This window comes from Bubalus bubalis, chromosome 8, assembly GCF_019923935.1.
Source record: "Bubalus bubalis isolate 160015118507 breed Murrah chromosome 8, NDDB_SH_1, whole genome shotgun sequence".
In the NCBI taxonomy this organism is placed as follows: domain Eukaryota; kingdom Metazoa; phylum Chordata; class Mammalia; order Artiodactyla; family Bovidae; genus Bubalus; species Bubalus bubalis.
In genome coordinates this window covers 16,880,705-16,952,793 of record NC_059164.1, presented here as the reverse complement: position 1 = coordinate 16,952,793, position 72,089 = coordinate 16,880,705, and positions in this window count along the sequence as shown.

The window sequence follows — 72,089 nt, the reverse complement described above, 5'->3', positions numbered from 1 at the left end:
CTTAGAGAAGTGGCCCAGGAAATTAAAATATATATATATTTTCAAGAGACTAAAACACGCAGGAGTCTGTAGGGTTATTCCTCCAATTAGGAGCCAATGTTTTCTTCAAAGTAGGAAGAAAGAAATGCATACCAGTTTGCATTTCCTCCTAAATTTTCATTTCTGTCTTCTATGTATCAATTCATTAATTTATTCTTTCAACAAAAATTGCACAAGTGCCTACTGCTTGCAATCACCCTATCAAGTACTAGAAATACAGACATGAGGAAGAATGGTAAAGGATGGCAAAATCTCTGTCTTCTTGAAAATAATGATATTTTTCTAGTATGTATTATATTACTTAAGATTAATTTTAGAATTTATTCAATAGTTTTATCACATGGCCAGATATATCCTTCAGTGGATTGAGAATGGGGGAAAAAAACCCTGTTATAGCAAACAACTAAAATTGCTTTCATATTTTTCTACAAAGATAGCACAAAGATAGCAAAGATATTCTATAGATTGAAGTCATTTCTGAACCATCCAATGTCACTTATTTCCATCATCAGTTTTGTACAAGTATGTTATATTGAAAATACGATGTTTGCATGAATTTTAGCTATATGCCTTCAATTTTTCAAAATTGTATATTCCAGGTAAATGAAAATTCATTTATTACCAAAATGTTCATGAATAAAACTGTAACTTAGTCAAACGAAACTAAAGTATAGACTGTATACAGTAGGCACTGAATAGATACCACTTTTTGTAATGAGCTTACCTGGTAGCTCAGTGGTAAAGAATCTGTCTGCCAATGCAGGAGATATGGGTTCAGCTCCTTGGTTGGGAAGATCTCCTGGAGAAGGAAATGGCAACCCACTCCAATATTCTTGCCTGCAAAACCCCATAGGCAGGTGAGCCTGGTAGGCTGCCTGCAGTCCACGGGTCACAGCTTAGCAACTAAACAACGACAACATTGTTGTTAATGGAGCAATTACACAGATGTACTGGAAGTTTTAAAAGTAAAAGTTGTTTTGAAAGTGGCTCTGCGCTTTATCCATACTGGCTTACTTATCAGCGTACAGAGAGTATCATCAAGATATATTACTTTTTGAAAGTGAAATGCTATATTGGTATTAATTTGTGACTTCTAGGATCTGAAATAGAAATTACTAGGGCTTTCCAGGTGGAACTAGTGGTAAAGAACCTGCCAGCCAACACAGGTAGACAAGAGACACACACAGGAAGAGCCCCTGGAGGAGGGTACAGCAACCCACTTCAGTATTCTTGCCTGGAGAATCCCATGGACAGAGGAGCCTGGCAGGCTACAGTCCACAGGGTCACAAAGAGTCAGACATGACTCAAGCAACTTAGCATGCTCAAGCACTTGGCATTTAAATTACTATGGCTTTTTTTCTTTTGTTTATAACAGACATGTTTATCTGTCTTAATATAAGCCATACATGAAATTATTCTCTTTCATATTATAGCTTAGACTCAGCTTAATTTTTGCTACCTAAGTTTATGGTAGAGAGTACAAAATTGAGATTTGGTAACTGAGTTATCAATGAGTTATACAGCCAACCCGGATGCTTTTTTACCAAAAATTCATGTGAAAGGCTGCATTATTCAAATCAGCCACAGTTTAGTCATTAACACTGATCGAATTAATCAGCTAATTGTTAAATCACTACTTGGTTTTGAGCTACAAAGACACACATGTAGGGCCTCTGTGCTGCATATTTCAAAGCACTGAGAGCATTTCTAATCTAAGTGGTGCCCTAGAGCCAGAAAGAATTACTGCTATCTTACAGGGTGCCGTACATGCTGGGAATAATGCAATTAATAAAAGTTCCCTTGAGTTCAAATTGAAAATGTAAAATACTTTTATTTCTCTGGAGTCATTGCGATATATGTTTGCTTTTTTTTTTTCTGAAATCTTATCTGTACAAAATATTCAGAGCCAAACAAATAAACAGTTCAGAATAGCCAAGAAAGTCCTTTTAATTAAAACAAGTGCATGTCTTTTGTTTGTTTTTCCCTTTTGAAAAATTTGAAGACTGACAAGAAACCTTAATATCCAGATTGTCTTATATGTGACATTTGCTTTCATAAACCATGCAGTTATCAAGAGCTAATCCTGTAGAGAAACTAATCAAGGAAGGTGTTACACAGAGGCAAAACATATGATTAAAGAGGGGGAAGGCAAATCTCATGCAAAGAACTGAATATTATAATAAAATTGCCACTGAATGGAGATGTGAAGCCTTCAAGCTCAGTTTAATTAGGCCACTGAGTGGAATCCCCTAAGACTAACAACAATTGAACAGCTAATAATCAGTTTGTTCTTTACTGATTACCAGTTAATCATGTCCCAAACACAATCTCAGTCCTCTCTCTAATTATGAATACATTTTCAGTCTTCTCCTTTAATCTCTACACTTTTTATGGGTGCACAGATCTTAATCAGTTGACTGTAAGAGTGCCTACAACCATTATTGAAGGCCTTGAAAGGCCTTCCTACTGTTTAGGAAGTAAATATTTGCATCTTTTTTTATCACTGTAGTAAACATTGAAGCTGATCTTAGGACGGAAAACTGGAGCTGAGGAGGCAAGTGTGCATCAATGTGGGCCAGATTCTAATACTTTATGAAGTCTTGCTCCTTATGGAAATCTGGAACATCACGCATATACACGGGGAGAAAAATATTGCCTGTGGTCCTACCATGAATAAAGAATCACTGATTATATTTTCATTTATATTTTCATATATGGGGGAGAAATATATTTGCCTTATGTATATTATTTATAAATAATATGACACTCTACCATTATTTTAATATACACATTCTCTAGATATAGGTCTTACATATTTAATAACTACATAATTTTCTTTAAAGTATGTTGTTGTTGTTGTTTTAGTCACTAAGTCATGTCCAATCTTTGAAGCTCCATGGACTATAGGCAGCCAGGCCCATCTGTTCATAGAATTTCCCAGGCAAGAATACTGGAGTGGGTTGCCATTCCTTTCTCCAGGGCATCTTCCCCACCCAGATATTGAACCAGGGTCTCCTGCTTGGCAGGTAGATTCTTTACCAATAAGCCACCTGGGAAGCCCTTAAATTAATATAACATACTTCAATTTAATACTCAGTTATTTGTCATCATTTCATTTGTTTCACTTTTTGATATTATGAATAATTGTTTGATGTCTTAGAATTAAAAAAATAATTTGATAGTTATGATTATTTCCTACAAATACATTGAAAAGAAATGAACTTAACATTTTGTTAAATATCCTTCCAACCATCTTATAATGAATAAACAGTTTAGCTTTGGGAGTTCTTTATTTGGTTATAAAAATTTCCTCCTGTAGAATTCTATTATTTCTTCTCCATTTAAAAAAATTACCCTTTTGGATTATTTTTTAAATAGTTCAGCTCTGTAGATTCTGAATTTCAGAGTTGCTACCACTTTCAAGTATTCTAACCTAATATGCTGCTCATCTTCATTCTAAAAATCACTTCCATGTGAATCCCCATCTTCACTAGTTCCAACTTTGGCAGCATCAATGCAGCTACTTCATCTTTGCAAAATAATTGTCGATATCTTCGTTAACGGCAAGAGCTATCATTTGTTTATTGAGTGTCATCATATGGCAGGAAATTTACAGCTACTTCCTACAAGGTAGCTTTTATTGTCGTTATTTATTCAGATAAGGAAACTGAGGCTCAGGGAACTGAAATAATTTGCCCACTTATACCAACTACCAAACACTAAAATTGTGTTTCAAACATAGACTTATGAACCCAAAGCTTGATAACTTCATTGACTCACGTATGCCTTTCAGTTCAGTTCAACTCAGTCTCTCAATCATGTCTGACTTTTTGCAACCCCATGGACTGCTGCACACCAGGCTTCCCTGTCCATCACCAATGCTTGCTCAAACTCATGTCCATTGAGTCAGTGATTCTATCCAACCATCTCTGTCTTCCCTTTCTCCTCCTGTCTTCAATCTTTCCTAGCATCAGTGTCTTTTCCAATGAGTCAATTCTTTGCATCAAGTGGCCAAGTACTGGAGTTTCAGCTTCAACATCAGTCCTTCCAATGAATATTCAGGACTGATTTCCTTTAGGATAGACTGGTTGGATCTCCTTGCAGTCCAAGGGGCTCTCAAGAGTCTTCTCCAACACCACAGTTCAAAAGCATCAATTATTTGGTGCTCAGATAAATGGCAACCCACTCCAGTACTCTTGCCTGGAAAATCCCATGGACAGAGAAGCCTGGTAGACTACAGTCTATGGGATCTCAAAGAGTCGGACATGAGTGAACGACTTCACTTTCAGCTTTCTTTATGGTTCAACTCTCACATCTATACATGACTACTGGAAAAACCATGGCTTTGACTAGATGGACCTTTGGTAACAATAACCCTGTGTACGAGACAGCAAAAGAGACACTGATGTATAGAACAGTCTTATGGACTCTGTGGGAGAGGGAGAGGGTGGGAAGATTTGGGAGCATGGCATTGAAACATGTGTAATATCATGTATGAAAAAAATAAATAAAAGTTATTGAAGAGAAAAAAAAGTAAACAAAAATTAATAAATAAATAAAAGTAATGTTTCTGCTTTTCAATATGCTGCCTAGGTTGGTCACAGCTCTTCTTCCAAGGAGCAAGCATCTGTTAAGTTCATAACTGCAGCCACCATCTGCAGTGATTTTGGGGCCAAAGAAAATAAAGTCTGTCACTGATTCCATTGTTTTCCCATCTATTTGCCATGAAGTGATGGGATCAGATACCATGATCTTAGTGTTTTGAATGTTGAGTTTTAAGCCAGCTTTTTCACTCTCCTCTTTCAGTTTCATCAAGAGGCTCTTCAGTCCTCTTCACTCTCTGCTATAAGGGTGATATCATCTGCATCTCTGAGGTTATTGATATTCTTCCTGGCAATTTTGATTCCAGCTTGTACTTCATCCAGCCCAGCATTTCACATGATATACTCTGCATAGACGTTAAATAAGCAGGGTGACAATATACAGCCTTGAAGTACTCCTTTCCCAGTTGGAACCAATCCATTGTTCCATGTCCAGTTCTAAGAGTTGCTTCTTGACCTGCATACAAATTTTTCAATAGGCAGGTAAAGTGAAGTCACTCAGTTGTGTCCGACTTTTTGTGACCTCATGGACTGTAGCCCACCAGGCTCCTCCATCCATGGAATTTTCCAGGCAAGAGTACTGGAGTGGGTTGCCATTTCCTTCTCCTGGGATCCTCCTGACCCAGGGTTCGAACCCATGTCTCCCACATTGCAGGCAGACGCTTTACCATCTGAGTTCACCAGGGTAACCCAATAGGCAGGTAAGGTGGTCTGGTATTCTCTTGCAGAATTTTCCACAGTTTGCTGTGATCCACACAGTCAAATTCTTTGGCATAGTCAATAAAGCAGGAGTAGATATTTTTCTGGAACTCTCTTGCTCTTTCTGTGATCCAATGGATGTTGGCAATTTGATCTCTGGTTCCTCTGCCTTTTCTAAATCCAGCCTGAACATCTGGAAGTTCTAAGTTCACATACTGTTGAAGCCTCATTTGGAGAATTTTGAGCATTACTTTGCTAGTGTGTGAGATGAGTGCAATTATGCAGTAGTCTGAATGTTCTTTGTCATTGCCTTTCTTTGGGATTGGAATGAGAACTGACCTTTTTCAGTCCTGTGGCCACTGCTTACTTTTCCAAATTTGCTGGCATAATTGAGTGCAGTTTCACAACATCAGATTTTAGAACTTGAAATAACTCAACCGGAATTCCACCACCTCCACTAGCTTTGTTTGTGTGATGCTTCCTAAGGCCCACATGACTTCTGACTCTAGGATGCCTGGCTGTAGGTGAGTGATCACACCATCGTTTTAAACTTGGTCATGAAGATTTCTTTTGTACAGTCTTCTGTGTATTCTTGCCACCTCTTCTTAATATCCTCTGCTTCTGTTAGGTCCATACCATTTCTGTCCTTTATTGTGCCCATCTTTGCATGAAATGTTCCCTTGGTATTTCTAATTTTCTTAAAGAGATCTCTTGTCTTTCCCACTGTATTTTCCTCTATTTTTTTGCATTGATCACTGAGGAAAGCTTTCTTATCTCTCTTTGCTATTCTTTGGAACTCTGCCTTCAGATGCGTATATCTTTCCTTTTCTCCTTTGCCTTTAGCTTCTTTTCTTTTCTCAGCTATCTGTAAGGCCTCCTCAGACAACCATTTTGCTTGTGTGCATTTTTTTTTTCTTTCTTGGAGATGGTCTTGATCACTGCCTCCATATGACATCACTACAATGTCACGAACCTCTGTTCATAGTTATTCAGGCACTCTGTCTATCAGATCTTATCCCTTGAATCTGTCTGTCACGTCCACTGTATAACTGTAGGGGATTTGATAGAAATCATACCTGAATGGTCTTGTGTTTGTATGCCTTTAGTCTGATAGTTAACAGTATAGGAGTATAAGAAGATGCTAAGGAGTGGGGAAGTGAAGGTGCTGGAGGTGGGTGAGAATTGTGGTGGTGAAGTGGGTTCAGAAGTAAAGACATAATATACAAATGAAGCCAGTAGATTTTGGATATTTGCATCAACCACCTTTATTCAAGGTCTATTCTGCAATTTACCAGCTCTATGATATTGTTTCATTTTTAGGTCTCAGTTTATTTATAAAATGGTCATTACAGGTAATTTATAGGATTGTCAGGAGACAATGTGCATAAACTTCTTAGTCCAATACTTGGGACTTAGTAAATCCTCCATATTTATCACCATCCTCCTCATCATTAATGTTGTAAATTTATAGTCTTTACTGTGTTGTTGATTTAAAAGTTTCCAAATGTAAATAGGCCTGTGCAAGAAAGTAAACAGAGATGGCTACAGTTTCCTAAAAAATAAGTGCAAATCTGTGCTAACTGATGCTAAGTGCCTGAAAACACAAACCTAGAATAGGATGGAATAGGGGGAACATACAGTCCAAAATTCCTGAATATCAATGATGATAGAAAATGAAAACATGTGTAAACTAATAAACAAACAAACAAATAAAAATCTGACTTTGTTGACAAATGAGATTGGAATAAGTTAATTAAGTTGTATGATTTTTTTTTATTTCCCTCTGTATTTGGAAAAGTTACTTTTGTAATCTTTTAGAACTATTTTTTTTCTCTTGCTTCTTCCAAAAAGAAATATCTGGTGCTTATCAGAGAGATGAATAAGTATTTACTCAGTTAAAGAATGGATAAGGCCATAGAGTGGGCACCATGGTGAACCACCTAGGCCCTCGTGCAGGACTGAGGCACTGGTTCCCTCTGCTTCCTGAAACATCAGAATCCACCTTTCAGTTCTGCTTCTCTCACTTCTCAGAGATGCTATTCCCAGAAGTGTTTCCCCAATAAAATCCTTGCATGCAAATCTCAGAGTCTGTTTCTGAAAATCTAACCTATGGTGGGTAATTTGAAAAAAAATTTTATCATTCATAACCTCACACTTTTATTTAAGATAAAGTTACTCGTGTGTCTGAGTACATTTAAGATATATAATGTCCATGAGACCACAAGGGCAAAACAGTAAGGCCCTACTGTATAGCACAGGGAATTCTATTCAATGCTCCATAATGGCTTACATGGGAAAAGAATCTAGAAAAACATGAGCATATGTATATGTGTAACTGAACAACTTTGTTGTATACCTGAAAAATATACAACATTATAAATCAACTATGAAAGTGAAAATGTTAGTAGCTCAGTGATGTCCAACTCTTTGAGACCCCATGGACTGTAGCCCACCAGACTCCTCTGTCCATGGAATTCTCCAGGCAAGAATACTAGAGTGGGTTGCCATTCCCTTCTCCAAGAGATCTTCCCAACCTAGGGATTGAACTCAGGTCTCCTGCATTGCAGGCAGATTCTTTATCTCAGCACAAAATAAAAATTCAATTAAAAAATACTGGCAGCTGAATTCTCACTGTTGAAAATAAGGGACTTTACTTCCTTCCTTTTCTCATAACATTTATTTTAGAAAATGCATAATTGTAAGTCCTTTATCTGTCTCTTTGAACAATATGCAAAACTTTTCAAAAAGGTAATTAGGCCTCTTGCCTGATTTATGCTCAGAATCTAGGAGCCATCTCCTGGAAGTGTAATCATTAACAGAGGCAGCACTCCTGTTTCCCAGTTTCTGGGGAGAGTTAGGAGCCTAACTTCAGAAGTCTCCCTGCTCCCAATTGCAAAACTACTTTCTGTCATAAAGATTGGAGAAGTTAATGTTTCCTTTGGATAAAGTCAATTATCTAACACAGATGTTCATCCCATTCCCAAGTGTTACCAAGTGAATTCAGCTCAGTTCAGGTCAGTCGCTCAGTCATGTCCGACTCTTTGCGACCCCTTGAACCAAAGCATGCCAGGCCTCCCTGTCCATCGCTAACTCCCAGAGTTTATAGAAACTCATGGCCATTGAGTTGGTGATGCCATCCAACCATCTCATCCTCTGTCATCCCCTTCTCCTCCTGCCCCCAACCCCTCCCAGCATCAGGGTCTTTTCCAATGAGTCAACTCTTCGCATGAGGTGGCCAAAGTATTGGAGTTTCAGCTTTAGCATCATTCCTTCCAATAAACACCCAGGACTGATCTCCTTTAGAACGGACTGGTTGGATCTCCTTGCAATCCAAGGGACTCTCAAGAGTCTTCTCCAACACCACAGTTCAAAAGCATCAATTCTTCAGCGCTATAAGTCTGACACTGTTTCCAATGTTTCCCCATCTATTTCCCATGAAGTGACGGGACCAGATGGCATGATCTTTGTTTTCTGAATGTTGAGCTTTAAGCCAACTTTTTCACTCTCCTCTTTCACTTTCATCAAGAGGCTCTTTAGTTCCTCTTCACTTTCTGCCATAAGGGTGGTGTCATCTGCATATCTGAGGTTATTGATATTTCTCCCGGCAATCTTGATTCCAGCTTGTGCTTCCTCCAGCCCAGCGTTTCTCATGATGTACTCTGCATATAAGTTAAATAAGCAAGATGACAGTATACAGCCTTGACGTACTCCTTTTCCTACTTGGAACCAGTCTGTTGTTCCATGTCCAGTTCTAACTGTTGCTTCCTGACCTGCATACAGGTTTCTCAAGAGGCAGTACAAATGGTCTGGCATTCCCATCTCTTTCAGAATTTTCCAGTTTATTGTGTTCCACACAGTCAGAGGCTTTGGCATAGTCAGTAAAGCAGAAATAGAGGTTTTCCTAGAACTCTCTTGCTTTTTTGATGGTCCAGTGGAATTCACTTGAATTCTGGACCACAGGCTGTCATGTCCTCTTCCTGGAGGACTAGTTGTTTATCTTGAGAACAGGTATGTTATGGGCTGTATTGGCTTGCCTACACAAAAGAGTGAGATTTCATTTCTTCTACCCTTGCAGTCTCTTTAATGAACTGCTTGTGATGTGAATTACCTTGTGGTTTTATGCTTATTCAATAATAGCATTGTGAAGAGGTTTTCTGACTTGGGAGGAAACTTGGTTTTTATTTACATCTCCCCCGAAACACAAGGTCTACGGCTATGACTGAAGGAGAGAACAGGCTACGTGAAGTTCCATAGATCTCATGGACTTTGACAAGCCTGAGGCGGGTGCGCTGTCTTCTATGGTTATGCTTTCCTTCCATTTAGCCTAAAATTTCCAAATGTTTCCAGTGTTTGTTTCAGAATAAAGTAGGAGTAGTAGGAGTATTATCTCCAGAAGTCCCCACCGGGTGAGATGTCTGTGGAACCTGAGGGGGGTAGACAGATCTTCAAGTCATCCCATGATGACAGGTTTGTTGATTCAAGGCTTCAGTTAATGATCAAGAGGCTCTCCTCTCATGGTCATGACAAACAGCACAAGGTAACCACAGTCCTCTTTCTTATTGAGCTCGGATGTATCCTCAGAACCACTCTTAACACAGGATCACAAGTACCTATCACCAATAAATCAGCATTAGCTTCTGAGATGAAACATATGTTCCACTATTAATGGGAGTTGTCAGCTGGCATCAGGGAATGTATGCAAAGTCTGGAATTCTCTGCTAATTCATAGCAGCAATAGAGATAATGAAAGTACAGTGGGACTGCTTGAATGAATCATAGACTGTTAGACCTGAAAGGAGGGCGCTGGAGCCTACAGTGAAGTCTTGGGTGCACATCTGTTTCCAGCTTCACAATTCAATAGTGTCAAGTGCTTACACAATAGAGATAGGTACACGTTACCAATCAAAACCTATTATATTTCATTGTTACTGTTCTCTTGTTGTTTTCCATAGAGTCAGTTTTTTTTTCTTTTTTTTAATTTTATTTATTTTTAAACTTTACAATATTGTATTGGTTTTGCCAAATATTGAAATGAATCCGCCACAGGTATACATGTGTTCCCCATCCTGAACCCTCCTCGCTCCTCCTCCCTCCCCATACCATCACTCTGGGTCATCCCAGTGCACCAGCCCCAAGCATCCAGTATTGTGCATAGAACCTGGACTGGCGACTCGTTTCATATATGATACTATACGTGTTTCAATGTCATTCTCCCAAATCATCCCACCCTCTCCCTCTCCCACAGAGTCCATAAGACTGTTCTATACATCAGTGTCTCTTTTGCTGTCTCGTACACAGGGTTATTGTTACCATCTTTCTAAATTACATATATATGTGTTAGTATACTGTATTGGTGTTTTTCTTTCTGGCTTACTTCACTCTGTATAATAGGCTCCAGTTTCATCCACCTCATTAGAACTGATTCAAATGTGTTCTTTTTCATGGCTGAGTAATACTCCATTGTGTATATGTACCACTGCTTTCTTATCCATTCATCTGCTGATGGACATCTAGGTTGCTTCCATGTCCTGGCTATTATAAACAGTGCTGCAATGAACATTGGGGTACACGTGTCTCTTTCCCTTCTGGTTTCCTCAGTGTGTATGCCCAGCAGTGGGATTGCTGGATCATAAGGCAGTTCTATTTCCAGTTTTTTAAGGAATCTCCACACTGTTCCCCATAGTGGCTGTACTAGTTTGCATTCCCACCAACAGTGTAAGAGGGTTCCCTTTTCTCCACACCCTCTCCAGCATTTATTGCTTGTAGATTTTTGGATCGCAGCCATTCTGACTGGCATGAAATGGTACCTCATAGAGTCAGTTTTTTAACATATACTAGCACATTATTCCAGAGAAGGCAATGGCACCCCACTCCAGTACTCTTGCCTGGATTATCCCATGGACGGAGGAGCCTGGTAGGCTGCAGTCCATGGGGTTGCTAAGAGTAGGACATGACTGAGCGACTTCACTTTCACTTTTCACTTTCATGCATTGGAGAAGGAAATGGCACCCCACTCCAGTGTTCTTGCCTGGAGAATCCCAGGGACGGGGGAGCCTGGTAGGCTGCCGTCTATGGGGTCACACAGAGTCGGACACGACTGAAGTGATTTAGCAGCAGCAGCAGCAGCAGCAGCATGTTATTGGCTGAAAACTACTGGAAGGTGAGGAACTCTGAGCAAGTAAATGCTAGGATGGAGAAGACAGATTCAGGTGACTACGTTCTACAAATTTGTTAGCATATAGCCATGATAAAAGCAGGTTTTCTTTTTGTTCTATATCACATTTCCATACCAGGCTTTTTAAAGCATATATATATATATATATATATATATACACACACACACATATACATATATATATATCAGCCTTCAAGTAATATTATTTTAAACATCAATAATGAAAATTTAAACAGTGGTTGAAAATAGAATCATTTTAGCATTTTAATAAGCAATTCTAACAAGTATTGCTTCTGTTTTGTTCCATGAACTGGCTATTTTCACACAAGTTATCTCAAGTCTTGTCATGAAGGATTCTTAAGGTAGGCTTTTAAATCTCATTAACAATGGAGAAAAAAATAAATTATGTAAGGGACAGACTGTCTAAAGTTACATGGCTAAATAAGTTGGAAGAGGCTATTGTTCTAAACCACTCTTGGTTCCATGTAAATGATTTTTGTCTTATCAGGCTGATCTCACTCTCTACCTCTTTAGATTACAAAACTATAGAAGGACACCACATTATTAGAGCAATTTCTTGAAAGACTGAGTGAAAATACTTGAAAAAATTCTATACAAAGAATACATCTAACCATATTTGGTCTGTGTCTTCAATTTTAACTTTTTTATATATTTAACCAAATAAGATATAGGATCTAAAGAAAAAAGGAATAAGTAGGAAATAGTAAATAAATAAACAATATATAATAATAATGCATTTTTAAAGTGCTTTGATACTGTTCTTTTAAAATATATATTCAAATATCAACCTTTAACCCATATTGAGCTCTCATTTCAAGTCAACCTTTGTTCTAACTGCTTAATTGAAGTGACCAAAAAATGTGTAAGCCCTTCTTTTAATAAAGCTAAGATTTGGTTTATTTTGTTTTTTTGTTATACTAACACAGGATCACTGAGGCTTAAACTTACGTTGAGTTAGCTGCCCAGTTTCACACTGTTAATTATGGGCAGATTCAGAACCGATAGCAGAGTGAAGAAGCAGAATTCTTCACTGACTTCAATGCTCTGATCTTGGCAGGAGACAAGGAAGAAGAACCATCTAACACTGTTGCATTCCAGAATGCCATGAAAGTACGTAGCTCCAGAAAACGTTTATTTCAGTGCAGGCCGTATTTATGGACATACTAATAAAATGTTATATTAAAATAAGAATAGTGAGAAAGAGAGACAAAGAGAAGGTATTCTCAAGAGAGTCTGAAAGATTGGTTGCAATTGCCAATTTTAAGGAAAAAAACAATTTTTTAGAGATTTTACATTCACAATAAAATTGAGAGGAAGGTACAGAGATTTCCCACATACCCCAAGTCCTTATATAATTCATGCCTAAGTGCCCCCATTATCAACATTCTGCACTGAATGATACATATATTATAACATGATTTATGTTAAGGTTCACTCTTGGTGTTACAGTGGTTTTTCAACAAATACCTAATGACTTGTTTCCACATATATTGTATCATACAGAGCAGAGTAGTCTTACTACTCCCCAAATTCTCTGTGCTCAATCTAGTCATACTTCACCTCAACCACTGGCAGCTACTGATGTTTTAATGTCTCAATAAATTTGCCTTTTAGGGAATGTCAAATAGTTGGATCAGATAATATGTAGCCTTTTTATTGTCTTCTTTCATGTAGTAATATTCATTTAATGTCCCCCCATGTCATTTCATGACTTGGTGGCTCATTTATTTTTTAGTGCTGAGTAGTACTCCACTATTCAGCTGCATCACTCTTTGGTCATCCACTCACCTACAGAAAAACATGTGGGTTGCTTCCAAGTTTGGGCAAATATGAGTAAAGCTGCAATAAAGAATTAGGTGCAGGCTTTTGTGTGGACAAGTTTCCAACTCTTTTGAATAAATACCAAAGTGGACCATTGCTGGATTATATGGTTAGAGTATGCTTAGTTTTGCAAGATTTTGTCAGAACTTCTTCCAATGTATCTACACCTGTTTTCATCCCCATTAGCAAAAAATGACAATTCCTACAGCCCCATGTCTTTATCAGCTTTTGCTGTTTTCAGTGTTCCAGATTTTGACCATTCTAATAGGTGTGTAGCTGTGTGTCATTATTGTTCTAAGTTGCATTTCCCTGATGACATATGATACAGGGTCATCTTTTCATATGCTTGTCATCTGTGTATCTTCTTTTGAAGCATCTGTTAAAGTCTTTGGCTCAATTTTAATCAAGTGTGACTGTGCTGCAATAACATTTTATTTGTAAAACAAGTGCCAGGCCAGATTTTGCCTATAGGCTATAGTTTGTTGATCTTTGACCTAGAGAATACACAATAGAAAACTGAAAATTATATGATCACATAAAATTATAATGTGGCAATAGTTTTTGATACTTAACATTAATTCAATGCAGAATCTCAATGGACAACAAGGAATTGAAATTTTTCCCAAAGGCTTTGACTTAAAGGATTGATTTAATGTATAATTTTTGGAAACAAAATTCCTCTGCAGAACATACAATGTGTTAAAATAATAAATAGAATTGGAATGACAATGTAAGCTTTTCTAGAGATTGTATTTCTCAGAGGAACCTGTGAGCTTTCAGGCATTTATTGAAAGCACATAATTACTTCCTGTGCATTTCCATCTTTTGTAGAGCTTCTTTCACTTTCAAAGGCTACCTAAGTATTGGGTTTGTCATAGAGGAAACACTTGTAACAATTCCACTTGTGAGTCACCCTGTCTTGATCATTCTACTAACAGTAGTAGGGCACAAATAGAATAACATCCTTCATTCACTTTTAATTGTCTGAGTTTTATCAATAGGACCAACTGAATTACAAACAGGCTGTTTTTAAACTTTATAAAAATATTGTTCAAGACACGTTTTTCCTGATTTTGCCTTTTTTTCCACTAAACCAAAATGATAAAACCTCCTCCTTTTCTCTCCCATTTCTTCTTCATGCTTCGGTAGTTTCACAGTTTACTTCTGGTGGAGGGGAGATTAAATTGCCTGCTCCTTGGACATGGCTTGTTTGAATGACAATATATCCTCTTGCAGGGAACATGTTGTGTCTGTAAAAAGTCCTATAAATGAGTGGAGGTAATAGAAAAACAGTCTACAGATGACATGTTAAAGTAGATGCTTTTTGGTTCTACTTCCTCCCCATATGGTCAGGAGTGGTCTGAAGCAAAGTTGTATAAAAAAAGAAGGAAAGAAAGAAATTTCATTCTTCACTCCCTATCTTCTCAGTATTTAAACTCATTCATAGGCTTTGGAAACATGCTTCTACTTTGTGCTGTGTGACCTTGGACAAGTTATTCATACTCTCTGAGCCATAGACTCCTCATCTGTAAAATATAGTTAATAAGACATTCTGCATAGTTCCTATAGTTATTTTTCTCTCAGTGATAAACTCAATTTTAAATATCTTCTGCTCTGAGTTGCTGGAGCTGGAAGTCTGTACTTGTATCTCTGTAAATAAACTCTGTGGTTTTTGCAGGCCAAGGCAGGGAGCCAAACAGATTTTGTTAAATTTTACCAATAATTGCAAGAGATAAATAGACAGAAATACAAAATTTTTTGCTTCTAACATTGTTTTTCTATGATGGCAGTGAGGTTGAGGTGATTTCAGGCCGTAGCTACCCAGCAGCTTTTCAGAGGTTCCAGCCCTTCTCAAGAAAGAGTATCTTTCAGAGAATCGAGGGCCAATTAAAACATCAGCTCCCACAGCACATTAGCAGTCAGATATTCATGCATCCTTTGAAATAGTTATCTGTTGCTACATAACAAAGTACTCCAAAACTGCTTTTCACATATAAAAGGAATATTTATTATTTCATATTGTTTATGAAGATCAGGATCTGAAAGCAGTTCAGCTGTCTAGTAGTTCTGTCTTGGTGTCTCTCATGAGATTTCAGGCAAGCTGATGACCAGACTGCAACTGAAGTCTTCATTTAGGTTGGAGAATCCACCTCTGTAATATCTCCCTCCCTCACATGACTATTGTTCTCGGGACTCAGTTTCCTTCTGGTTGTTGACAGAATGTCTCAGTTGCTCATTATATGAGCCAGTTCACAGGCTGCCTGAGTCTCATCCCAGGCAGCTTCCCACCAGAGAGAAAGAGAAAGAGAGAGACAGAGAAACAGAGAGAGACAAAGAGACAGAGAGGCAGAAGTCACGGTATCTTTTGTATTTCAGCCCAGAAGATGACATATCCTCACTTTTGCAACAAGGTGTCAGTCACAGACCAGTCATCATCATCATACAATGTGGGAAAGGACCACACAAGTGCGTGAATACCAGGAAGGAGGAATCACTGGAGACCATCTTAGAAGCTGGTTATTAGCTTGTTCTTAAAGCCCTCCTAACACCTAAATAATATTCTCTCTCTCTCTTTTTCCTCTTTCTGTCTAGTATCCAGGATGGTTTCTATTTCCCTAACTACCTTGCCCAATACTACTTCCTAGTACTTACCAAGAAATTATAATGTGAGAATGAACAGTAAAAAGGTGGCAAAAACTCTGGCCTAAGGGATGACACTTAGTAGACACTATTATTCCTACTTTAATGAAGTAAATGAAAAAGAAGCAATTTGGCTTTCTATGATTCCCCAGGGAGAGTTAGATGCTTTACCCTCTATGGCATTCAAATCACTTAATAGTACTTCCATTATAACTCTTAAAGTGTTAGTCACTCAGCTGTGTCCAACTCTTTGTGACACCATGGCCTATAGCCTGCCAAACTCTTTGGTCCATAGAATTCTCCAGGCAAGAATACTGGAGTAAGTTACCACTCCCTTCTCCTGGGGATCTTCCCCACCAGGAAATCGAAATTGAGTCTCCTGAATTGCAGGCAGATTCTTTACCATCTGAGCCACCAAGGAAGTCCATAAGTCTTAAAGTTCAGTATTAAAATTAATCCACTTACACATCTATATCCCTAGGAAAATTTGAGCTCCTTCATGGCAGGAACCTTACTTTTCGTTTCTTTATGTCTTCCATACCTAGCACAGTGTGTGACTCATAATATGTACTCAGAAAATGAGGATTTGAGGAATGTGTGGGCAGGAGGTGGGGAGGCGAGAGAAGGGGTGGTAATTCTAATCCCCTCCTAAATGAAAAAGGAATAGCTGGCTTGAGCTGAAAACATGCAGATCACTTAATGAACCATTTCTGAGAAAGCAATATTTAGACACTTTAAAATCTTTGTACCAAAAAGGGAGGTGGGAATATTTTTTCTGTTTTCCATTCTGAAACCTAAATGTATCTTTTCAAAATTATTTCCGTATGCAATTATGCTTATAGAAAGATATATATATATATTTCAAATAGTCACATAATACAATGTTGGAGTGGGAGAAAGGCAAAAACAGGACTTAATTTTTTCAGTCTTTCTTATAAAGTAACCTGAAAATTGAAGCTCCCTTTGAAACCATTTGGGAAGATCTCCTGGAAAAGGCAATGGCAACCCACTCCAGTACTCTTGCCTGGAAAATCCCATGGACGGAGGAGCCTGGTGGGCTACAGTCCAAGGGGTCGCAAAGAGTTGGACACAACTGAGCGACTTCACTTTCACTTTTACTTTTGAAACCATTCATCAGTTTTGAAGTACCCGGAGCAAGACGGAGAATAGCAACTTTGTGATGAAGGGCTATCTAGTTATCTCTTCTGTTTTCAATGCCCTTTTTCATAGACAACTCTACTCATTCTTTTGTCAAGGAGGTAACACGCCATACCAAGAGCCTACTAAGATGTCAGTGTGTGTGTGTGTGTGTGTGCACGCATGCAAGCGTGCACACGCAAACAGGAACCTACACACTTTGAAGGTAGAGGATAGGAATAGAAGTTTGATAATCATTGTGAAAGAAGAGACATATTCACTAACAAAATCTAAAAAATCTGTCTCCCTCCATCTTCTACCCTCCAACTCACTGCAACCACATCTAACTTTGAAGAATCAAACCTGTACCCAGAACTTTACCTACAAGGCAATCTGGTAAATCTAGTTCTATTTTTAAGTATTCCAATCTTAGTAGCAAAGGAAAGTACACAGAAGAAAGTGAAATTTGGATTTCGCCTTCCAGCAGACAGTACCTATTGTAGCACATTTTACATTAAAAAATAAACTTTGTCTAAAACTATAAATTTTGTGATGTTCTGTTTTTATCTGGTTAATAAACAAGCTTAATTCATATCTTGACATAGCAGTATGTCTTTTCTAAAATTATTCATTGAGGAAAATATATATTTTTCTGTGCTCTTAAAATTTTATGCACAACTAGAAGGTTAAAATGCCCATATCTAAGTAAGAGTTATAAGTGAGAGAATACTCTCTCCAAAAGTTCATTTAATAGTTTCATAACAGAAGCTTAAGACACTGTTGCTACTCCAAAGACCATAATATCCAGCTTCCCTCACAGCTAGGTATGGTCACATCTGGTCAGTGAAATGGGAATGGGAGTGTTGTGTAATTTTTCCTGGGTGTGTTCCCCTTCCCTAGAGGAGAGAGTGTGTTCATCTATACCCTTTCTCCATCTAGCTGCCACAACTTCAATACGATCAACCCCTGAAACATGGTTAAAATGTGTTAAAGGGGTCTGAGTCCCTGCTGATGGGAACATGGAAGACAATATTTTTGTTGCTGTTTTTCTAATGTTGTCAAACTAAAAGAAGTCAATGATTTTTGAAATTTAAATCTGATTTCTGTTCTCAGTACTTGGCCCAAAGTAAAATTTCTCATATCAAATAATTCTTGAAACCTAGCCCAATTAGGATGTTCCTTGAAGGCTAACTTGTCAATCATACACTACCTAAAAATCTGTAAGAACTGCCACAAGCAAACATTATCACCAGCTCATTCATTCATTTATTGATTCACTTGTTCTTTTATTCAACAACTATATGCTGAGTTCATCAATAGTTACCGAACCGGACTATATTCATTTATATTATACTTAATTATATTAAATATATATAATAATATAATAATATATCATATTCATTTATACTAAATTTCAAGCATCCATATGGAAATCTAAGGCCCCATAAGCTTATAACACATTTCTGAGCTATCAAGTCAAATATAAAATCTAAGATATTAATACTTATAAAGAGTATAGGCAGCCATTTCTGTATTATAATGTGAAGGGCCAAGGATTTTAAATCTTTAAAATTGGGATAAGGGTAATGATGAAAAAAAAAGACAATTTCTAAAATTTCTTTATGAATTACCTCATTGAAATTCTATTATAAATTATTCTTTTAATAATTATTGCTAATAAATATTAGTATTACATAATTAATATTTTAATTTAAGATTCAAAGTAATTGTCAGCATTATCTTTACTACCTTTCTGCCTAGAACCTAAAATTCTCTTCCACAAATTTTCCTTTCTAGGATAAATATATTCTGTGTGCTCAGTCATGTCCAACTTTTTGTGACCCCATGGACTGTGGCCCTCCAGATTCCTCTGCCCATGGGACTCTCCAGGCAAGAATATTGGAGTGGGGTTGCCATTTCCTACTCCAGGACATCTTCCCAACCTAGGGATTGAATCTTCATCTCTTGCGTCTCTTGCACTGGCAGGAAAATTCATTACCATTAACATTCACTGGGAAACTACTCGTATACCATCTCAAAGTTGGGTGAAGAGTGAGATTCTAAAAGAGAGTGGTAAACTTTTGTGTCAGTGCAGAGAGGAGTTAGGGAATCATGGAAGCAAAGACCAACCTGGTGATAAAAGTCATAGCTGAATGGGCAGCTCAGCCCAAAATAATAGAATAGAGAGGAAGACACAGCTCAAATATTTTTGTACTTTGCAAATATGTTGAGGGCTGATTACTGCACTTTTATTTATAGTTAATTAATCTCTGCAAAGCCAAGTTTGAGGACAGGCACTTTTACCTTGGGAGAAAATTCATGTGCTTAAATTAAGGGTGGGGAATATTCAGTCTTCCTTTTTTAAATTACAGAACAGTTGAGTATGTGTTGATGGGCTTATGTGCATTTGGGGTGTTCTATGACTCCACAAATTATAAAACCTATCTTTACACAGACATTTTGTGTATTAAAGTAGGGATGATGCAGTCTTTTCCCTCATCTGTGATGACCTCATTTCCAGATCTGCAGAACTGCACTTAAATTACCTTTGAGGTAAATAATGTTAAAAGCTGAGAAAGAATCTAGGAGATAAATTATCCCCAAGGAGAGTTACAGGAGTCATTACTCTATCACAGAGCTGATAGGATCCATCTCTTAACTGGGAATGACAGGCAAAAAGAGAGGTTTACATCTCACAGTGAGCCCCAGCCCTTGAGGTCAATGATGCAGGGACAACTTAAGCCTGACGAGATAGAGCCTTTATGGAAGTTCAAAGCTGTATCCTCCCAGGATTGCTTTTCATATTGACTGACACCTGAAACATGGGGATCAATGCTGGAACTTTGCAGAGATGAAAAGGAAAGGCAGATGGGAAGCAAAATGACACACTGAATTAGTCGGATATGTCACATATTTGGCTTCTTGAAGACACAAAACCCTTATAATACAGGATTATAAATCTTTAGCCTTGAAAAGAGATTTATAAAATCGTTATGGGGAAAAATACATAGTTGAACGCAAACAAACATCAGAACACTTACTATACAAGCACTTTTCATCAGTATTTTAAGAGTGGTCTTGCTCTATAACTAGGGAGTCTCCATAAATACATGCATTTTACTATGTTTCTATTACCTATTCTTTTTGCAGCAAATGGTGTCCTTAAGTATCATGTAACACATCACTATTATGCTTACATTTGATCAACTATGACAAGTCACACAGTCACCTGAACCCAACAGAGAAGTAAACAGCAAACCACTACAGAACTGGAAGAAGACATAGAACAAAATATCTGAAGAGAGAGACATAATTGCTACTGAAAATTGTACCTAAAATTTAAATTTGGAATAAAATGCTAGCAACAAAAGTAAAAACAAAAATTAAAATGATTTTCCAAGTTATAGTTCTTACAGAGAATTGTACAAAATGTATATATACATATATAGAGAGAGACAGAGGAAAAGTACCTATAATACCACTTTGTCTAGAGAGAAACACTGATAATCTGTCATCTTTCTATCATGTACAGTGTACCTAAGTTTATTTAACCAATCTTTTTGAGTATTTGTTTTTAGTTTTTTCTGACTAAACATAAAACTTATATAATACATAAATATGTGAGATACCAATATATCAGTGTATCAAAAAATGTATGAATTTTGAAAATTACCATAGAAGCAAGGAAAATAGAAACACTTTATGTACTAATTTCAAGTAAAACATCATTTATTTAGGACATTATGGAAAGAAGAATATCTATATCCATCTATAATATAGATATATATATATATATTTATGCCATACTTGTTAAGTGTTTGTGTGTGCATATATATGCATGTAAAATGTATGCATATAGCTTGGTATCAAACTTATAATAACTTATATATTCTGATTTTTCCCATTTTGGTAAATGTTCAAAATGATGTTTAATAGCATATTCCATATTATGTATACATTATAACCTTTAATCAGATTCCTACTATGGTACGAAATTTCCAACATTCAGAAGTAACACTTTTATCATCACTAGAAATTCACTAGAATGCAAGCACAAAGAAAACTGGGTCATTTATTGTTTTCTGGTGTATTCTTGATGCCTAGAACAGTGTCTGGCACATACCAGATGTTTGGTTATTATATACTGAATGAGTGAATAATGAGTGAAGGGATGCTTTGGTTCACAACACTTAATACAAAGTCTTTGTTAAATTCACTAAAAGTGTTCTATGGTACATGGTTAATGCAGAATCATTGAAGTCAAACAATAGCAACACTATTTTGTATAACTGTCATTTTAAAAAATATAAACTGACTTCTGGTTCAAGATAGCCGAATAGAAGGATATGCACTCAATTCCTCCTGCAAGAGCACCAAAAGTGCAAATAGTTGTTGAATAACCATCGACAGGAAGATGCTATGCTATGCTATGCTATGCTATGCTAAGTCACTTAAGTCGTGTCCTACTCTGTGCGACCCCATAGATGGCAGCCCACCAGGCTCCCCCGTCCCTGGGAGTCTCCAGGCAAGCACACTGGAGTGGGCTGCCATTTCCTTCTCCAATGCATGAAAGTGAAAAGTGAAAGTGAAGTCGCTCACTCGTGTCCGACTCTTAGCAACCCCATGGATTGCAGCCTAACAGGCTCCTTGGTCCATGGGATTTTCCAAGCAAGAGTACTGGAGTGGGGTGCCATTGCCTTCTCCAGGAAGATGCTGGAACCAACCAAAAAAAGATACTCCATGCCCAAAGATGAAGCCTCAGTGAGATGTTAGGAGGGGTGCAATCATGATGAAATCAAATCCCATACCCACCATGTGAGTGACCCACAAACTAGAGAACAATAATACCAAAGAAGTTTTCCCATTGTTATGAAGATTCTGAACCCCACTTCAGGCTTCCCAGACTGGGAATCCATCAAAGGGACTGGGAATCCCCAGAGAATCTGACCTTGAAGGCCAGTGGGATTTGATTATAGGACTTCCACAGGACTGGGGGAATCAGAGACTCCAGTCTTGGAGGGCACAAACAAAATATTGCACACACCAAGACCCAGAGAAAAGGAACAGTGACTCCACAGGAGACTGAACCAAAACTCCTACTAGTGTGGAGGGTATCCTGTGAAGGTGTGGGTTGGCAGGGCATCACGGCAGGGTTGGGGGCACTGGCAGCAGCAGTCTGGGAAGGCCCCACTTGGCATAAGCCCTCTTGGAGTTTGCCATTAACCCTACCACAGAGCCCTTAGTCTCCAGGGCTGAGTTGCCTCAGGCCAAACTACTACCAGGAAGGAAGTGCAACTCCAACCATTAGCAGACAATGGAATTAAAGCTTTACTGAGCAAGGCCCTATCCACCAGAGCAAGATCCAGTTTTTCCCCTGGCTAGTCCATCCCATTAGGAAGCTAACACAAGCCTCTTAGCCTCCTCCATCAAAGGGCATACAGAAGAAGCAAAAAGAACCACAGTCCTACAGTGGCTAAAACAGAAAAGTTCATCAGGATGAAAAGAATGCTATGTCCCAGATGAATGGACAAGATAAAACCCCATAAAAACAACAAAATGAAGTGGAGATAGGCAACCTTTCAGAAAAAGAATTCAGAATAATGATAGTGAAGATGATTCAGAATCTTGAGAAAACAATGGAGAAGATGCAAGAAATGTTTACCAAAGACCCAGGAGAACTAAAGAACAAACAGAGATGAATAATACACTAGAAAGAATCAATAGCAGAATAACTGAGGCAGAAAAACAGATAAATGACCTGGAGGAAAGAGAATATAGAAAAAAGAATGAAAAGAAATGAAAATAGCCTAAGAAAACTCTGAGACATTAAATACACAAACAGTTGCAATATAGGAGTCCCAGAAAGAGAAGAGAGAGAGAAATTATGCGGCAAAATACTTGAAGAGATACTACCTGAAAATTTCCCTAAAATGGGAAAGGAAATAGTCAACCAAGTCCAGGAAGCACAGAGTCTCAGGCAGGATTAAACCCAAGGAGGAAGATACCGAGATACATTGTAACCAAAATAACAAAAATTAAGTCTCTCCATTCAGCAAGAGGCTCCCATCCCTTCCAAAAGCCTCTTATCCATCAGAGTGCAGACAGAATGAAAACTACAATCACAGAAAACTAACAAAACATTACATGGGTCACAGCCTTGTCTCAAAAATGAAACTATGAGCCATGCCATGTAGGGCCAGCCAAGATGGACGGATCATGGTGGAGAGTTCTGGCAAAATGTGGTCCACTGGGAAAGGGAATGGCAAACCACTTCAGTATTCTTTCCTTGAGAACCCCATGAACAGTATGAAAAGGCAAAAAGATAAGACAAGTGAAAGATGAACTCCCTGGGTCAGTAGGTGCCCAATATGCTACTGGAGATCAGTGGAGAAGTAACTCCAGAAAGAATGAAGAAACAGCCAAAGCAAAAACAACACCCAGTTGTGGATGTGATTGGTGATGGAAGGAAAGTCCAACGCTGTAAAAAACAATATTGCACAGGAACATGGAATGTTAGGTCCATGAATCAAGGTAAATTGGAAGTGGTCAAACAGGAGATGGTGAGTGAATATCGACATTTTAGGAATCAGTGAACCAAAATGGACTGGAATGGGCAAATTTAATTCAGATGACCATTATATCTACTACTGGGGGCAAGAATCCCTTAGAAGAAATGGAGTAGTCCTCATAGTCAACAAAAGGATCCAAAATGCAGTACTTGGGTGCAGTCTTCAAAATGACAGAATGATCTCTGTTCATTTACAAGGCAAACCATTCAATATCATAGTAATCCAAGTCTGTGCCCCAATAATTAATGTTAAAGAAGCTGAAATTGAATGGCTCTATGATGACCTACAGGACCTTCTAGAACTAACACCAAAGAAAGATATCCTTTTCATCACAGGGGGCAGGAATGCAAAAGTAGGAAGTCAAGAGATACTTGGAGTCACAGGCAAGTTTGGCTTTGGAATGCAAAAATGAAGCAGGGCAAAGGCTAACAGAGTTTTGCCAAGAGAATGCACTGGTTGTAGCAAACTCCTTCTTCCAACAACACAAGACAGCTCTACACATGGACATCACCAGATGGTCCGTACCAAAATCAGGTTGATTTTATTCTTTGAAGCCAAAGATAAAGAAGCTCTACACAATGAGCAAAAACTAGACCTAGAGCTGTCTGTGGCTCAGATCATGAACTTTTTATTGCAAACTTCAGAATAAATTGAAGACAGTAGGGAAAATGTGTAGGCCATTTAGATAGGACCTAAATCAAATCGCTTACATTTACGTTTATATAGTGGACTGACAAATAGATTCAAAGGATTAGATCTGATAGACAGAGTGCCTGGAGCACTATGGGTGGAGGTTCCTGACATTGTACAGGAGACAGTGATAAAGATTATCACCAAGAAAAAGAAGTGCAAAAAGGCAAAATGGTTGTCTGAGGAGGCCTTACAAATAGCTGACAAAAGAAGAGAGGCTAAAGGCAAAGGAAAAAAAAGAAAGATATACCCATCTGAATGCAGAGTTCCAAAGAATAGCAAGGAGAGGTAAGAAAGCCTTGCTCAGTGATCAATCCAAAGAAATAGTGGGAAACAATACTATTGGAAAGACTGCAGCTGCTGCTGCTAAGTTGCTTCAGTCGTGTCCGACTCTGTGCGACCCCATAGACGGCAGTCCACCAGGCTTTCCCGTCCCTGGGATTCTCCAGGCAAGAACACTGAAGTGTGTTGCCATGTCCTTCTCCAATGCATGAAAGTGAAAACTGAAAGTGAAGTTGCTCAGTTGTGTCTGACTTTTAGCGACCCCATGGACTGCAGCTTACCAGGCTCCCCCATCCATGGGATTTTCCAGGCAAAGATGGGCACAATAAAGGACAGAAATGGTATGAACCTAACAGAAATGGAAGATATTAAGAAGAGGTGACAAGAATACACAGAACAACTATACAAAAAAGATCTTAGTCACCCAGTTTACCAGGATGGTGTGGTCACTCACCTAGAACCAGATATTCTGGAATGCAAACACAAATGGCCTTCGGAAGCATCACTATGAACAAAGCTAGTGGGGGTGATGGAATTCCAGCTAAGCTATTTCAAGTCCTAAAGGATGATGATGTGAAAGTGCTATACTCAATATGCCAGCAAATTTGGAAAAGTCAGCACTGGCCACAGGACTGAAAAAGGTCAGTTCTCATTCCAATCCCAAAGAAAGGCAATGACAAAGATTATTCAAACTACCGCACAATTGTACTCATCTCATATGCTAGCAAAGTAATGCTCAAAACCCTTCAAGCAAGGTTTCAACAGTATGTGAACCAAGAACTTCCAGATATTCAACCTGGATTTAAAAAGGCAGAGGAACCAAAGATCAAATGGCCAACATCCACTGGATTATAGAAAAACCGAGAGTTCCAGAAAAACATCTGCTTCTGCTTTATTGACTACGCCAAAGAATTTGACTGTGTGGATCACAACAAACTATGGAAAATTCAGAAAATGCAGAAGCAACTGTTAGAATCAGGCGTGGAACAGACTGGTTCCAAATTGAGTAAACAGCATGTCAAGGGTATATATTGCCACCTTGCTTGTTTAACTTTTATGCAGAGTACATCATGTGAAATGCTGTGCTAAATGAAGCACAACCTAGAATAAAGATTGCCAGGAGAAATATCAATAACCTCAGATATGCAGATGACACCACCCTTATGGCAGAAAGCAAAGAGGAACAAAAGACTCTCTTGATGAAAGTGAAAGAGGAGAGTGAAAAACCTAGCTTAAAACTCAGCATTAAAAAAAAGAAGATTATGGCATCCGGCCCCATTACTTCATGTCAAATAGGTGAGGAATCAATGGAAACAGTGACAGACTTTATTTGGAGGGCTCCAAAATCACTTCAGATGGTGACTGCAGCCATTAAATTAAAAGGTACTTGCTCCTTGGAAGAAGAGCTGTGACCAACCTAGACAGCATATTGAAAAGACATTACTTTGCCAACAAAGGTTCGTCTAGTCAAAGCTATGGTTTTTCCAATAGTCATGTATGGATGTGAGAGTTGGACCATAAAGAAGGCTGAACACCAAAGAATTGATGCTTTTGAACTGTGGTGTTGGAGAAGACTCTTGAGAGTCCCTTGGATTGCAAGGAGATCCAACCAGTCCATCCTAAGGGAAATCAGTCCTGAATATTCATTGGAAGAACTGATGCTGAAGTTGAAGCTCCAGTACTTTGGCCACCTTTGGAAAAGACCCTGATGCTGGGAAGTATTGAATGCTAGAGGTGAAGGGGACGACAGAGGATGAGATGGTTGGATGGCATCATCGACTTGATGGACACAAATTTGAGCAAACTCCGGGAGTTGCTGATGGACAGGGAAGCCTGGCATACGGCTGTCCATGGGGTTGCAAAGAGTCAGACATGTCTAAGTGACTGAACTGAACTAAAAGACAAAGAGATAATATTAAAGGCAACAAGGGAAAAGCAATAAATAACATACAGGGGAACTCCCATCACTGTATTAGCTGATTTCTCAACAGAAGATCTACAAACTAGAAGGGAATGGCATGATATATTTAAAGTGATGAAAGAGAAGTAACTATAACTCTGAATATTCTACCCAGCAAGACTCTAATTCAGATTTGATGGAGAAATCAAAAACTTTCCAGACAAGCAAGAGTTAAGAGAATTCAGCACCACCAAACCAGCTTTACAACAAATGCTAAAGGAACTTCCCTAGGCAGGAAACATAAGAGAAAAAGAAGACCTACAGAAAATAAACCCAAAACTATTAAGAAAATAGTAATAGGATCATGCATATAGATAATTACCTTAAATGTAAATGGATTAAATGCACCAACCAAAAGATATAGATTGGCTGGGCAGATAGAAACATGGGTATGTGTGCACTTCCAGTTACCTCATCACTCTGCTTGATCCCCACCCACCCCCAAATTGTGTCAGATTGTATGTAATTATTTTATATTGTTAGGTTAATCATGTTCCCATTTTGACTTGCGATTGTAATTATCTTATTTTTTGTCTGGCTATTGATTGTGAAAACTGATAAACATTTTTTACTATTATGATTATGTAACTATTACTCTCTTAATACCATTGCATGATTAGTCAACAGAAAAACAATAGAACTCTATATCTCCTAAACTACAATTTAATAGAAAAATCTGTAATCATTATTTAAAACCTAGATGCATATCAGAATTATCTTGGAATTTTTTGAGAAATACAAATGTCCAGATAGTACTTTTGTTCTCCAGAGCTCTAGGTATGTTTCTAATGAGCAGTCATGTTTCAAATCAACTGGACTATATGATGAATGTCACTTCACATTATTTGATATTGTTTGTGTTTTCCCTGATAGAATGTTTGCTTGTTCTTGGTCCATATCTCTGCATTATCATTCATTTTATACTATTTAGTTTAATAGCTCTTTAGTAACTTCTCAAATTAAGAAAAAAGAAATAATTATGTTATTCTCAAAATGCTTTCAGTTGCACATGTGTGATGTTTTTTAATTTTTACTTTGTGTGGGCTTTAAAATATCTCTTAATTGTACACGGAAGTAGAAAGTTATTTGTACAAAAAAGTGACAATTTTAGATGTATCTTTTTTCTCTACTTTTTAATACACAATTAACATAATGCTGATATTAGTGACTTGAATACAATTTTAGAAAAAACAGTAGTGTATCTATTCTCAGAATATTAGCCTACAGTAATATTTTTCAGGATGATTCTGTCCACAAACATAATTACTTTCAAAGTGCTAATGTTATTCACTTAAATATATGTAATCTGTTCTTTTCATGGGAGTATAGATTTAGGAAAAAATATCCTAATTCATTAGCTTAAAATGAATGACAAACTCTATTGTATAAAGAATCCAGCTTCTATCATTCCAGAAGTTTAAAAATCCTGAATACATTTTAAATAAAACTTTGAACACTGACTAACACATGATATAGCTACAGCTCAGTTGTTTCTTTCCTCTATTTAATTTAACTCAATTATGCCACTTGCATTGAGGTAAATAGTGCAATTTATTAAAAATGTCAAATTTCACATTTCACTCCCTTGATTGATTTCAGCTATTTAGAAATTATGGCTTTGTACTTGTTGCTGCATTTTAGCAAACAGCACAGCTTGCAGGACTTCTACTTTTTTTCATATTTATTGAATTTTTTTTTTAACTAAAGCTTGTATACTTAGGAATATTTTACTTACTTTTATGTGAATATTTATAATTTTTAAAAGGCAAAAGAATTGGCTGAGTTGCTTTTAATGATATTTGTTTCCTCCATTTCTTCTCACTGCTCAGTATTCCTTAAATACTGAGGAGATATTCAGATTAACCAAAGTGAGCTTTTTCTCTCCTACTCAGAGTTTGGGGGATTGACTAATATCAGATTCTGAAAGAAATTAACCAAAGTCTATACCCAAATACATAGTCTATGCCCAAATATGAATGTCAGACATAAAAACTATCCTTTCATCACATGGACCCCAATATTTGCAGAAAGAAATAAAATACATAGAATGTATCTGTCTTAGAAACAGAAACTCAAATATTTTTCATTTCATGGCAACAGCCAAGTTCAGCTCTTATGAATGAGGCTTTGAATATTAATATAGGATTCTGCTTCCCTTAAAAAGAAGCACCATATGTAAGTGTGAAACTGGAATCAAAATTATACACTTATAAATTATTTTTACTTCAAAATACCACCATCTTTTTCAGCTGACTGTTGTAATTGTTATAAAATATCCACTTCAACAATTTAAAGATTACACTATTCACAAAGCTTGACTAATAGTAATAGTGATAATAATAATATGCTATATTGTATCTCTAAATAGATGTAAGTGTGATAATGATGGAGGAAGAGTTGGATCTCATTGTTTATTGTATTTGTATGAGCCCAATGATTGTAATTTTTAGAAGTGGTTGCTTTCATCAGCTGAGATAACATTGTCTTTGTAGAAAGAAAGAAAGTGAAAGTGAGAGTCCTGTCCCATTCTTTGGGACCCATGGACTGTGTAGTCCATGGAATTCTCCAGGCCAGAATACTGGAGTGGGTAGCGTTTCCCTTCTCCAGGGGACCTTCCCAACCCAGCGATTGAACTCAGGTCTCCTTCATTGCAGGAGGACTCTTTACCAGCTGAGCCGCCAGGGAAGCCCAAAAATACTGGAATGGGTATCCTATCCCTTCTCCAGGGGATCTTCCTGATCCAGGAATCAAACTATGGTCTCCTGCATTGCAGGCAGATTCTTTACCAACTGAGCTAAGAGGGAAGTCTTTGTAGAAACGCCTTTTAAATATTATTATTTAGCCAGTCCAATCCTAAGACCTCTACAGGCAACATAAAATTTTCCTTTGTGTCAAATTAATCATTTAGACAATATATTATCTACAGTTAATATTCTTCTGCAACATGTTTGTCTTCTAGGAAACCTTCTTTGATTAGAACTGGATAAGATTAAAAGATAACTTTTTTCACTGCCTCTCAAATAAAAATTTCCTGTCATTAACATGTCACATTTTCCAAAATATTAACCTTCATAGGTATTGTATATCAGTTCAATCACAATATCCTTTGAGCCCTTTCCCCCCTTGTCTTCTTTACTGGATAAATACCAAATAAATTATTTGAATTCCCTGTGTTCATATAGCTTTCCATGGTGTAAAGATTCATGCAGCAAATCTGGCCAATCATATGGAGGCTTAAGTCCTTGTCTCCTAAGCAAACATCTGCCCTCTTTTCTCCTGCCTCCTTGCTCCTGCCTGAAATACAGATTTGATGTATGGAAGTAATGATCCTCCACTACTAGGTCAAAGGTAATATATGAAGAAACAGCAGAAAGGAATAAGTCTACATCCTTTTGAATATTAAGCAGCTGCATAAACTCTGATCTGCCTATTTTTGATTTTCTTATTATGAAAGATAGTAAATTCCTTTATTAAGGCACTTTTTTGAGTTATTCTGTTACTCGCAGACAAAAAAAGAATCCCAATCAGTGAAATAGCCTTTCTACAGGAATGTAAGTAAGTATAGTCGCTCAGTCATGTCCAACTCTGCGACCCCATGGACTGTATGTAGTCCACCAGGCTCCTATGACCATGGGATTCTCGAGGCAAGAATACTGCAATGGGTTGCGATTCCCTTCTTCAGGGTCTAAAGGGGTAAGAAAAATGATAAAAGAGACAGGAAATGGAAAGATGAGACATGAGAGTCTCTGAGTTGAATAGAACTGTATATAACTGAAAAGGACTTAGAAATATTATCAAGGCCTTTCATTTCATATAAGAGGAAATTAATGCCTGCAGCAGTAAGAGAAATTGCCCCAATCTTATACTGCAACCCAAAAATAAACTCAAAATGGATTAAAAGCTTAAAACACTCCTTCACATTGGTCTTGAGAATAGCTTCTTGGATATGACAATAGAAGGAAAAACAGAAGTTTTGCAGAGCAAAAAATTAAAAGTGAAAAGGTAATTTGGAACTCCTATAAGTCAACAGCAAAAACCTCCAAAATAACATAGCTAAAAAATGAGCAAAGTACCTGAATAGACATTCCTCTAAAGAAATCATACAAATGGCCAATAGGTATATGAAAAGATGTTCCCAATAATTAATTGTCAAAGAAATGCAAATGAAAACCACATGAGATACCAGCTTACATTGTTTAAATGACTATTATCAAAAACCAAAGATAAGTGTTGGTGAGAATGTGGAGAAATGAAACTTTTTGTATACTGTTGGTGGGAATGTAAAATGCTGTAACCTCTATGGAAGTGTGGGAGTTTGCTTCTGACTTGCCTGATACATCAGAATGCAGTGGTCTAACGGCTGCCAAAGCAGGTGTCTGCAAACATTTTATATAAAGACCCAAAGGTTTTAGTTGTTGCAGGCCATAAAGTCTCTGCTGCCACTACTCAACTCTGTCCATATGTACTTAAATCCTTGTGGCCAACTTCAAATTAGGCAATACTCTACGTATTACACAGATAATACAAAGAGAATGAGTGAAGCTGTGTCCCAATCAAACTTTACTTATACAAATTGATTTGGTCCTTGAGCTTGGTCTGAGGCATCCAGCTTCTGCACAAGCCTGAGAGATGCTTGCTTTTTTCCCACACTCTTTTTTTTTTTTTTAACTTATTAAAGCTACTGAAATGTGTTGACCTTAAACCCACCAGCTTACCTAGACCGCTGCTTCTGCAGCAGGTGGCTGTTAGGTGAGTTACAGGGAAATAATCACAGTAGTATGTATTCATATTCATTTCACTTCCAGTTAGCATTTCTCATTCTGTTCTGATCACCCTGAGATAGGAAAGCCTACCAAATGTTTCTACTCCTCAAGTTCAGACTCCATGACAGACCAGTTCTTGGATTATAGTGCTTTTGTTTTTGTTCTATCTTTCACATTAAGAAAAAAAAAAAAAAGCTTCCTCTTTCTTGCCTTCACCCTATCACTGATAGGGTGGATGGAGCCCACCACCAATTCAAGCTTTCTCTGGATAGTATCACTTTTTTTAGTTTTGGTTGAGTTGTAGAAGAATCTACATGAGACAAATCTAGCCTGAAAGATCTAGCTTGAAATTCTTGCACTTATGAGAGAACCTTGGACAGCAACATCAAACCACTCAATCCTAAAGGAATTAATCCTGAATGTGCATTGGAAGGACTGATGCTGAAGTTGAAACTCCGGTATTTTAGCCATCTGATGTAAAGAGCTGACTCACTGAAAAGACCCTGATGCTGGAAGAGATTGAGGATAGGAGGAGAAGCGGGTGACAGAGGATGAGACGGCTGGATGGCATCACCAACTCAATGGACGTGAGCTTAAGCAAACCCTGGGAAATAGTGAAGGACAGGGAAGCCTGGCGTGCTGCAGTCCATGGGGTTGCAAAGAATTGAACATGACCAAGCAACTGAACAACAGTGCTCACAGAAGCTAGGGTACACCATCAAGGTCCATGATAATAAATACAGAAAAATTTCCAAAGATTTTACTTATGTTTCTTCTTTTCATTTAACCACCAGGCAATGGTTTGTTCAATCCCTGAAAAGGCAAAGCATTTCTTCAGTGGAGATGAGCTATTGATTGTTTTATACTAATCTGCCCATGAAGAATATAAGACCCAAAACAGCTGAAATAGGATGAAGGCTCACATACCTTACAAAAATGTCTGAAAAAGTCAGACTTTTCTAGGTTTCAGTATTGTCTTGAATCTCTAATTTAAACATTCTAACACCAGAATACCTTAACAGCTAAAGAAAGAAAGATAAAATTATCAGGAACACATGAAAACATAGAAGACATTCTGAAATGCTCCCCAGAAAGCTCATTAAATACACTCTAGTCTTCTCTAATTATCCCAGTGGCCTACTAGGAGCTTCTTGTAACATCATAATAAAAAAGATATTTTTAACTGGCAAATGCTCAAGCTTTCATCAAATTATTTGGGAGCAAGAATTCCATTTCTTGCTAAATAAAAAGATTTCATGTATAGGAGATTCAACATAAGGTAGCAAAGAGCTTTGATTATTATATTTCAGAGCCTGGGAGTCAAATGTAAAAGCTAAAAGAAAATTCTGTTCCTCTGTGGGGAACACTCCACAGAACAAAGACCTTTTACTACCCAGGACTTTTCTGAGTTTTAGATGTTGATTTTCCTCACTTTTCTTTTCAAGATCAGAATGTCTCTATTAGTGCCTTTTAGACAGGAATATCATGCAGAGAATTGAAAGGGCACCACAGACTGAAAAGCATGACTTATTGTATATATTATATGCATTGCAATTTATTTAATTATAAAGCTATTCCAATTCATCTATATTTTGCTTTGGCTAACAGTATCTGCTAAAAGCCCCCAAACTGAATAACATAAGTGAAAATGAAGTCAATCATTCACTTAAAGACCCTGCATTATTGAGGTTTCATTTCTAAATGAGGGGGTGGAAGAGACAAAGAGGGGGAACATATAATTTCATATGGTACCACATGTGTGTAATATGTGTTTGCATATCCATATATACATAGGTATATGTATATATACAAAGAAAAGGATGACATGGATGGCTCTATGTTTAATTGTGTATGTGTATATAGATAGATAAATAAAGACTTTTCCTAATTTAGGAAAGTCTGTGGCTTAAGCATTTACAATTTTTTGTTTTCATTAGAACTGAGACATTAGAAGTTAGGCATATGTAAAAAAAAAAAAATTGCTTTACAGAAACGTCAAAATTCTGAATATAAGTGAGGATTCCAGCTAATACAGATATATATTAATTCTGTATGATTTACCTACTGTATTTAAATTTAAATAGAATATAATAAAATACTAAATTCACTCTCTTTCCAGAAAGAGAAAATGTTATCAAACCTCTGAATTCTATTGAGTTGTGAGATCAATACTAAAAATGGTAGCAAAATAATACAGTAAAGTGTTAGCTATTTTACTTGTGTCAAACTAGTCTTTCATAAACAACTAATGTTTCTGTAAATCATAAGACACTGGAAGCCTCCACTGTTCAAATCACACTCCCTAGGAGTCTGTGCTAACTGAAAATATGCTGGAGGATCCCTAATGATCACTGACTAAATTTAAGGAACTGATGCAACTGTCAACACATGTGAAATGGGTGTTTCTGTGGCTGCCAAGAAAAATGCAGTCAGAGAAAGAATAACTGGGGAAAGGGCAGTGCACCATAGCTGGGAAAGACACACAATGCAAAGGCATACCAGAATGTTCCAGCTAGTTTGCTCCCAAAGACAAAATCCATGTAGCCAAATGCATACAACAGCTCAGAGCTCTTGAATAAGTCAAGATATTAATAGGAGTCAAAACAATAGGCTATTTGATCCTATTGGACTAAATGTCCTATTGGACTAAACATATGGAGAAAACATCATATGTTCACAAGAGGAATAAGCACTTATTGTTTCCCCCAAGTGCCATGCATGGTGACAATGAGTAAAAACAGAAAGCTTTTGGAGAAAACACTATTGAAGCCCCTAGCAGTTACTGTTAGAAAAAATAAAAGGACAGTGCCCACTCAAATGTGAATGCTTCCCATGAAATCAAAAGGTCCACTTGGGCTCCCAACCATAATCCAACTGTGTAGAAGGGAAAGAGAGCTGTTCAGTACAGGAATATAAAACAATTTACTGTGCCAATTATATTCAGGATGTTGATTAAAAACATAAGCTCTAAAATCACACATGTGAGTTGCTATGAAGCCTCAAATAACTCAGTATTTCTTCTAAACATGAAACTCTACATCTGTAAAATGGCATAAAAATAGTATCTAAAACATAGGGATGATTAGAGAATAAAATGGATAAATACATGTCAAGTTTTTCAAGAATGTTTGGCAAGAAGTGTCTTTTAAAAGTTAGCAGTTGTTATAAAAAGCTCTGGTTTGCAAAAACAATAAATGACTAGGCATATAATATCACGAAAACCTCAATGAAAATAGGAATTTAGGTAACAGTGAAGAAGGGTTCCATATTTGATGTATTTATCTATAACTCAAGTCAATAAAATCACCACTTCAAATTCTCTTACCTTAAACATTTTCCTTATTAGCAACAAAGTAAATCCAACAGTATATAGGTGCCAGCTTTTATAAAAGGGCAGTGAGAAGGGAATTATAAAAGCAAGTAATACAAGTTCTTATTTTGATCACTCTATATCTCCTCATGTATTTATAGTTTTACTGATATTACAAATACTCACAATCCACCATCACTCTTTCTGCCTTTAAAAAAAAAACACCTCATTCCCTTTACCTAAAGTTGTAATTTTAGGTTGCACTGACTGTTCTATTGCTATGATTTATGTTCATTTTTTTTTAAATATACCTTTAAAAATCTTCAAATCAATCTTTCTCAGTAACAATGAGATTATGTTTTCCTGACCACTCTCAATTACTTCATAACAAACTGCAATGTTTTATTTTTTTCAACCAACCCATAAATTCGGTCACCTCCCATCAGGATAATTGCTGTGATTTTTTTTTTTTTAATGAGACTCCATTTATGATGTCATGCTAGCATGTTCAGTGATGTCCAATTCTTTGTGACCCCATCGACTGCAGCCCGCCAGTTTCCTCTGTCCATGGGATTCTCCAGGCAAGAATATGAGAGTGGGTTCTAGTATGGGTTCATGCCCTCTTCCAGGGGATTTTCCCAACCCAGGGAATGAGCCTTCATCTCCTGTGTCTCCTGCATTGGCAGGTGGGTTCTATATCACTGAGCCACCTGGGAAGCCCATTTATGAGGTAACTTGTAACCAATATCTCATAAAAAATATCATTATGCATTGGAGTAAGTCTTGTATCTTAGGTAAAGAAAGGTGACTGTCTTTAGAGGTTTTTTTTTTTTTTTTTGTCTACTTTGTATGTTTGTTTTGTTTTGTTTTGTTTTCCCTTTTGCTTGCCTCGACACATATCACCCATCTGGCTTTTGGTGACATGGTTACAAATAACACATGAAAGAGAGTTTAACTGTTTCCTACAAAGGGATAAGATGTGTCCTCAATTCTCACATTTCCAGTAATTTCCAAATACGTCTGTCATCATATCATCTAGGAAACGGGGCCTAATGTTTACTGCATACATCATAGTTTCTAGTGGAAAATCTTTGAAGAAGATGGTCAAAAAGAAAGAAAAAAAAAAAAACAATTTCAGAAAGATGCTCACTGGCTACTTTCAAAGACCAAACAGAGATAAATCTTGTTATTTTAAAAACTATAGATCTTTGCATATAGGATGACCAACATGACTTGTATTTATCAGGACAGTTCTAATTTCTAATATTCTGACCCCTACTCATAAGTACACAGTCAAGATCCGTGCCCTAAGCTTGGGTCAAAATGTTGTGTCAGCATAATTGTGGCTGAGGTCATATAATGTTTTTCTTGCCAACACATTGACATGTAATTTTTTGGTGCCTAGAACACTAAACAAGTGTATAATCAAACTTTTTCTTGGTCAGGTACTCACCATAAGTAGGATTCTTCACCATCTTTGCATCTCTCCTTCATGTTGACAGAAAAGGCAGTGGGTATACTTTTTGTTTGTTTTAGTTTATCCACAACCTGACTGAAAGAAAAGAAAGCAAAAGAGTTCAGAGGATGAAATGGATAGGGAAAATGTATATTAGAAATTCAAAGAGCCTATTTGTTGGTGGCATGGAGAGTACTGTCTTCCTTCTGAATAGCTTTGGATTTCTTAGGTATCTCACTCAAGTAAAGTACAACTGGAATAGCCATGGCCAACTCTGCTTCTGAGGACCATTCTACCCCCTCCACTCCTTCCAGTTCATTCTCTCTTCATCACTGAGCATAAGAGGATGGGTGGAGGCAGGGCAGAAGTAAGTGGTTGATCCACTGTGGGATCCCACCCTTGTTATTCAGGTTGTAATTCTCAGCCAGCAAGTAAGTTTTAAACACTTATTTGAGGATAGCAGGAATTGTGTTATACTTTTCTATTTCCTAGAACACTCAGAGCTCTGACTTTATGACACCCAGCCTTCAAGTGTAACAAAGGCAGGACATATTTGACACCTGAAGAAAAAAGCTGCTGTATCGCAGGTCTACAACAAAGTGGATGAAACAGTAATAAAATAACAGGTGTCAAATAAGATTAAATGGGACATACATGACCTCAGCTCAACACTAGCTGTGGGTTCATAAGAACTGCATAAGATACATGGAGAAGATTCCATGGTTCCAACACAATTGTACTGCCTCAAGAAAAATGTTAATTAAACTTAAAGCAATGGAATCCACATTAGCAGACGATAATCACTCCATCCAGAGCTATTCATTTTTATTAAGAGAAAACTAGTCCCTCTGTCTTCCTATACACACCCTCCCTAATCACTGATATGACACACACTCACTATAACGGAGTCAAGCGAGGTGTGTATTTTTTCTTCTCAAAGGCAGTCAGCTCTAATCCTTGTCAAAGTGAACACACTCATCGTCAGTCACATGAAAGTCTGTTCAGGCATAATGCTCACCGGCTACTTTCAAAGACCAAACAGAGATAAATCTTGTTATTTTAAAAACTCTATGCCATTCTCCCAAATCTTCCCACCCTCTCCCTCTCTCATTGAAACATGTAAAATATCATGTATGAAACGAGTTGCCAGTCCAGGTTCGATGCACGATACTGGATGCTTGGGGCTGGTGCACTGGGACGACCCAGAGGGATGGAATGGGGAGGGAGGAGGGAGGAGGGTTCAGGATGGGGAACACATGTATACCTGTGGCGGATTCATTTTGATATTTGGCAAAACTAATACAATTATGTAAAGTTTAAAAATAAAATAAAATTAAAAAACAAAACAAAACAAAACTCTATACTCTGTCATACTCTACTACGCTGGCACTTTACTTCATCATTGTCAGTCCGATCCACCCATTTTTGCTCTTGTCCGATTACCTTCACACTAACAAACATAGCAGATGCAAACACGCCATTAATACGGTCGACTTTTTTCTTAATTTGCTCAGATGGCTGAGTGATTTTTATTCATGAGGCAGCCTCAAATTTCAGAATTTTAATGGAGTAAGAACATTCCATTATAAAAATGATATCAAACTATTTATTTATTCATCAATTTAATGCATAATTCCTTCCAATAAGTTTTCCAAGTAAACTTGAGTGGAGAGTGTTCCATTCCCTTTCTCTTGGTACAGCTATTGTTTTAAGACCACTTTTATAGCTACTGGAAATGAGAAATATCAAGTATATACACTACAGTACTATTAACTATAGTCACATGGCTGTACAGTAGACCACCAGAACTTATTCATCCTGCAAAACAGAAATTTTGTACACTTTGACCAATATCTCCACTCCCAAAATTCTAGCAACCAAATTGTACTTTCTTCTACTTTTAGGGGTGTAACCCTTTTAGTTTGCACATATAAGTAGAATCATGCAGGATTTGTCTTTCAGTTTCTGGTTTTTTCACTCCGCATAATGTTATACAATTTTATTGATGCTATTTCAAATAATGAAGTAGATCTTAAGTGTTCTAACCGTCCCAAAAAGAAAAAAAAAAAAAAAAACTAACAAAACTAACAATAACATGTCAATTAGCTTGATTGTAGTAATCATTTCAGTGTATATGTATTTCAAAACATCACACTATATACTTTACATATATAAAATTTTATTTAAAAAGATAATCTCAAAAAGGTGTACTGTATTTTATACTTCTGAAATGAGATTATTAGCCTATATTCATACATACAAGTAAATTCTTTTAAAGGATAAGTTCAGTTCAGTCGCTGAGTTGTGTCTGATTCTTTGCGACCCCATGAATGGCAGCATGTCAGGCCTTCATCACCAACTCCCGGGGTACACCCAAACCCATGTCCATTGAGTTGGTGATGCCATCCAACCATCTCATCCTTTGTCGGCCCCTTCTCCTCCTTCCCTCAATCTTTCCCAGCATCAGGGTCTTTTCAAATGAGTCAGCTCTTCGCATCAGGTGGCCAAAGTATTGGAGTTTCAGCTTCAACATCAGTCCTTCCAATGAACACCCAGGACTGATCTCCTTTAGGATGGACTGGTTGGATCTCCTTACAGTTCAAGGGACTCTCAAGAGTCTTCTCTAACACCACAGTTCAAAAGCATCTGTTCTGTGTTCAGCCTTCTTTATAGTCCAACTCTCACATCCATATATAACCACTGGAAAAAACCATAGCCTTGACTAGACAGACCTTTGTTGGCAAAGTAATGTCTCTGCTTTTGAATATGCTGTCTAGGTTGGTCATAACTTTCCTTCCATGGAGTAAATATGTTTTAATTTCATGGCTGCAATCACCATCTGCAGTGATTTTGGAGCCCCCCAAAATAAAGTCAGCCACTGTTTCCACTGCTTCCCCATCTATTTTCCTTGAAATGATGGGACCGGATGCCATGATCTTAGTTTTCTGGATGTTGAGTTTTAAGCCAACTTTTTCACTCTCCTCTTTCACTTTCATCAAGAGGCTCTTTAGTTCCTCTTCACTTGCTGCCATCAAGTGGTGTCATCTGCATATCAGAGGTTATTAAATTTTTCCAGCCATCTTGATTCCAGCTTGTGATTCATCCAGCTCAGCATTTCTCATGATGTACTCTACATATAAGTTAAATAAGCAAGGTAAAAATATACAGCCTTGACATACTCCTTTTCCTATTTGGAGTCTGTTGTTACATGTCCAGTTTGGAACCAGTCTGTTGTTCCATGTCCAGTTCTAACTGTTGCTTCCTGACCTGCATACAGGTTTCTCAAGAGGCAGGACAGGTGGTCTGGTATTCACATCTCTTTCAGAATTTTCCACAGTTTATTGTAATCCACACAGTCAAAGGCTTTGGCATAGTCAATAAAGCAGAAATAGATGTTTTTCTGGAACTCTCTTGCTTTTTCAATGATCCAGCAGATGTTGGCAATTTGATCTCTGGTTCCTCTGCCTTTTCTAAAACCAGCTTGAACATCTGGAAGTTCACGATTCACATATTGCTGAAGCCTGATTTGGAGAATTTTGAGCTTTACTTTGCTAGTGTATGAGATGAGTGCAACTGTGCAGTAGTTTGAGAATTTTTTGACATTGTCTTTCTTTTGGATTGGAATGAAAACTGATCTTTTCCAGTTCTGTGGCCACTGCTGAGTTTTCCAAATATGCTGACATATTGAGTGCAGCACTTTCACAGCATCATCTTTGACGATTTGAAATAGCTCAACTGGAATTCTATCACCTCCACTAGCTTTGTTCATAGTGATGCTTCTTAAGGGCAACTTAACTTCACATTCCAGGATGTCTGGCTTTAGGTCAGTGATCACACCATCATGATTATCTTGGTTGTGAAGCTCTTTTTTGTTCAGTTTTTCTGTGTATTCTTGCCACCTCTTCTTAATATCATCTGCTTCTGTTAGGTCCATACCATTTCTGTCCTTTATAGAGCCCATCTTTGCATGAAATGTTCCCTTGGTATCTCTAATTTTCTTGAAGAGATCTCTAGTCTTTCCCATTCTGTTGTTTTCCTCTACTTCTTTGCATTGATCACTGAGGAAGGCTTTCTTATCTCTTCTTGCTATTCTTTGGAACTCTGCCTTCAAATGGGTATATCTTTCCTTTTGTCCTTTGCTTTTTGCTTCTCTTCTTTTCACAGCTATTTGTAAGGCCTCCTCAGACAGCCATTTTGCTTTTCTGCATTTCTTTTCCATGGGGATGGTCTTGATCCCTGTCTCCTGTACCACGTCTTGAATCTCTGTCTGTAGTTCATCAGGCATTCTGTCTATCAGATCTAGACCCTTAAATCTGTTTCTCACGCCCACTGTATAATCATAAGAGATTTGATTTAGGTCATACCTGAATGGTCTAGTAGTTTTCCCCACTTTCTTCAATTTAATTCTGTATTTGGCAATAAGCAGTTCATGATCTGAGCCATAGTCAGCTCCTGGTCTTGTTTTTGCTGACTGTATAGAGCTTCTCCATCTTTGGCTGCAAAGAATATAATCAACCTGATTTTGGTGTTGACCATCTGGTGATGTCCATGTGTAGAGTCTTCTCTTGTGTTGTTGGAAGAGGGTGTTTTATGACCAGTGCATTCTCTTGGCAAAACTCTACTAGCCTTTGCCCAGCTTCATTCTGTACTCCAAGGCCAAATTTTCCTGTTACTCCAGGTGTTTCTTGACTTCTTCCTTTTGCATTCCAGTCCCCTATAATAAAAAGGGCATCTTTTTTTGTGTGTTAGTTCTAGAAGGTCTTGTCAGTCTTCATAGAACCATTCAACTTCAGCTTCTTCAGTGTTATTGGTTTGACCGTAGACTTGGATTACTGTGAAATTGAATGGTTTGCCTTGGAAACAAACAGAGATCATTCTGTCATTTTTGAGATTGCATCCAAGTACTGCATTTCAGACTCTTTTGTTGACCATGATGGCTACTCCATTTTTTCTAAGGGATTCCTGCCCACATTAGTAGATATAATGGTCATCTGAGTTAAATTCACCCATTCCAGTCCATCTTAGTTCGCTGATTCTTGGAATGTCGATGATCACTCTTGCCATCTTCTCTTTGACCACTTCCAATTTGCCTTGATTCTTGGACCTAACGTTCCAGGTTCCTATGAAATATTGCTTTTTTCAGCATTGGACCTTGCTTCTATCACCAGTCACATCCACAACTGGGTGTTGTTTTTGCTTTGGTTCTATCCCTTCATTATTTCTCCAGTGATCTCCAGTAGCCTATTGGGCACCTACCAACCTGGGCAGTTCATCTTTCAGTGTCCTATCTTTTTGCCTTTTCATACTGTTCTGGGGTTCTCAAGGCAAGAATACTGAAGTGGTTTGCCATTCCCTTTTCCAGTGGACCACATTCTGTCAGATCTCTCCATCATGACCCGTCCATTTGGGTGGCACCACACGCATGGCTTAGTTTCATTGAGTTAGACAAGTTGTGGTCCATGTGATCAGATTGGCTAGTTGTCTGTGATTGTGGTTTCAGTCTGTCTGCACTCTGATGCCCTCTCTCAGTGCCTACTGTCTTACTTGGGTTTCTCTTATCTTGGACGTGGGGTATCTCTTCAGGGCTGCTCCAACAAAGCGCAGCCGCTGCTCCTTACCTTGTACGTGGGGTAGCTCCACTTGGCCACCGCCCCTGACCTTGGACGTGGAGTAGTTCCTCTCAGAGGTGGTTTATATTTTTGCTAACATGTATTTATTAGTGTATTTACTATTACACACTAATAAATAATTTAAGTAATTATTTATTAAGTATGACCAGTTCTGAGTAATTTAGACATTTAACTCACCTTCTGTGTGCTCAGTCATTCAATCGTGTTTGACTCTTTGCAGCCTGGTGGGACTGATTCTTTGCAGTCCCTAGTGGGACTATAGCCCACCAGACTCCTCTGCCCATGGAATTTTCCAGGCAAGAAGACTTGAATGGGTTGAAATTTCTTACTCTGGAGCTGGTGGGGGGTGGGGGAGGGGCGGGGAGGGTGACGGAGAGCGGTATTCCTGACCGAGGGATCAAACCCACATCTCTTATGTCTCCTGCACTGGCAGGCAGATTTTTTTTTTTTTTTTTACCACTATTGCCACTTGCAAAGCCATACCCTCTGAGGTAGATGTTAATATTTTCTGCATTTTACTGATGAGGAAACTGAGCCTCACAGCAACTAAGTTGACTAGAGATTGAATTATGTTCACTGTATCTAGGTTTGAACATCAGTAGTAACATTTACTTCCTGGGTGACTTTGGGAAAATAAAACTCTCTGAGTTTTAGCTTCCTTCTCTATAAATTTGAAATAAAATAGCCACTTGCAAATAGTACTATGAGAATAGAATAATATATCATTTGCAATATGTCTGGTGTACAGTTAGTATTAAATAAAAGATAAATACAATGGTCACAATAGTTAGAAGGGTGTAATGGGGAGATATTTTATGTCAGTAGCTCTGCATTTATCTTCCTCGTACCATTATCATCTTAAATTGCCACCTTCTTTCTTCAGCTAGCATGGTATAAATTTGCCCTTCATGTTTCAAATGTACCTATTTATTTCATTTATCTCAGGATCGGGCGATGTGGTCAGGGCCTTCAGTTCAGTTCATTTCAGTCGCTCAGTCGTGTCCAACTCTTTGTGCTTGCTCACTACCAAACATGGCTTCCCAAAAATTATTTTCTATATTAAAAATAAAATAAACATGCAAAAAGCTCCATTCCTCCTTAATAGCATATACTGTCCAGTTACACTACCTTCTCCTCTTTTCAATATATTTACATATTGATTTTCTGGTTATTTGTTTTCTTTTCTACCATATCTGACTTCATGTCTTCTTTATCCTCCCCTTCCATTATCCTAGGGTACTTTGTAATGTCCTCCCTGTCAACACTTTTGCCTATTCATCTTTAGAGACATTCTTATCCAGTCTATTTCACTCCAAAATTGTCACTTTCTGATTGAACTCCTGAAATCAACAACTCTCATATCCCTTTCACTGATCATATCCTTTATATGCAAAATAACTGAAAATTCATTAAGGCCTTGAATTTATTTTGGTCCCCATTTACACTGAATCATGTGGCCTGTTCCTGGCTCTGTTTCCTTCCTTGTTTATCATACTTTCATGGTCCATCATCATTGTCACTCTCTTGCACACATCCTTAACACTCTGACACTTGTGGGCATTGTGTTCATTCTCCAAAGCACCATCTCACAAAATCAAATTTGGTGTTAGAGGGGAAATTACAATGGGACAGATTGTTTTCACCATAAATTCATGATCATCAACTACAAGTGGACCCTTAACTCTGTGAGGCCATCTTTTTGGGCTTTTTCAGACATCTGGATCTTTCATAGTCCTTATCAACTATCTCATATCTTTGCTGCTCTCCTCAAACCTTCACACATTGCTCTATTCCCTCAGTCTCCATAAACTGCCCTCACTTTATAACTTTCAGAGAAAACAGAGACATCAAATTGGCTTTTTCCTCAAATCCCTACCCCAATCATCAAGTTTGCCTGCATCTGCACCAGCCTTCTTTTCCTTCTTTATTTTTAAGAGGAAAGAGGCTCCCTGCCATTTCTCAATAAGAACCTGTTTAGTGTGTAATCAATATTTCTTCTCTTCTCATATTCTCAGGAATCTTGTACCATATGATCTAAACACCATATAGAATTTCTTCATCAAAGCTTTAACTCTTCTCCTTATATGGAATACTTTTCATTCCTATTTCAACATGGTCTTATTTTTCCTATCAGTTCAGTTCAGTTCAGTCCCTCAGTCATGTCCAACTCTTTGTGACCCCATGAATCACAGCATGCCAGGCCTCCCTGTCCATCACCAACTCCCAGAGTTCATTCAAACTCACGCACATCAAGTCGGTGATGCCATCCAGCCATCTCATCCCATGTCATCCCCTTCTCCTCCTGCCCCCAAACCCTCTCAGCATCAGAGTCTTTTCCAATGAGTCAACTCTTCGCATGAGGTGGCCAAAGTACTGGAGTTTCAGCTTTAGCATCAGTCCTTCCAAAGAACACCCAGGGCTGATCTCCTTTAGAATGGACTGGTTGGATCTCTTTGCAGTCCAAGGGACTCTCAAGAGTCTTCTCCAACACCACAGTTCAAAAGCATCAATTTATAGCCACTTGTAAAAACAAAACATAAACCCGCTTTAAGCCCTGTGTCATCTTTCCACTCTTATTTCTACCAGATTTTCCAGGAAAATGTTTGGAATCATTATTACTCAGCATGGTCCCTTTACTTCCTTAGTCATATTTCAGGTATCGCTTCTAATTCTAAATCAGCCTGCAATTCTTAACACCACAAAAACAACTCTGCATTTTAAAATTGTATTTTGTATATATTTTTTCAATACTGTATAATATAATTTCCCATGAGCATTTGAAAGACCTGCTCACTTTCCCCTTATTAAAAACTTCTTCCTGCAAAGAATAGAGATGCAGAAGTAGAGAACGGGACTTGCTGATATGGGGGGCTGGGTGGGATGACAAACTGGGAGAGTAGAATTGACATATATATACTGTGTGTTTGTGTGCTCAGTCACTCAGTCATTCCAACTCTTTGTGACCTCACGGACTGGAGTCCACTAGGCTCCTCTGCCCATGGAATTTTTCAATCAAGAATACTGGACTGGGGTGCCATTTTCTACTCCAAGGGATTTTTCCCAACCCAGGGATAGAACTCTCTTGAATCTCCTGAAATGGCAGGCGGATTCTTTACCACCAGTGCCACCTACCATTACCCTCAGATCAGATCAGATCAGTCGCTCAGTCGTGTCCGGCTCTTTGCGACCCCATGAATCACAGCACGCCAGGCCTCCCTGTCCATCACCAACTCCCGGAGTTCACTGAGACTCAGGTCCATCGAGTCAGCGATGCCATCCAGCCATCTCATCCTCTGTTGTCCCCTTCTCCTCCTGCCCCCAATCCCTCCCAGCATCAGAGTCTTTTCCAATGAGTCAACTCTTTGCATGACGTGGCCAAAGTACTGGAGTTTCAGCTTTAGCTAATTAGGCGTAAATTAGATAGCTAGTAGGAAGCAACTGTATAGCACAGGGAGCTCAGCTCCGCGATGTGTGATGAGTAGAGAGGTGGGATGGAGTGAGGGGTGAGAAGGAAGGGTGAGAGGCTCAAGAGGAAAGGGTTACACACACACACACACACATATAGCTGATTCATGTTGTTGTGTTGTTTTACAGCAGAAATTAACACAACATTGTAAAGCAATTATACTGCAGTTTAAAAAAAAGTAATAAATTGCTCTAAGATATGAAACTGTGAAGAAAAATAAGTGGCTACTCTGGGAACTGCAAAACAACAACAGCAACAACAATTTCTTCCTGAAAAAAGCCACAACTTCTATATTCTTTAGCCATCGCATTTTATGTCTTCCTCAACTAAATGTCTGAATGTTGGTGACTTTTTGTCATGTGTACTCCTCTTTTCCCAACATCTATTATTTCCTTATGGAATAGCATCTATCCCTGACTAGTGGCTGAAAACTAAACACCACATAGAGCAAGTGCTGGTAGCCTGTAGTTTGATGGTTGAAGGGTAAGAATCAAAGCTCCAAAACTAAATGTTGCTCCTGCAGAGGGATTCAAACATGGCAGAGAAGTGAGTTTTTAAAATGATTCACTACTGTGAGGTATTTGCATTTTTTAAATCTTTCCCTGAAAGGTAAGTGTGATTTCATATTTGAGTTTACCAAGTGAAAGCTCTAAATCTACTTTTCAGATAAGATTAAAAAAAAAAATCCCCAAACAGTTTATAATACTTCAAAGTCATTTGGCAGGAGGCCTCATCCTAGGAATAAAGATATCTTATTATACTCAATAACAAAAGGACCCAGAGATCATCATATAACTAAGGATTACAGTAGCCATCTAGCTTTCAGACTTGCAAATTTTGGAAAACTGCATAAAATTTTAACATCCAATTTAACAGTCCTGTGTGTGTGTGTGTGTGTGTGCATACACAAGTGCACACATATGTATATACAGTCCAAGGAAAGTGGGAAAACACAAGCCCTTTCAATGCTGTTCCTTTTAAAAATGTTTCATATTTCAGTTGCTTAATTTAATACATTATTTTTTTCAAACAAATGATTGATTCAAATACTTAGAGAAACCAATAAGCTTTAGAAATGATTGAATAACATCCAATGATTCTCTTTTCCAAAGAAAAGAAATATGGATTACAAGTAACATATAACTGGAGATTTTTTTTTTCCACGCTGAATTTCAGACACTTGTGCTTTAACAAGAGGAAGGGGGAAGTTTCAGTCAACAAAAATGTCCTTTCTAGTAAGTTGATTTTATGTTTGTAATAATTATGCTACTGTGATATCACTGTTGAAAAAAAATTCTCTGAATGATATATTTTTGTACAGCCTAGATATGGCATGAAAGGAACATGCATTCAGAATCAGTATTTCTCAGTTCTAATATCAGTTCTCACTCTCTTTGCTAGCGTGAGAACTTTAACAATGCTAGACACTTCATCAAAGGGTCCTAAGATATAAGTTCGAAGTACACATTGAGGCCATCCATATTCTCCAACATAATAACAACTCATCTCAACTTGGGAACTTCCAGTAAAGACCTTTCTAATTTGCAAGAGGAAAAATATCAATTGCCTACAGTTATCAATTGCCTACTATATGCCAGTAAGTTTTCTGCGATATTTCACATGGCTTATATTACTGATTTTCTAAATAAACTTAATTTCACAAATGATAAACCTGAAGCTCAAGAAGGTCACACTACTCAACCAAAGTTACATTGATGTTAGGAAAATGTCATCATTATGGCCTCATCCTGGGCATGTTTCATCCTCTTGTGAAGCCTACATTCTTTCCTCAAGGCCACATTTTGTTTTGTGTTTTCTTTTTAAGTTTGAATCCTTTAAGTTTGTACTAAAATGGATTCAGTTATGCATTTATATGACCACTACCTGTTAACCTAATTATCCCCTATAAAGCAACCTAAAACATATCTTGTCTTTTAACTCATGATAACCAATAGTCGCAAACACATCAACCATTTATTGACAACTTCTTTGTGTCTGGCACATTGCTGGGATCTATACAGTATGGATGGACTAATTTGTTTTTAATTGACCCCTTTACCTATTTAAAGTATAATATTATTTATCACATTATATAGCAAAATGTTCAAATAATCATGTTTACATGTTTTCTATACTATTCTTTTGGTGTTAGTTCTAGAAAGTCTTGTAGGTCTTCATTGAAACATTCAACTTCAGTTTCTTGGGCATTAGTGGTAGGGGCACAAACTTGGATTAATGTGATGTTGAATGATCTGCCTTGGAAATGAACTGAGATCATAATGTCATTTTTGAGACTGCACACAAGTGCTGTGTTTCAGACTCTTTTGTTGACTATGAGGACTATTCCATCTTTTCTAAGAAATTCTTGCCTACAGAAGTAGATATAATGGTCACCTGAATTCAATTTGTCCATTCCCATTCATTTTAGTTCACCGATTTCTAAGATGCTCATGCTGACTCTTGCCATCTTCTGCTTTGGTTCAGTTTTGTCACTCAGTCATGTCCAACTCTTTGTAACCCCATGGACTATAGGACTCCGACCTCCCTGTTCATCACCAACACCCGGAGTTTACTCAAACTCATGTCCATTGAGTCAGTGATGCCATCCAACCATCTCATCCTCTGTTGTCCCCTTCTCCTCCCACCCACAATCTTTCCCAGCATCAGGGTCTTTTCAAATGAGTCCGTTCTTTGCATCAGGTGGCCTAAGTATTGGAATTTCAGCTTCAGCATCAGTCTTTCCAATGAATATTCAGGACTGATTTCCTTTAGGATGGACTGGTTGGATCTCCTTGCTGTCCAAGGGCCTCTCAAGAGTCTTCCTCAACACCACAGTTCAAAAGAGTCAATTCTTCAGTGCTCAGCTTTCTTTATAGTCCAACACTCACATCCATACATGACTACTGGAAAAACTATAGCTTTGACTAGATGGACATTTGTCAGCAAAGTAATGTCTCTGCTTCTTAAAAGCTGTCTAGGTTGGTCATAACTTTTCTTCCAAGGAGCAAGTTCTTTTAATTTCATGGCTACAGTCACCACCTGCAGTGATTTTGGAACACACAAAAAATAAAGTCTATCACTGTTTCCCCATCTATTTGCCATGAAATGATGGGGCCAGATGCCATGATCTTATTTTCTAAATGTTGAGTTTTACACCAACTTTTTTCTCTCTCCTCTTTCACTATCATCAAGAGGTTCTTTAGTTCTTTGCTTTCTACCATAAGCATGGTGTCATCTGCATATCTGAAGTTACTGATATTTCTCCCTGCAATCTTGATTCTAGCTTGTGCTTAATCCAGTCCAGCATTTGTCATGATATACTCTACAGATAAGCTAAATAAGCAGGGTGACAATATACAGCCTTGGTGTACTCCTTTCCTGATTTGGAACCAGTCTGTTGGTCCATGTCCAGTTCTAACTGTTACTTCTTGATCTGCATACAAATTGCTCAGGAATCAGGTCAGGTGGTCTGGTATTCCCATCTCTTGAAGAATTTTCAACAGTTTGTTGTGATCCACACAGTTAAAGGCTTTGGCATAATCAATACAGCAGAAGTAGATTTTTTTTCTGGAAATCTATTACTTTTTCGATGATCCAACCAATGTTGGCAATTTAATCTCTGGTGCCTCTGCCTTTTCTAAAACCAGCTTAAACATCTGGAGTTCCTCAGTGATCAATGCAAAGAAATAAAGAAAAAAATTAGAATGGGAAACATTAGAGATCTCTTCAAGAAAATTAGAGATACCAAGGGAACTTTGCATGCAAAGATGGGCACAATAAAGGAAAGACATGGTATGAACCTAACAGAAGCAGAAGATATTAAGAAGAAATGGCAAGAATACACAAAACAATTATACAAAAAAAGATCTTCATGACCCAGATAATCATGATGGTATGATCACTCACCTAGAGCCAGACATCATGGAATGCGAAGTCAAGTGGACCTTAGGAAGCATCACTATGAACAAAACTAGTGGAGGTGATGGAATTCCAGTTGAGCTATTTCAAATCCTAAACAATGATGCTGTGAAAGTGCTGCACTCAATACGCCAGTAAATCTGGAAAACTCAGCAGTGGCCACAGGGCTGGAAAAGTTCAGTTTTCAGCCCAATCCCAAAGAAAGACAACGCCAAAGAATCTTCTGCTTAACCATGTCCAATTTACCTTATTTCATGGCCTAAAATTCCAGGTCCCTATGCAATATTATTCTTTACAGCAGTGCACTTTACTTTCACCAGACACATCCAAAACTGAGCATCACATCAGCTTTGGCCCAGCCTCTTCTTTCTGGAGCCATTTCTTTGCTCTTAGTATCATAATGTATGCCTACCAACTAGGGGGCTCATCTTCTGATGTCATATCTTTGTGCCCGCTGATACTGCTTTTTGGGATCTTGAGGCAAAAATACTGGAGTGCTTTGTTCATTCCCTTCTCCAGTGGACCATGTTTTGCCTAGAACTAAATCACTGAAGATGGTGATTGCAGCCATTAAATTAAAAGACACTTACTCTTTGGAAGGAAAGTTATGACCAACCTGGACAAAATATTAAAAAGCAGAGACATTATTTTGCCAACAAAGTCCGTCTAGTCAAGGCTATGGTTTTTCCTGTGGTCATATATGGATGTGAGAGTTGGACTGTGAAGAAAGCTGAGTGCCAAAGAATTGATGCTTTTGAACTGTGGTGCTGGAGAAGACCTTTGAGAATTCCTTGGATTGCAAGGAGATCCAACCAGTCCATTCTAAAGGAGATCAGTCCTGGGTGTTCATTGGAAGGACTGATGCTGAAGCTGAAACTCCAATACTTTGGCCACCTCATGCAAAGAGTTGACTCATTGGAAAAGACCCTGATGCTGGGAGGGATTGGGGGCAGGAGGAGAAGGGGACGACAGAGGATGAGATGGCTGGATGGCATCACCAACTCAATGGACATGAGTTTGGGTAAACTCAGGGAGCTGGTGATGGACAGGAAGGCCTGGTGTGCTGCAGTTCATGAGGTCGCAAAGAGTCTGACATGACTGAGCGACTGAACTGAACTGAACACCAAAAAGGGGGAATTGGAAGGCAAAAGCAGGAAGTTAAGAGATAGTTGGAGTGACAGGCAAGTTTGGCTTTAGAGTAGAAAATGAAACAGAGCAAAGGCTAACAGAGTTTTGTCAAAAGAACACACCGGTCATAGCAAACACCCTCTTCAAACAACACAAGAGATGACTCTACATGTAGACCTTACAAGATGGCCAATACCAAAATTAGATTGATTATATTCTTTGCAGCCAAAGATGGAGAAGCTCTACACAATCAGTGAAAACAAACAAAACCTGGAGTTACTGTGACTGAGATCGAGATCCATATTGCAAAATTCAGGCTTAAATTGAAGAAAGTAGGGAATACCACTAGGCCATTCAGGTACGACCTTAATCAAATCCCTTATGATTATACAGTGGAGGTGATGAATAGATTTAAGGGATTAGATCAGAAGAATTATGGACAGAGGTTCATAAAATTATATAGAAGGTGGTTACCAAAACTATCCCAAAGAAAAAGAAATGCAAGGAGGCAAAATGATTGTCTGATGAGGTTTTACAAATAGCTGAGAAAAGAAGAGCAGTAAAAGCTGAAGGACAAAGGGATAGATATACCCAACTGAATTCAGAGTTCCAGAGAAAGGCTAGGAGAGATAAGAAAACCCTTCTTAAGTGAAGAGTGCAAAATAGAGGAAACCAACAGAATGGGGAATACTAGAGATTTCTTTAAGAAAGTTAGAGATACCAAGAGGACATTTTATGCAAAGATAGGCACAATAAAGGACAGAAATGGCAAGGACCTAACAGAAAGAAGAATTTATGAAGAGGTGGCAAGAATACACAGAAGAACTATAGAAAAAAAGGTCTTAATGACCTGGATGACCATAATGGTGAAGTTACTCACCTAGAGCCAGACATCCTGGAGTCTGAAGTCAAGTGGGCCTTAGGAAGCATTAGAATGAACAAAGCTAGCAGAGGTAATGGCATTCCAGAGGAGCCATTTCAAATCCTCAAAGATGATGCTATTAAAGTGCTGCACACAATAGGCCAGCACATTTGGAAAACTCAGCAGTGGACACAGGACTGGGAAAGTTCAGCTTTCATTCCAATCCCAAAGAAGGGCAATGCCAAATAATGTTCAAACTACCTCACAATTGCATTCATTTCACATGCTAGCAAGGTAATGCTCAAAATCCTTCAAGCTAGGATTGAAGAGTATCTAACTTGAGAATTTCCAGATGAACAAACTGGGTTTAGAAAAGTCAGATGAACCAGAGACCAAATTGCCAACATTGACTGGATAATAGAAAAGCAAGGGAATGTCAGAAAAATATCCACCTCTACTTCATTGACTATGCTACAGCCTTTGACTGTGTGAGTCACACAAACTGTGGAAAATTCTTAAAAAGATGACAATACCAGGCCATTTAAACTATCTCCTGATTGCAGCCACGAAATTAAAAGACGCTTACTCCTTGGAAGGAAAGTTATGACCAACCTAGATAGCATATTCAAAAGCAGAGACATTACTTTGCCAACAAAGTTCCGTCTAGTCAAGGCTATGGTTTGTCCAGTAGTAATGTATGGATGTGAGAGTTGGACTGTGAAGAAAGCTGAGTGATGAAGAATTGATGCTTTTGAACTGTGGTGTTGGAAAAGACTCTTGAGAGTCCCTTGGACTGCAAGGAGATCCAACCAGTTCATTCTAAAGGAGGTCAGTCCAGGTGTTCTTTGGAAGGAATGATGCTAAAGCTGGAACTCCAGTACTTTGGCTACCTCATGCGAAGAGTTGACTCATTGGAAAAGACTCTAATGCTGGGAGGGATTGGGAGCAGGAGGAGAAGGGGATGACATGGGATGAGATGGCTGGATGGCATCACCGACTTGATGGACTTGAGTTTGAATGAACTCTGGGTGTTGGTGATGGACAGAGAGGCCTCGTGTGCTGCAATTCATGGGGTCGCCAAGAGCTGGACGTGACTGAGCGACTGAACTGAAATGAAATGAACTGAGAAAACTCCATGCAAGTCAAGAAGTAACAATTAGGACCAGACATATTACAACTGACTGGTTCAAATTTGGAAAAGGAGTACATCAATGTTGTATATTGTCAACCTGAATATTTAACTTATATACAGAGTGCTGCTGCTGCTACTGCTGCTTCAGTCGTGTCTGACTCTGTGCGACCCCATAGACAGCAGCCCACCAGGCTCCCCCATCCCTGGGATTCTCCAGGCAAGAACACTGGAGTGGGTTGCCATTTCCTTCTCCAATGCATAAAAGTGAAAAGTGAAAGTGAAGTCACTCAGTCGTGTCCGACTCTTTGCAACCCCATGGACTGCAGCCCTCCAGGCTCCTCCATCCATGGGATTTTCCAGGCAAGAGTACTGGAGTGGGGTGCCATTGCCTTCTCCTATATACAGAGTACATCATACAAAATGACAGTCTGAATTACTCAAGCAAAAATCCAGGTTGCCTGGGGAAATATCAAAAACCTCAATATATGGATAATACCACTGTAATGGCAGAAAACAAAGAGGAACTAAAGAGTCTCCCGATGAAGGTGACAGAAAAGAATGAAAAAGCCAATTTAAATCTCAACATTCAAAAGACAAAGATCATGGCATCTGGTCTCATCACTTAATGGCAAACAGATGGGGAAACAATGGAAAGAATGAGAGACTCCATTTTCTTGGGCTCCAAAATCACTGCAGATGGTGACTGCAACCATGAAATTAAAAGACACTTGTTCCTTGGAAGAAAAGTTATGACCAACCTAGACAGTGTGTTAAAAGGCAGAGATATAACTTTGATGACAAAGTTCCATTTAGTCAAAGCTATGGTTTTTGCAGTAGTCATTATGGATATAAGAGTTGAACTATAAAAAAAGCTGAGTACCAAAGAATTGGTGCTTTTGAACTGTTATGTTGGAGAAGACTCTTGAGAGTTCCTTGGACTGCAAGGAGATCCAACCAGTTCATCCTAAAGGGAATCAGTCCTAGATATTCATTGAAAGGACTGATGCTGAAGCTGAAAGTCCAATAGTTTGGCCACCTGCTGTGAAGAACTGACTCATTGTTAAAGACCCTGATGCTGGGAAAGATTGAAGGCAGGAGGAGAAGGGGATGACATAGAATGAGATGGTTGGATGACACCACCGACTCAATGGACATGAGTTTGAGTAAACTCAGGGAGTTGGCAATGGACAGGGAGGCCTGGCCTGCTGCAGTCCATGGTGTCATAAAGAGTCAGACACAACTGAGCAACTGAACTGAATAAAGAAAATGAATGCTAAAGAACTGACACTTTTGAACTGTGGTACTGGAGAAGACTCTTGAGAGTCCCTTGGACAGCCAGGAGATTAATCCAGTTAATACTAAAGGAAATCACCCCTGAATATTCATTACAAGGACTGATGCTGAAGCTTCAATACTTTGGCCACCTGATAATAAAAACTGACTCATTGGAAAAGACCCTGATGTTGGGAAAGACTGAGAGCAGTAGGAGAAAGGTATGACTGAGAATGAGATGGTTGGATGGCACCACCAACTCACTGGACATGAGTTTGAGCAAACTCTGGAAGATAGAGAAGGACAGGGAAGCCTGGCTTGCTACACCTATGGGGCTGCAAAGATTTAGATACAACTTAGTGACTGAGCAACAACAACAATATTGTTTTTATATTCACATTCTTCTTACCTGAGTGTTATCTAATATCTACTTTCACAGTTTTACTCAAATTGCTTCATCGAATTTATTACTAATATCTCAAATCAGTGAATTCAATAATTCACTTTTTATTTTGTACTTTGTTGATGTTTTTAAACACCTGGCATTTATCCTAACTAACCCATGCATTTTAAAGTAGTTTATAAACATTACTAGACAATGAACAAATTGGGAGATAGCAAATCTCAGGTGGAGAATTCTGGGAGGAATAAAATAATTACCAGTGTGTCATACATATGATCATTTCAAGAAGTATCCTCAAGTTAAGGACTGCTTTAGAGAGGCAATGATTCCTAGGTTGTATTCATTTCTAAATTCTTCAAAGATTCGAATAATGCTGCAGTCCTTCACCTGTACACGCTAGGTGTTTGCTAAATATTTGTTGAGTAATCTTCATTTCTTCCTGCATTTTTAGCAGCACTTTGGTTCAATTTTTACTGCATTAAAGTCAGTTACATTAACTCAAAATTTTCACTAAGCTCAAGCTGCTATTATTCTTGTAGATATCAGCACAAGATAAAAAAATACTGCTTATTTGAAAATAGTTCCTTAGGGAGAAGAGTCCCTTTTTTCAAGCCCTCTCTTCATCCTCTGCTTTAATCATTTTATTATACTTATTCCAAAGCAACTAAATTTCTGAACATATGTCATTGCTTTGGTTTCTTCATTTCTAGAAGTTCCTTGGAGTTCATGAGTAGAATATTTGATTATTATGCAGATAGATGTGGATATAAAATCCTCCAGTCTGTGCCCTAATCTGTTTCCAATTTCTTAATGCAGTCACTGCCCAGTACATTAGATTATGCAGAATTACTACTGCATCTAGTACTTGCAGATTCATAGCCTTAGGACATTTTTTGTCCATTATTAAGGGTGAAAGTAATTAGGAGACAGAACTGATAAAATGGATATTGTTTCTCTGGTTAAATATTCAGAATTCTTCTAAGATGACCAAGAAACAATTCAGTGTGAAACAGTCCAGGTGATGTTTGGTACACAGCAGACACAAATAATGAAGGTGGCTTTTCTGGCACTAAGACTGAATACAAATGGGGTGCAGGATGTTCTCATCTCTCAACCTGTGCTCTTCGGTTTCTTCCCTCTACAAACACTCTCATGCATTTTCCTGTGATGCTATTAACTGTGGCATAGAAATACGGCTCTCATTTTGTTTTTGTAATGCCATCTTTAAAAGGAAGTGCTTTTCACTCTGGGGCACTTAAAAAATAATTTGTCATCCTAAGAGAAGATGTAAACAGTTGTTTAATATTAGCAGCTTCCCTTATGTTTGGAGAACTGAAATATCCACATCAATGAAGCATTGCTGATATTTCTAAGTTACAGCATGGAATCCAGGAAATATCAATGATTTATGTATTGTCCTGTCTGACTTTACTACAACAGATGTCATTATGGCATATAATGGTATGGAATAAATTGCCTTAAAAGTGAATCAACATATATTTCAGGAATCACTCAGAAAATACAGCATTCGTATCTAAAACTGAATGAAAGAATATATCCATTGGAGGATTTTAAGTATAAAAAATATTTTAGAAGCACTTTCCAAATGATAGAGTAAGCACTTCCAAAAATTTGCTTCTCCATAAAAGCAGTAAAAATACTGGAAATAATTTTCTACACCAACTTTTACAAACCCTGGAAATTAACCAAAGTCTTACAATAACCCAAGGAGAGTTTATTCAAAAAAAAAAACAACAACAACAACAACAGATTCAGAAATAACAAAGCTTGGTGGTATATTTACTTCTATCTCTCTCTAGCTCCATAGTAGCCTTGAAAATCAAGAGTATGCAATCATTTTATCTATGAACTCCAGCAGATTAACAGTTAATTTTTCCCTTTGCCTAGAGGGAAAATAATGCGCTTGCAACTCTCCAAAAAGTGCCTACCCAGAAAAAATTTCATTTCTCTAGAAAAGCGCTATTCTCAGAGTTTGTTTTCATGTGGCTTGGCTCAGAACTTACTCTGTAAGAAAAGCACTATATTCAGGGTGAAAAAAAAAAAACAGAGAAAATTGTTCAATTATGCTGATGTTTGAGCTGGTGAAAGCAATTGGGATAGCAAGAGGTTAATAAAATTTAACGGATGGTCTGGAGAATGAAAAGCCTGAGAGGGGTGTCTGAAAGTTCTCAAATATGTCTGGGGATACTGGAAGGCCACCAAAATGTAAACAGGTGTGCACACATCCAAGAAAGTCTACAAAAACCCTAATCGCTCATCTTCTGTTACTGTCAGGCTCTTCACAAGGGAAGTTTAGTTCAGTTTGAATCAAAGTTTAGTTCAAATTGCTGCTACTTAGTATTCAAACTGAGATATTAGTTGTACAAATGGTCAACAGGTGTATGGTCAACAAATAAATGAAAAAATTCTCAATATTACTAATCATCAGAAAAATATAAATCAAAAATCATAAGGAGACAGCACCACATACCTGTTTGGAAGGCTTTTATCCGCTAAGCAAAAGATAACAAGTGTTACTGAGGAAATGGAAAAATCGAAGCCCTTGTACACTATTGGTGGGAAAGCAAAATTGTTATGCTTAGATGGAAAAACAGCATGGAAGGTTAGCAAAAGGTTAAAAATACTATATGATCTAGCGATCTCACTTTTGGGTATTTTTCCAAAAGAACTGAAATCAGAATCTCATAGAGGTATTGGCACACTCATGTTCATTACATTAGTCTTCACGATAACCAAGCTATAAAAAATAACCCTAATATCCATAATGGATAATTTGAAAAATGAAACAAATACATACAATAGAAGATTAGTCTTTGAAAAGAATGAAATCTTGCAATATGTGACAACATAAATTAAATTTTGAAGGCATTGGCCTAAATGAAATAAGCTAGTCCACACACATACACACAAATACTGCATGATTCCATGCATATTAAGTATCTGAAATACTCAGTTCATAGAAGCAAATAGTAGAATGATGCTAATCCAGGACTGGAAGAGGGAATAGAGTGTTTCTAATCAACAGGTATACAGTTTTAGTTATGAAAAATGAGCAAGTTCTAGAGGTCTGCTGTACAACACCATGTCTATAGATAATAGCACCATATTGTAAACTTAAAAACCTGCTTAAAAAGTAGGTCTATGTGAAGTATTCTTAGCAAAATAATATAATATTTGACCAGCAAAACCATCTGGGCCTTGTAGTTTCTTTAAAGGAAGTGATTTAACTTCTTTCAAATTTTATGGACCTATTTAGATGACATTTGTTTCTCCTTCTGTGAGTTTGTTTGCTAGAATCTTTCAAGAGATTTATATATTTCATTAAAGTTACAGATTTGAGGCCATAGTGCTGTTTATTATATTCCTTTTTTATCCTTTAATAATTCCCATGGGATCATGACTAATTACTTCCTCTTATTTCTGACACTAGTAATTGATATCTTTCTCTCCCCTCCCCAAATTCTGTCCTTTTGATTAGCCTGAAAGGTTTTATTGAATTTATTTATATTTCCAAAGAACTAGCTTTTTAAAATTTTGTTGATTGTCTGTTGGTTGCCTGCTTTCAATTACATTGATTTCTCCTCTTTTATGATTTCTTTTCTTCTTGTTTCTTCAGACATAATCTGTCCACAAATATTTGGTTTTATTTCTGGACTCTTAATTTTATGTTACTGATCTCTGTCCATCCTTATGCTAACACCCTACTGCCTTGATTATTGAAGCTTTGTAATAAGTTTTGCAATTAGGAAGTGTTAGTTTTCACACGTTTTCTGGTTTTAATCTTTTGAATATATTAATGTTTATTAGATGCATGCATGCTCAGGCGCTCAGTCATGTCTGACTCTTTGCAACCTCATAGACAGTAGCCCACCAGACTCCCCTGTCTGGGATTTCTAGGCAAGAATACAGGAGGGTTTGGCCATTTCCTTCTCCAGGGGATCTCAACCCAGAACCTGTGTCTCCTCTATCTTCTGCATAGACAGTTGGGTTTTTCCACTGCGCCACCTAGGAAGCCCTTTACTAGATGACTTTTTTCCAACATTGCAATACAAACAACACAGGAGGTAACATTCTAGTCCCTGCCTATATCTTTGTACATATCCTTGGTTTCTAGAAATGAGATTTATAGGTTAATGGAATAGTAGATATGCACATGTTTTAAAAGAAATTCAATTTCACTACTGGTGCTCAGAATAGTCTACTTTTTCTCCTGATTTTGTCCTGGAAAACTATGTTTCTACAAATTTATCCATTTCTTTGGGTTGTCCAATTTGTTGGCATATAACTCTTCAAAGTATTCTCTTATGATTTTTTTTAATCTTTGTGATATAATTTGTAATTAATCTTTTTTCATTTCTAATTTTGTTTATTTGTGTTCTCTTTTTTTTCTTGATGAGCCTGGCTAAAGACTTATCAAACACACATTTTACTATTTTTTTTTTAAGTGTGTTTTGGATATTCTGAGCCTCTTGCATTTCTCTAAGAACTTTGGTTTGTATTAAAGATATTAATAGGGAGGAGTGGTCCTAATACAGTGGAGGAATAGGACGGGGAGACCACTTTCTCCCCCACAGATTCATCAAAAGAACATTTGAACCCTGAGTAAATTCCACAAAACAACTTCTGAATGCTGGGGCAGAGGACGTCAGGCACCCAGAAAAGCAGCCCATTGTCTTTAAAAGGAGGTAGGGAAAAATATAAAAGACAAAAAGAGAGACAAAACAGGTAAGGATGGAGCTCCGTCCCAGGAAGGGAGTCTTAAAAAAGAGAGAAGTTTCCAAACACCAGGAAACACTCTCACTGCCGAGTCTGTGGCAAGCCTTGGAACCACAGAGGGCAACATAACCAGGAGGAAAAATAAAGAATTAATTAAAACCCACAGATTATGTGCCCAATGGTAACTTCCCCAGCAGAGAAGCAGCACAGATGCCTGCACCCACCACTAGCAAGCGGGGGCTGGGCAGGGAGGCACGGGCTGCATTGCTTAGAGTAAAGACCGGGCCTGAATGCCCCAAGGGCAATCTGAGCGAACTAACTTGGGCTAGCAAACCAGACTGTGGGATAGCTACCACGCGAAAAGCCCTAACCTAAGACTCCGCCAGGCCCATTCACAAAACCAAGGACTGAGCAGAGGCTAGCTGGCTGCAGACCGGCCCATCCCCCTCTGATGACAGGCAGGCGAGGGCGGCCAGAGCCCAAAGCGGGCAATTGTGGCCCCAGAGAGGCATTATCTACCAAACTGCAAGCAGACTTCATTGCTAACCAAGACTTCTTGGAATTCTGGATGGTCCACATCCGCCTGAGAAGGTGCGCTGGTTGTACACCCAGAAAACTGAGCGGCAGGAACGGGGAGGCAATAAGTCACAGCAACCACGCTCGCCAAACACCCAGTCACCTGAGCTGCTTGGACCTGGGAAGAACACAAAATGCAGGCCCAACCGAGTCTGTGCCTCTGAGGACTACCTGAGTACCTGAACCTGAGCAGCTTAGACCTGGGAGGTGCATACAGCCCAGGGCTGGCCTCAGACAGTTCCTGGCAGAGCAACCTACAGCCTGAGCAGTGTAGACAGGGAAAGCACACACGCCGTGAGCGGGGGCAAACCCAGTGTGGCTGAGACACTTCGAGCACATGCCAGTGTTATTTGTTTGCAGTGTCCCTCCCTCCCCACAGCACGACTGAACAGTGAGCCTAAAAAAGTGTCCACCACCACGCCCTTGTGTCAGGGCAGAAATCAGACACTGAAGAGACCAGCAAACAGAAGAAGCTAAAACAGAGGGAACTTCCTTGGAAGTGACAGATGCAATAGATTAAAACCCTGTCGTTAGTACCAACCACATAGGAAGGGGCCTATAGATCTTGAGAAATATAAGCCAGATCAAGGAACTATCCGAAAGTGAACTGACCCCACACTGCCCACAACAACACCAGAGAAAGTTCTAGATATATTTTTACTATCATTCTTTATTTTTTTTTTATTTTAAGTCCTCTATTACTCCTTTAAGTTTCATTTTTATAACCTACTATTACTTTGCAAAAAAAAAAAGAAGACCCTATTTTTTAAAGCAAACTTCATATATATATTTCATAATTTTTGTGACTTTGTTTTTCTTTTTTTTCTTTAATATTGTATTTTTGAAAATCCAACATCTACTCTAGATTTTTAATCTTTGCCTTTTGGTATTTGTTATCAATTGTGTATCTTTAAGAACACAATCTTCAGTACCTATTTTAACTTGGGAGCAGGTTTACTGGCTTGACTGCTCTCTCCCCCTTTGACCTCTCCTTTTTCTCCACCAGGTCGCCTCTATCTCCTCCCACCCCCTTCTCTTCTCTACTCAACTCTGTGAATCTCTTTGTGTGTTCCAGACAGTGGAGAACACTTAGGGAACTGATTACTGGCTGGATCTGTCTATCTCCTTTTGATTCCCCCCTTTATCCTCCTGGCTACCTCTGCCTCCTTCCTCCCTCTTCTCTTCTCTGTGTAACTCCATGAACATCTTTGAGCAGTCCAGACTGAGGAGCGCACATAGGGAAGTGATTACTGGCTAGTTTGCTCTCTCCTCTTTTGATTCCACCTCATCTCATCCTGTCTCCCTCATCCTCTATCTCCCTCCTCCCTCTTCTCTTCTCCATTTAACTCTGTGAACCTCTCTGGGTGTCCCTCACTGTGGAGAAAATTATCATCTTTAACTTAGATGTTTTATCAACAGTGCTATATAGATGGAGAAGTCTTCAGGCTACTGTAAAAATAAGACTGAAAACCAGAAGCAGGAGGCTTAAATCCAAACCCTGAGGACACCAGAGAACTCCTGACTCCAGGGAACATTAATCGACAGGAGCTCATCAAAAGCCTCCATACCTACACTGAAACCAAGCACCACCCAAGGGCCAACAAGCTCCAGAGCAAGACATACCACACAAATTCTCCAGCAACACAGGAACACAGCCCTGAGCTTCAATACACAAGCTGCCCAAAGTCACTCCAAACCCATTGACATCTCATAACTCATTTGGACACTTCATTGAACTCCAGAGAGAAGAAATCTAGCTCCACCCACCAGAACACCGACACAAGCTTCCCTAACCAGAAAACTCCACAATAAAAGGAACTCCACAAACTGCCAGAATACAGAAAAGCCACCCCAAACACAGCAATATAAACAGGATGAAGAGACAGAGGAATACCCAGCAGGTAAAGGAACAGGATAAATGCCCACCAAACCAAACAAAAGAGGAAGAGATAGGGAATCTACCTGATAAAGAATTCGGAATAATGATAGTGAAAATGATCCAAAATCTTGAAAGCAAAATGGAATCACAGGTAAATAGTCTGGAGACAAGGATTGAGAAGATGCAAGAAAGGTTTAACAAGGTCCTAGAAGAAATAAAAAAGAGTCAATATATAATGAATAATGCAATAAATGAGATTTTAAAAAAAACACTCTGGAGGGAACAAATAGTAGAATAACAGAGGCAGAAGATAAGATTAGTGAGCTAGAAGATAGAATGGTAGAAATAAATGAATCAGAGAGGAAAAAAAAATTTTTTTAAAGAAATGAAGACAACCTCAGAGACCTCCGGGACAATGTTAAACGCCTCAATATTCAAATCATAGGAGTCCCAGAAGAAGAAAACAATAAGAAAGACCATGAGAAAATACTTGAGGAGATAATCATTGAAAACTTCCCTAAAATGGGGAAGGAAATGATCACCCAAGTCCAAGAAACCCAGAGAGTCCCAAACAGGATAAACCCAAGGTGAAACAGCCCAAGACACATATTAATCAAATTAACAAAGATCAAGCACAAAGAACAAATATTAAAAGCAGCAAGGGGAAAACAACAAATAACACACAAGGGGATTCCCATAAGGATAACAGCTGATCTTTCAATAGAAACTCTTCAGGCCAGGAGGGAATGGCAGGACATACCTAAAGTGATGAAAGAAAATAACCTATAGCCCAGATTAATGTACCCAGCAAGGATCTCATTCAAATATGAAGGAGAAATCAAAAGCTTTACAGACAAGCAAAAGCTGAGAGAATTCAGCACCACCAAACCAGCTCTCCAACAAATGCTAAAGGAGATTCTCTAGACAGGAAACACAAAAATGATGTATAAACTCGACCCAAAACAATAAAGTAAATGGCAATGGGATCATACTTATCAATAATTACCTTAAACGTAAATGAGTTGATTGCCTCAACCAAAAGACAAAGACTGGCTGAATGGATACAAAAACAAGACCCCTATATATGTTGTCTAGAAGAGACCCACCTCAAAACAAGGGCCACATACAGACTGAAAGAGAAGGGCTGGAAAAAGATATTCCATGCAAATAGAGACTAAAAGAAAGCAGGAGTAGCAATACTCATATCAGATAAAATAGACTTTAAAACAAAGGCTGTGAAAAGAGAAAAAGAAGGACACTACATAATGATCAAAGGATTAATCCAAGAAGAAGATATAACAATTATAAATATACATGCACACAACATAGGAGCACCACAATATGTAAGACAAATGCTACACAAGTATGAAAGGGGAAATTCACAGTAACAAATAATACTGGGAGACTTTAATACCCCACTCACACCTATGGATAAGTCAATTAAACAGAAAATTAACAAGGAAACACAAACTTTAAATGATTAAATAGGCCAGTTAGACCTAATTGATATCTATAGGACATTTCATCCCAAAACAATGAATTTCACCTTTTTCTCAAGTGCACATGGAACCTTCTCCAGGATAGATCACATCCTGGGCCATAAATCTAGCCTTGGTAAATTAAAAAAAAAAATTAAATCATTCCAAGCATCTTTTCTGACCACAATGCAGTAAGATTAGATCTCAATTACAGGAGAAAAACTATTAAAAATTGAAACAAATGGAAGCTTAACAACACGCTGCTAAATAACCAACAAATCACAGAAGAAATTTTAAAAAAAATCAAAGTATGCATAGAAATGAATGAAAATGAAAACACAACAACCCAAAACCTGTGGGACACTGTAAAAGCAGTGCTAAGGGGAAGGTTCATAGCAATACAGGCATACATCAAAAAAAAGAAAAAAGTCAATAAATAACCTAACTCTTGAGATGGGAATACCAGACAACCTGACCTGCCTCTTGAGAAATTTGTATGCAGGTCAGGAAGCAACAGTTAGAACTGGACATGGAACAACAGACTGGTTGCAAATAGGAAAAGGAGTACGTCAAGGCTGTATATTGTCACCCTGCTTATTTAACTTCTATGCAGAGTACATCATGAGAAACGCTGGACTGGAAGAAGCACAAGCTGGAATCAAGATTGCCAGGAGAAATATCAATAACCTAAGATATGCAGATGACACCACACTTATGTCAGAAAGTGAAGAGGAACTCAAAAGCCTCTTGATGAAAGTGAAAGTGGAGAGTGAAAAAGTTGGCTTAAAGCTCAACATTCAGAAAATGAAGATCATGGCATCTGGTCCCATCACTTCATGGCAAATAGATGTGGAAACAGTGTCAGACTTGAATTTTGGGGGGCTCCAAAATCACTGCAGATGGTGACTGCAGCCATGAAAATAAAAGACGCTTACTCCTTGGAAGGAAAGTTATGACCAACCTAGAGAGCATGTTCAAAAGCAGAGACATTACTTTACCAACAAAGGTCCGTCTAGTCAAGGCTATGGTTTTTCCAGTGGTCATGTATGGATGTGAGAGTTGGACTGTGAAGAAAGCTGAGCACTGAAACATTGATGCTTTTGAACTGTGGTGTTGGAGAAGACTCTTGAGAGTCCCTTGGACTGCAGGGAGGTCCAACCAGTCCATTCCGAAGGAGATCAGCCCTGGGATTTCTTTGGAAGGAATGATGCTAAAGCTGAAACTCCAGTATTTTGGCCACCTCATGTGAAGAGTTGACTCATTGGAAAAGACTCTGATGCTGGGAGGGATTGGGGGCAGAATGAGAAGGGGACAAGAGAGGATGATATGGCTGGATGGCATCACTGACTCAATGGACGTGAGTCTGAGTGAACTCCTGGAGTTGGTGATGGACAGGGAGGCCTGGCATGCTGCAATTCATGAGGTCGCAGAGTCAGACACGACTGAGTGACTGAACTGAACTGAACAACTAAAGCAACTAGAAAAAGAAAAAATGAAGAACCCCAGGGTTAGTAGAAGGAAAGAAATATTAAAAATTAGGGCAGAAATAAATGCAAAAGAAACAAAAGAGACCATAGCAAAAATCAACAAAGCCAAAGGCTGGTTCTTTGAGAGGCTAAATAAAACTGACAAACCATTAGCCAGACTCATCAAGAAATAAAGAGATAAAAATCAAATAATAAAATTAGAAGTGAAAATGGAGAGATCACAGCAGACAACACAGAAATACAAAGGATCATAAGAGAGTACTATCAGCAATTATATGCCAATAAAATGGACAACTTGGAACAAATGGACAAATTCTTGAAAAAGTACAACTTTCCAAAACTGAACCAGGAAGAAATAGAAAATCTTAACAGACCCATTACAAGCATGGAAATTGAAACTGTAATCAGAAATCTTCCAGCAAACAAAAGCCCAGGTCCAGACGGCTTCACAGCAGAATTCTACCAAAAATTTAGAGAAGAGCTAACACCTATCCTACTCAAACTCTTCCAGAAAATTGCAGAGGAAGGTTAACTTCCAAACTCATTCTATGAGGCCACCATCACCCTAATACCAAAACCTGACAATGATCCCACAAAAAAAGAAAACTATAGGCCAATATCACTGATGAACATAGATGCAAAAATCCTTTACAAAATTCTAGCAATCAGAATCCAACAACACATTAAAAAGATCATACACCAGGACCAAGTGGGCTTTATCCCAGGGATGCAAGGATTCGTCAATATCCACAAATCAATCAATGTAATACACCACATTAATAAATTGTAAAATAAAAGCCATATGATTATCTCAATAGATGCAGAGAAAGCCTTTGACAAAATTCAACATCTATTTATGATAAAAACTCTCCAGAAAGCAGGAATAGAAGGAACATACCTCAACATAATCAAAGCTATATATGACACATCCACAGCAAACATTAACCTCAATGGTGAAAAATTGAAAGCATTTCCCCTAAAGTCAGGAACAAGACAAGGGTGCCCACTTTCACCATTACTATTCAACATAGTTTTGGAAGTTTTGGCCACAGCAATCAGAGCAGAAAAAGAAATAAAAGGAATCCAAATTGGAAAAGAAGAAGTAAAACTCACTGTTTGCAGATGACATGATTCTCTACATAGCAAACCCTAAGGACTCCACCAGAAAATTACTAGAGCTAATCAATGAATATAGTAAAGTTGCAGGATATAAAATCAACACACAGAAACCCCTTGCATTCCTATACACTAATAATGAGAAAATAGAGAAATTAAGGATACAATTCCATTCACCATTGCAATGAAAAGAATAAAATACTTGGGAATATATCTACCTAAAGAAACTAAAGGCTGATATATAGAAAACTATAAAACACTGGTGAAAGAAATCAAAGAGGACACTAATAGATGGAGAAATATACCATGTTCATGGATCAGAAGAATCAATATAGTGAAAATGAGTATACTACCCAAAACAATCTATAGATTCAATGCAATCCCTATCAAGCTACCAATGGTATTTTTCACAGAGCTAGAATAAATAATCTCACAATTTGTATGGAAATACAAAAAACCTTGAATAGCCAAAGCAATCTCAAGAAAGAAGAATGGAACTGGAGGAATCAACCTGTCTGACTTCAGGCTCTACTACAAAGCCACAGTCATCAAGACAGTATGGTACTGGCACAAAGACAGAAATATAGACCAATGGAACAAAATAGAAAGCCAGAGATAAACCCACGCACCTATGGACACCTTATCTTTGACAAAGGAGGCAAGAATATACAATGGAGAAAAGACAATCTCTTTAACAAGTGGTGCTGGGAAAACTGGTCAACCACTTGTAAAAGAATGAAACTAGAACACTTTCTAACACCACACACAAAAATAAACTCAAAATGGATTAAAGATCTAAACGTAAGACCAGAAACTATAAAACTCCTAGAGGAGAACATAGGCAAAACACTCTCCGACATACATCACAGCAAGATCATCTTTGACCCACCTCCCAGAATATTAGAAATCAAAGCAAAAATAAACAAATGGGACCTAATTAAAATTAAAAGCTTTTGCACAACAAAGGAAACTATAAGCAAGGTGAAAAGACAGCCTTCAGAATGGGAGAAAATAATAGCAAATGAAGCAACTGACAAACAAATAATCTCAAAAATATACAAGCAACTCCTGCAGCTCAATCCCAGAAAAATAAATGACCCAATCAAAAAATGGGCCAAAGAACTAAACAGACATTTCTCCAAAGAAGATATATAGATGGCTAACAAACACATGAAAAGATGCTCAACATCACTCATTATAAGAGAAATGAAAATCAAAACCACAATGAGGTACCATTTCACACCAGTCAGAATGGCTGCAATCCAAAAGTCTACAAGCAATAAACGCCGGAGAAAGTGTGGAGAAAAGGGAACCCTCTTACACTGTTGGTGGGAATGCAAACTAGTACAGCCACTATGGAGAACAGTGTGGAGATTCCTTGAAAAACTGGAAATAGAACTGCCACATGACCCAGCAATCCCACTGCTGGGCACACACACCGAGGAAACCAGAATTGAAAGAGACATATGTACCCCAATGTTCATCGCAATACTGTTTCTAATAGCCAGAACATGGAAGCAACCTAGATGACCATCAGCAGACGAATGGATAAGAAAGCTGTGGTACATATACACAATGGAGTATTACTCAGCCATTAAAAAGAATACATTTGAATCAGTTCTAATGAGGTGGATGAAGCTGGAGCCTATTATACAGAGTGAAGTAAGCCAGAAAGAAAAACACCAATACAGTATACTAATGCATATATATGGAATTTAGAAAGATGGTAACAATAACCCTGTATGCGAGACAGCAAAAGAGACACAGATGTATAGAACAGTCTTTGGGACTCTGTGGGAGAGGGCAAAGGTGGGATGATTCTCTGTGGGAGAATGGCATTGAAACATGTATAATATCATATGAGAAATGAATCGACAGTTCAGGTTCAATGCATGATACAGGATGCTTGAGGCTGGTGCACTGGGATGACCCAGAGGGATGGTACGGGGAGGGAGGTGCGAGGGGGGTTCAGGATGGGGAACACGTGTACACCTGTGGTGGATTCATGTTGAGGTATGGCAAAACCAATACAATATTGTAAGTAATTAGCCTCCAATTAAAATAAATAAATTTATATTAAAAAATAAAGATATTAATAGGAAATGTGTTAAATCTATAAATGGAATTTTTCCTTAACTTTATTTCCCAAATACTGACAGAGATTAGAAATACAATTGATTTTTATGTATTAAGTTTACAACTTACAATTTTCCTGAAATTATTTTTCAGCCCTCTTTGTGTCTGTGTGTGTGCACTTCTGATGTTTTACAATATACAATATTATATCATTGATGATAGAGATCATTTTATTTCTTCCTTTCCAATATAAATGGTTTTTTAAATCTGTTTTCTCTGATTGTCCTGAGTAGAAAATCCAGGAAAAATTTGAAAATACATATGAGAATGAACATCATTGTCTTATTTTTTATATAAGAGGTGAAGCTCAATACTTCAATAAGATATTTAGCAGCAAGTTTTCCATAGATACTCTCTATAAAGTTTAAGATGTTTCCCTCAATTTTGAACTCGTTTAGTGTCTTATTATGAAAGAATCTTGGACTTTGTTGATGTTTTTGGTTGAGTGGATGCAACCATTTGTACTTTTGCACTCTATTCTATATTATATTGTATTAAATTGACTTTTTATGTGAAAATAGCCTTGCATTGTTGGGATAAATCCCACTTTAGGTTTACAGTTGTAATTTTCCCTCCTAACATTGTTACATCTATCACATAAATTTGGTAATATTGGCTTTTCATTTTCAATTACCTCAATATATTTTCTTAATTCTCTTATAATTTCCTGTTTGATTCATTAGCTATTTAGGAGTGTGTTAACTTCCAAATATTTTTTAAATTTCAAAATTTCTTCCTGTCATTGATTTCTAATTTCATTTCATTATGGTTTGAGAACCCACTTCTTTGTGAATTAAATCATTTTTAATGTTTTGAGATTTCATATGGTCTATCCTGGAGAATGTTCCATCTTAACTTGAAAATACTGCGCATTCTGGAATCACTGCATGGATTATTCTGTAGATGTCAACTAGGTCTAGTTGACTTAAAATGTTGTTCAAGTCTTAGATTTCCCTGTAATTTTATCTCATTGCTACATCCATTACTAATAGTGAGGTATTTTACCCTGCAACTATTATCAATGAATTGTGTTCATCTTCCTTCAATTCTGTGTTTTACTTCATGCATTGTGAGTCTCTGTTATGAGTTTTATATGTATTTATAGCTATGCATGGCAAATAGATGGGGGAACAATGGAAACAGTGACAGACTGTATTTTCTTGGGCTCCAAAATCACTGCAGATAATGACTTCAGCCGTGAAATTAAAAGACACTCCTTGGAAGAAAAGTTATGACCAACCTAGACAGCATATTAAAAAGCAGAGACATTACTTTTTCAACAAAGTTCCATCTAGTCAAAGCTATGGTTTTTCCAGTATTCATGTATGGCTGTGAGAGTTGGACCATGAAGAAAGCTGAACACCAAAGGATTGATGCTTTTAAACTGTGGTGTTGGAGAAGACTCTTGAGAATCACTTGGATTGTAAGGAGATGAAACCAGTCAATTCTAAAAGAAATCTGTCCTGAATGTTCATTGGAAGGACTGATGCTGACACTGAAACTCCAATACTTTGGCCACCTAACACAAAAAAACTGACTCATCGGAAAAGACCTGATGCTGGGAAAGATTGAAGTCAGCAAGAGAAGGGGATGACAGAGGATGAGATGGTTGAATGGCATTACCAACTCGATGGATGTAAGTTTGAGCAAGCTCCGGGACTTGGTGATGGACAGGGAAACTTGGCATATTGTAGTCCATGGGGTGACAAAGAGTCAGACACGACTGAGCGACTGAATTGAACTGATAGCTATGTAAGAGAATAAATGACTTATGAACAACATAAATTTATGTTGTCTAGTATACTCATGTTTGAAAATATCTTTACTAATGTTCTTTATATTATTATGTGTTTCTGAGTTATTGATTAGTGTCCTTTCATTTCAGCCTGAAGGACTCCCTTTAGTATTTCTTGTAGGGTGCATATGCCAAAAACCAATTCTCTTGTTTTTTGTTGACCTGAATGTTTTAATTTCTTCCTGAGTTAACAACTTAATTAAGAGGTAACATACAATAAACTGCACATATTTAATAAATATTTTTAATAAGTTTTGATATATGTATACACCCCTCATTCATTCTTTACAGTCAAAAAGTAAAAATATTTTATATATTATTAGAATTTCTATAATGCAAAATACAGACTAATAAATGTTAGTGATGATGTACAGAAATTGGCACCCATACATGGCTGGTGTGATTGCAAATGTTGTAACCCCTTTGGAACCCCATTTGGAAGTTCCTCAAAATGCTAAACATAGATTTACCATATGACACAAATCCCATTCCTAGACATATATCCAAGATAAGTGAAAACATACGCCTACACAAAAATGAGTACATAAATATGTTCACAGCAGCATTATTCATTATTGCTAAAAATTTTATACTACCTATCACATGATGAATAGATAAACAAAATTCAATTTATCCATACAATGGATTACCACTCAATACTGAAAGAAATAAGTCACTGATACATGAATGGACACTAAACATGATGAACCTTGAAAACATTATAGTAATAGAAAAAATATTCACAAAACGTGGCATATTATATGATTGATTCTATTTACAAAAGTGTCCATAATAGAGAAATCCTTAGAGTTAGAAACTGCCTGAGAAACTTTCAAAGGTTGAAGGAGGGGAGAATTGGAAGTGATACTAATGAGCTCAGGGATGATATTACTGTTCTAAAATTAGATGGTAGCAATCACAATAAACTGTGGAAAATTCTGAAAGAGATAGGAATACCAGACCACCTGACCTGCCTCTTGAGAAATCTGTATGCAGATCAGGAATCAACAGTTAGAACTGGACATGGAACAACAGACTCTTTCCAAATAGGAAAAGGAGTATGTCAAGGCTGTATATTGTCACCCTGCTTATTTAACTTATATGCAGAGTACATCATGAGAAACGCTGGACTGGAAGAAGCACAAGCTGGAATCAAGATTGCCAGGAGAAATATCAATAACCTCAGATATGCAGATGACATCACCCTTATGTCAGAAAGTGAAGAGGAACTCAAAAGCCTCTTGATGAAAGTGAAAGTGGAGAGTGAAAAAGTTGGCTTAAAGCTCAACATTCAGAAAACAAAGATCATGGCATCTGGTCCCATCACTTCATGGGAAATAGATGGGGAAACAATGTCAGACTTGATTTTTTGGGGCTCCAAAATCACTGCAGATGGTGACTGCAGCCATGAAATTAAAAGACGCTTACTCCTTGGAAGGAAAGTTATGACCAACCTAGATAGCATATTCAAAAGCAGAGACATTACTTTGCCAACAAAGGTCCGTCTAGTCCAGGCTATGGTTTTCCCTGTGATCATGTATGGATGTGAAAGTTGGACTGTGAAGAAAGCTGAGCGCCGAAGAATTGATGCTTTTGAACTGTGGTGTTGGAGAAGACTCTTGAGGTCCCTTGGACTGCAAGGAGATCCAACAAGCCCATTCTGAAGGAGATCAGCCCTGGGATTTCTTTGGAAGGAATGATGCTGAAGCTGAAACTCCAATACCTTGGCCACCTCATGCGAAGAGTTGACTCATTGGAAAGACTCTGATGCTGGGAGGGATTGGGGGCAGGAGGAGAAGGGGACGACAGAGGATGAGATGGCTGGATGGCATCACTGACTCAATGGACGTGAGTCTGGGTGAACTCCGGGAGTTGGTGATGGACAGGGAGGCCTGGCGTGCTGCGATTCATGGGGTCGCAAAGAGTCGGACATGACAGAGCGACTGAACTGAACTGAACTGAACTGAACTGAATAATTGTGCATATCGACAAATGTACTAAAATTCAGAGTTACACTTTAAAAAAGTGAACTATATGGTCTGTGAGTTATATCTCAAGAACATTGTCATAAAACAATAATTTCTACTCAGCTTATGAAATCAAAGGACAACTCACAGCATACTAAATAAGTTCAAATCTATGTCAAAAACAATTGTCCATAAATATGTATTTCAATTTTCTGAGTAAAAAATTTAGGACTATCTAAGGTATTCCTGGAGAAGGAAATGGCAACCCACTCCAGTGTTCTTGCCTGGAGAATCCCAGGGAAGGGGGAGCCTGGCGGGCTGCCATCTATGGGGTCGCTAAGAGACATGACTGAGCGACTTCACTTTCAATTTTCACTTTCCTGCATTGGAGAAAGAAATGGCAACCCACTCCAGTGTTCTTGCCTGGAGAATCCCAGGGATGGGGGAGCCTGGTGGGCTGATGTCTATGGGGTCACACAGAGTTGGACACGACTGAAGTGACTTAGCAGCAGCAGCAGCAGCAAGGTATTCCTAACAGAACTATTCAAATCTGGTGGGAACAGACGACTCATTGGAAAAGTCCCTGATGCTAGGAAAGATCAAGAAGTGAAGGAGAAGAAGTTGTCAGAGGATGAGACGGCTGGACGGCATCACTGATGCAGTGAACAGTAACTTGGGCAAACTCCGGGAGACTGTGAGGGATAGGGAGGCTTGGCATGCAGCAGTCCATGGCTTGGCATGGGCTAGCAAAGAGTCCGACAAGACTGGGCAACTGAACAACAAAAACAAAAGGTATTCCTAAGGATGCTAATAGGTTCAGTTCAGTTCAGTCGCTCTGTCATGTCCGACTCTTTGCGACTCCATGAATCGCAGCACGCCAGGCCCCCCTGTCCATCACCAACTCCCGGAGTTCGCTCAGACTCATGTCCATCGAGTCAGTGATG